General features: G+C 37.1%; 1 protein-coding gene across 1 annotated transcript; it reads right to left on the reverse strand.

Annotated features, from left to right (window-relative positions):
- Window positions 1-12,086: 12,086 nt before the first annotated feature.
- LOC140877398 (secreted RxLR effector protein 161-like) lies at window positions 12,087-12,913 on the reverse strand. Its single transcript, XM_073280933.1, has 2 exons — window positions 12,210-12,913; window positions 12,087-12,099 (listed from the first exon to the last, which is right to left on the reverse strand). The coding sequence occupies exons 1-2, from the start codon at window positions 12,911-12,913 to the stop codon at window positions 12,087-12,089; spliced, it is 717 nt and encodes a 238-aa protein (XP_073137034.1).
- Between the last annotated feature and the right edge of the window lie 59,176 nt (window positions 12,914-72,089).

Consider the following 72,089-nt stretch of genomic DNA (forward strand, 5'->3'; position numbering starts at 1 on the left):
TCAAACTTTTCTTCAGATGGTGATGATGATTGTCTTAGTCTCTCGAGGACTTAAGACTTATCAAATCCTTGTATCAGGTAGCGTTCTTCAAACAATATCTGGATTTGAGCAACCCTTGAAAAGATATCTTCGAAGATCGGATAAGGCTGTTTAAGCTAAGGGTTTTCTCTTTGAGTGGTCGAGTATTCAAGATAGGTTCGAGAGCTCAGATAGACAGATTCTCAATAAGCGTTGTTGTGTTGTATTCTGTCTAGAGAGGCTTTGATATATATAGCCGTTGTTTTCAACGAATTTATTCTTTTGTCCAACGGTAAGATTGCCCTACTGATAAAGCTTTCTGAATATTTCGTACTGGGAGCGCCTTTAATTGTCTATTCAATGTGTCTCCCACATTAAATGCTATTTAAGGCTTTCTTACTTTATCAGATAAATCCTTAAATGCTTCGTCCTTTGCTTTTCAGTTGTCTTGTCACTTTCTAAGATCTGGGAAACTATAACTTCGAAATGTAGCGTGTAGCTTTCTGTATTTGAAGTTCGGTAGATATGTCTTTGTTCCGTTTGACATACAACTGTTTTGCATGATTCGTTGGTTGACAAGCTTTAGCTGACGTCGGTAGATATGTCTTTGTTCGGTTGACGTAGCTGCTTATACAAATAAATGGCGGCCGACTAGACAACAAAGTATTGTTTTGTTATCACCAAAAGTCAGGATTCAACAATTTCCCCCTTTTTGGTGATGACAAAACCTAGGCCCCAAAAATCATTTAAAGAAGATAGTAGACAAAATGAATTCATTGCGAAGATAAATTGCATTGAACAATTAATGTTACAAGCAATCATTGATAAGTAGCAGTGAAAACCTATTACACCTACATTGCGTTAAGTAAATAAAATGTACATAAAATGTACCTTACTTCCTTTGCGTTCTCTGTGGAGAGGTGTCAACTGATTTTTTGGATACTTTCCCCTTTTTGACATCACCACGGGTGAGATGAGAGATGATCTCTCCTAGTTGAGCACTGACAGTGGTTTGAAAAGTGTCAATACGGGAGTAGATATGAGCAGTTAAGTCAGCCTGAAGAACTGAGATTTGCGTTGAAGTATGCTCATTCGTGCGACGAACAGTTTGAGAGACCTGTTCGACAATAGTACCCATAGCTTGAAGATTGCATTCTTTGTAGTTTTTCAGTTCAGTGACGCATCTGCCGAGTTCAGAAGACAAACTGTTAAGACGAGACATAATTGATGATCTTGTGTTGTCAATGCCAGCATCTTGTCCTTGTATGCGATTGCCGAGTAGCTGTGTGGTCACGCGAAGATCTTCTACGATGCGTTCCAAAGCATAATTCGCTGGTTCGGAGTCAGAAACTGAAGTTGAAGCAAGTGCGGCAGTTTGATCTTTTGGAGGCGAGACTTTGGTGGTCTCGATCGATGAACGGACATCGATTACAATCACCTGATCTGTTTGTGAATTGGACTGGAGGGCTGCGAGCCGTCAGTCATTGGTTGAGGCGAGTCTTCATAATGGATCTCCAGAAGAGGAGATGTTGGTTGTACATCATCAAAAATTGATTGCATAACATCTGAGACTGATGTGAGTGGGATCTCAGGAAGATTATCACCAGCAACTGTTGTGATTGGGTCAATCAGTTGAGGGTCTGTGATGAGATCAACACTTGATGTAGGTTCAGCGGCTGATGAGGAAGCAAACGGAAAATATGTCAAGGGACATTCGTCTTGTGCTGCAATAAATTCATGTTCCTCTGCTGAGAATATGAAGTCAGATGCTTCCGAGTTATCATGAGAATCTAGAAGAGGGATCATGGCCTGAACTTCGTTGTTATACGCCTGTATGTATTCATCGTCCGGTAGTGGGATGGAATATTTGATCCGATATTCTCGTAAAAAGGTGTCAGTGACATCAACTGACTGCTTAAGACGTAATATGACTTCAGTGTCATCTTTGGCAGTTTTGCTCATCGGCTAATAGTGCTCTTCTCTTTTGGCAAGAATATATCGAGCGAGACTATCACGGAGCTGAACGTCCACCAAATTATATTTGTCGAGTGTTGTTTCAAGACTTGATGTGGCAGTGAGAATGAACATCTTGTCTTCTAATTTGGAAAGGTATTCCAGTTTATTCTCAAGCAAGATCTGAGAATATGAAGCATTCAGACGATAGTGCACCCATTCATCAAATTCCTGTAGTTTGAACCGCACAGCTCGGAGAATGCTAAAAATAATGATAAGAACCTCCATTTTCCCTACCGATTGGGCTTTTTGAAATGGGATGAGAGGTGCTTTTCCTTTGCCTTGAGGGTCGGTTGAAGTTGTGGTCAGTACAGAGAACGAGGGTTCTTGGATAGTGATTCCTTTTGGTGGAGGAATCTGGGTCTTCACAACCAACTCTTGTGTTCTCAAGATTTGCTGACTGATGATGGCAGCAATATCAACTGATGAAGTCGGTGAGGGCAGAGAAATGGGTAATGTGGTAACAATGGTGCTGTAAATTGGTTCGGAAGTTATTTGGGGAATTTGGATTTGGTGAGTAGGTAGTGCTTCGGATGTTGAGACTTCAGTGGTTGCTGTGGTCAGTTGAGACGTTGGGGTGTGAACTGTAGATAGTAACTTGATCCTCTTTGGTTTCGGGTGAGATGGCTTGGGAGCCATTTTTGCCTTTTGGGATGGAGACGGGTGAGCGAATACTTGAACTAAGGGTGCATTGTCACTAACCTCATCCTCCAGATCAGAGTCCACTTGAATAGGTTGTCTGATCGGTCGAGTACGCTTGACTTGGGGAGCTGCAGTGCTTTTGGCAGTTTGTTGATCTGCCCCAATTTCTCGTTTGATAGTCCTGAGCTGGTCAGAAGTCACCTGATTCTTGTTTAAGAATAGAGGGATTGTGACTGCATTTAACCATTTGGCTACATGAAGGACTTCATAGTCTGAGGAGTCAACGTCTAGAGCTGCAAGTAGATAACATATCTGTAGTGCAAAACCTTCCGATTGTCCTTTGCCTCTAATCATTTCACATAAAGTAGAGTAGAGAATCGAAGACCAGTTAAAGTTCAACTGGGAGGCAATGAAGGCCATGTACTGAAGCTTTTTGAGAGTGATCTTGTCGTAGGAGGTAGCCTTGGCTAAAAGAGTTTTTGCGACTATGTTAGCCAATAGTCGGTATGCTGGCTTCAAGCTTTGTTTGAGGCTATTGACCTTAATGGGTGAGCCATCAAGTGTGAATTGAGCTGCCCAGTGGGTTGCATTACCGTCAGGTAAGTCTGTGCATTTCATCAAACCGGTTGTGGGCAAGTTAAAAGTATCGCCGAAGAAACGTTGATTGAACTTGATCTTCCATCCTCTGATAATACATATGATGCTTCCATGATGTAGTTGGGCGGATTCAAAGAATTCCTTGACCAGATCATAGTTGACCGTTGATCCAGAGCTAAGAAATTTGCGAAGTCCTGAAGCTTCAATCATGTTGAACAAGGCTGAAATTTCGGCATTCTGGATGGAATGGATTTCATCGAAATTAATAGCCAGACAAGTCTTTTGGATAGACATCCTTGAGTTTTTCTGCAAACAAAATATTTGATCAATAGTTTGTGAAGAATGCAGATGCAAAAAGTGAATATGAGTTCGATTTGCAAGACAAGTTTGTGTGAGACGTGTGAAATGATCGGTAAATATGGTGTCACGTCACCTAAAATTTTGAATTTTGAAAAAGAGAGAGAGTGAAAGATACGCGGTAAATTAAAGTAAGTATGATGAATATAATATAATATAAGGCGGTTGGATTCGAATTCCAATTACTGTAATCATTCTTGATTGTCTGACATCAGGATATGTGATGTCTTGGACATGCCGTCGATTTTTCAGAGTAATGATTTGATGCGTGATCCTTTCAGTAGAAGATTGATATCACCCGACATTTCACCTTCTCTTTTTATGCCTATAAATATGAAGTGAATATATCAGTCGTGTAACAATAAGAAATTGGTAGCGCTTAGTCGTGTCGCGCCTAAATTATCCGACTCCAATCAGATAAACAAATTATGTAGCAGTGAGAGTAGGGATCGTTCCCACGAGGAAAGTGAAATTTATATAGTGTTCTTAAATTACTTAAATAATAAAAGGGGATTTTTTGACTTTTAATAACTACTATGCAAGAATTAAAATAAGAAAGATCAATAAACTAACGAGACTTGGTATCGGTCGACTACACCCTTGAAATTATATATTCGATCATCGATTCCCTAAAAATAATTAATTCACATTGAATATTCATCATTGGAAATTTAATTCCCGTTTCACCTTAATTTTAGTTAATTAGAAAATAGCATTCTAAATTAACCCTTACCCATAAATTAACCCGATAACAGCAATCTAGATTTAAATCCACGGTAGCATTCGAATGAGTAAAACTAATGAAGCTAGACAACACAAACACCAGCGATTGTATTTAATCTCGTCAATTGTTGTTCCTACGATTTAATAAATTCAACAACAGAAAATATTAATCATAGTTGCTTCAAAAATTAGATGATTCAAACAATTACGGATTTGAATTCTAATTTAGCTATAAGTTGTATAATGAAATCACAGGCCTATAATCTCACATACAAGCATGACAATCAATTCAAAACAACTCCTGATACGCAATTTGGAATTAAACAATTGAAACTTGAATCTCACAAATAAAATTACTCAAGGGTTCGTCTTCCTCAACCAAGTACTAAAACTTAGCCACAACGATTCATGAATTTTCTACCAAAATTCATGAAAGAAATTTAAATCTAAGAAAAAGAAGAAAAACCTAGCCGCCAAGATGTTTCTTCAAGCTTCTAGCCGTCCAAAGATGATTCAGAATCATTCCCCCAAACTTTAAAATTCGAGATATATCTTTTAATTAAGGCAAGAGTCCTTAAAAATAAAAATTCCTAAATTACAGATTTTTTTCCGAACAGCACCTCTCGCTCGATCGGCAAGATGTTGTAGATTGAGTGAGCAAAAATTTTCGAACCTACTATTTTGCAAATACAGCGGCCGCTCGATCGGCAAGATGTTGCAGATCGAGCGAGCAACTTTCCTCCTAGCGAGCAGCGATTTTGAAAAATTTATATCTGGAGATCTATCCGTCGGATTGAGCTGAAATTTGGACAGCAGCTTCAAAACATCTTGAATTTTATTCTGAACGGTGGAGATCGGATTTAAATCTTTCTATAATTAAAAATGATTTTTGGATCATTGCTGCTCCGTAATTCTCCTCTTGCGCAATAGCTTTTCCATCTTTTCCTCTCTTGTTGCGCATCTTCTTCTTTTGTTCTTTAATTTCTCTTTTTTCCAGTAAAATGCGACGTACTACACAATAAATCCGGGAGTATGTTATGCATACAAGATAAATAAAATAAGAACAAAATTCTAAATTACAACATGTAAATGCATGCAAAACAACAACAAAACGATATTAAAATAACCAACACAAACATGACTATCAAATATCCCCACACTTAATCCTTACTCGCCCTCGAGTAAGTCATGCAAAACAAAATGAAACAAAACAAATACACAAGCAAGAATGAGCATACACAACATAGCCTCAGAGAAAAACACTGTCATCTAAAACAAGTTCATAGCTACTCTCAATCATCAATGATACACCTTCAGTCGAATGCGAACGTGTGTGTGTGTCATGTTTCCCCAGTTACATGCAACTTCAAAAGACAAAGCTTCAAAACTGTTTGCCGACCTATAACAATTCAGTGTAAGACTCACAATCCAGAACTCTCCTCTCAACAATACTCCAACACAACACAACTTTCTTAAGAATAATTACGCACCGTTGGATTTTGCAACCAACATTTTAAAAGTCCCAATAATTATCCGCATACTTAGCTAAAACTAGATAGGATTCGAATTTCAATCCCCTCGTCTATAGCCCAGATGGAACTACAATCCCATTAGGTCCGCAAACTTAGCTACAAACAAGATGAATAGAATTTCATACATCTCGCTCGCAACCCGGATGGAGTTGATTGGTTTCCAAAAATTAATTTTCTTCTTAAAAACCAAAAATTTTAGGTGCGCCCAAGAAATTATATGTCACGTCAAAGAAATCATCAAAATTCAAGAACTATCATGTTCCACAAACACCTATTGTCGTGCAATGGTCCAACAGACCTCCACAATATCTAATACATCGCTACACTTTACTGGTTCAACATGCGTGCTTGGAATATTCAACAAACAACCTACGGTTTCTCATGTCCAATCAAGAGTTAAAATTTTTAAAAAATTTCATTTTTTTTCACTTCCATCATCATAGGCTAAAAATCATCATCCTACTTATGCATACGATACAAACGAAAAACGACACAACAAATCACAAACTCAATGCAATAACAAAACAAAACAAATGCAACAATATGAATACATCCCCCCACACTTAAATGAAGCATTGCCCTCAATGCGTCAAAACACAAAACACAAACAAACAGCTCAACACAATGCAATGCAAAAAATGTAAAACGAAACTCCCCTGGTTTAAGTGTTGGCACTGTCCTCTTCAACGTCTGATAGCATCACGGAAGAATCATATTGGAACTTTGTCTGCGGAGGTGGCGACATTCGGGAAACTAAAAACAACAAAAATAAAATGCCAAAAACAGAATGAACAATAAAAACTAATTAAAAGAAAACAACACTGGGTTGCCTCCTAGTCAGCGCCTCTTTTTACAGTCATCGGCCAGACTGCATGTTTCTTTTGCTCATGGTGGTTCATATCTAGTTTTTCTAACCACCTTCACCCACTTGAGAAATTGTTCAGTTAATTTCGTCCCATGCTTCCTCTGCTTTGATTTCTTGGTGATTCCTTTTAATCGATCCGGAGGAAGTTTCGGCTCAGTTTTAGATGCCTGCAAATCAGAGATAAAAATTTCAACAATAGAATTGTTAGCAGGTTGTGCAATAACTTCTTTCAACTTACCCTCATTCACATCTTTCTCATGTTCGTGTGACAAGTGATCATTGACATCAATATTATTAACAACACTGTCACAACTAGGAATTTTCAGGGTATCAAAAATATTAAACTTAACAATTTCCCCATCAAATTCCATAGTGAGAGTACCATTATCAACATCTATGATAGACTTTGAAGTTTTAAAAAATGGTCTCCTGAGCAAAGTTGGGCTATTCAAATCATTATTTTTCATATCAAGCACATAGAAATCAGCAGGAAAAATCAAATTACCAACTTGCACAAGAACATCCTCTATCACTCCTCTAGGAAAAATAGTAGATCTATCAGCCATTTGAATAACGATTGCAGTTTCAGTCAAAGGCCCAAGATTTAAGGAAGCATAAACAGAGTATGGCATAACATTAATCGATGCTCCTAAATCTAGCATGGCTGTGTCAAGCTGAAAATCTTCTATTTTACAAGGAATCGAGAACATACCTGGGTCCTTGCATTTTGTGGGTACCTTTCTTTGAATTACGGCAGAAACCTGTTCTCCTAGTTCAACTTTCTGACATCCCTTCAGTTTTTGTTTTCTCTTCACAGTACACAACTCTTTTAAAAATTTAGCATAGCGAGGTACTTGTTTGATAGAATCTAACAAAGGAATATTTACCTCACATCTACGAAACACTTCATACAACCCCTTAATTCCATCATCTTTCCTAGACTCTTTCAATGCTAAGGAAAAAGGGGCTATAGGTTTATACTCAGAAAAAGGAGGAAACTTACCTCTTGGCGCATCCTTTGGAATTATTTCATTCTCTTCCAGTCTGAATTCCTCCACATCTTTGTTCTGAATTGGTTCTTGCACTACTTCTGGACTAACTTTCAACTCTTTTCCACTTCTCAATGTGATTGCACTCACTTTCTCCTTTGGATTCACCACTGTCTACGATGGCAGACTGTTAGAATTCAGTGCCTCCAACCTGTTGATTGCGGTAGCCAACTGCCCCATTTGAGTGTTCAAGTGTTGGATACTTGCTCTCGTTTCCTGTTGAAAAGTGACAGTATTAGTAGCAAGATCCTTAACTATATTTTCTAAAAACTCACCTTGCGTTGGAATTTGAGGACGCTGTGGTTGTGGAGGATACTGTGGCCTGAATGCTTGATTATTTGGTTGATTCACTGAAGGTGCAGGCTGATTCATTGCAGGATTTCCGTATCTGAGGTTTGGATGATCCTTCCAACACGGATTGTACGTGTTCGAGTAAGGATCATAACTTCTCTGTGGTGGCCCTGGAAATCCTCCTGCTGCATTAACTTGCTCACTAGATCCTTCTTAAAGCGTGGGACATATGTCAGTTGCATGTCCCTTTGCAGTGCAAATTCCACAAACCTTCATATTTTGTCCATTTCCTACAGCCATTTGACGCACAAGAGACGTCAGATCAATCAGTCGTTGTTCAAGGGAAGAAACATTTACCTCATTGACTTGTCTGGGTGCAGAATCACTTCTGTTTGCGCCAAATTGCTGAGAATTAGCAGCCATGTTCTCGATCAAATTCCTTGCTTGTACTGGAGTTTTGTCCACAAAAACTCCTCCACTGGCCACATCTAGCATACTCCTGTCATGAGGCAACAAACCTTCATAGCAATATTGAATTAACAGGTTTTCACTTATCTGATGTTGCGGACAGCTAGCAACAAGCTTTTTGAACCGCTCCCAGTATTCATGCAGTGATTCTCCGGAATATTGTTTGATTCCATAGATTTCCTTCCGGATGTTCGCGGCTCTAGAAGCTGGGAAATATTTCTCTAAGAAGATCCTCTTCATCTCTGTCCAGGTGGTGATGGATCCAGAGGGTAAATAGTACAGCCAATCCTTAGCAGCACTCTTCAAAGAGAAAGGAAAGGCTCTCAATTGGATCTGCTCCTCTTTGACTCCATGGGGTTTCATACTCGTGCAAACCACATGGAATTCCATCAAATGCTTATGAGGATCCTCACCTGCAAAACCATGGAATGAAGGTAACAAATGTATTAGCCCATATTTTAATTCAAAAGTAGCATTAGCTTCTAAAGTAGGAAAAGTAATGCATAAGGGCTGCTGGTTCAAATCAGGAGTGCCCAGTTGTCTCAAGCTCAGATTGGCATTGTCAGTCATTGCTATTCTCAGATTTTCAACCACGCGCTCGTCCTCTTGTAGTCTCTTATGAGCTTCTGTCCTTTGTCTATGCAAAGTTCTTTCTATCTCCGGGTCGTATGAAAATTCTTCTTCTGAAGAGTAACCTGAAAGCATGAACAAACCTGAGAAGCACTGGGGAAAGAATAAAAAAAAAGTAAAAATAAGAACACAAATAAATTAAACACCGTTCCCCGGCAACGACGCCAAAATTTGGTAGCGCTTAGTTGTGTGGCGCCCAAATTACCCGATTCCAATCAGATAAACAAATTATGTAGCAGTGAGAGTAGGGATCGTTCCCACGAGGAAAGTGAAATTTATATAGTGTTCTTAAAATACTTAAATAATAAAAGGGGATTTTTTGAATTTTACTAACTACTATGCAAGAATTAAAATAAGAAAGATCAATAAACTAACGAGACTTGGTATCGGTCTACTACACCCTTGAAATTATTCATTCGATCATCGATTCCCTAAAAAAATAATTAATTCACATTGAATATTCATCATTGGAAATTTAATTCCCGTTTCACCTTAATTTTAGTTAATTAGAAAACAACATTCTAAATTAACCCTTACCCCATAAATTAACCCGATAACAGCAATCTAGATTTAAATCCACGGTAGCATTCGAATGAGTAAAACTAATGAAACTAGACAACACAAACACCAGCGGTTGTATTTAATCTAGTCAATTGTTGTTCCTACGATTTAATAAATTCAACAGCAGAAAATATTAATCATAGTTGCTTCACAAATTAGATGATTCAAACAATTACGGATTTGAATTCTAATTTAGCTATAAGTTGTATAATGAAATCACATGCCTATAATCTCACATACAAGCATGACAATCAATTCAAAAAAACTCTTGATACGCAATTTGGAATTTAACAATTGAAACTTGAATCTCACAAATAAAATAACTCAAGGATTCGTCTTCCTCAACCAAGTACTAAAACTTAGCCACAACGATTCATGAATTTTCTAGCAAAATTCATGAAAGAAATTTAAATCTAAGAAAAAGAAGAAAAACCTAGCCGCCAAGATGTTTCTTCAAGCTTCTAGCCGTCCAAAGATGATTCAGAATCATTCCCCCAAACTCTAAATTCGAGATATATCTTTTAATTAAGGCAAGAGTCCTTAAAAATAAAAATTCCTAAATTACAGATTTTTTTCCGAACAGCACCTCTCACTCGATTGGCAAGATGTTGCAGATCAAGCGAGCAAAAATTTCCGAACCTACTGTTTTGCAAATACAGCGGCCGCTCGATTGGCAAGATGTTGCAGATCGAGCGAGCAACTTTTCTCCTAGCGAGCATCGATTTTGAAAAATTCATATTTGGAGATGTAGCCGTCGGATTGAGCTGAAAGTTGGACAGCAGATTCAAAACATCTTGAATTTTATTCTGAACGGTGCAGATCGTATTTGAGGCCATATATATTTAAAAATGATTTTTGGATCATTGCTGCTCCGTAATTCTTCTCTTGCGCAAAAGCTTTTCCATCTTTTCCTCTCTTGTTGCACATCTTCTTCTTTTGTTCTTTAATTTATATTTTTTCCAGTAAAATGCGACGTACTACACAATAAATCTGGGAGTATGTTATGCATACATGATAAATAAAATAAGAACAAAATTCTAAATTACAACATGTAAATGCATGCAAAACAACAACAAAACGATATTAAAATAAGCAACACAAACATGACTATCAAAAATCATTCAATAAATCAGAAAACAATATGCCGGGTCCGGGAGGTGATTTGGCAGTAGAATTCGCCGCTGTTCTGACGAGAGTAAGGTCTCGAGAGTACAAAGATGTTGTGTTCTTCCAAGTTATTGAAGAAATGGAGACGATTGAAGAGCTGCATCTGTTTCTCTCAACTGGCCATCCTCACGATTCTGAGAGAGACTATGCTGCCCTTGTGCAGCAATATGAAGACAAGCTGGGGTCGTCTGACATGATGTTGGTCTTCAGTCCAGAGGGCCTGTTGCTCTTCTTGCTCTACAAAGAGCTAGAAGGACTGGAGCACATCCAATCGGATGATCTTGGCTACGTTCGCTCTTCTACGAGGGAGCTTACGTTCTTCATGCTCTCTTGGAAGAGTGAGGTGGAGAAGGAGATCGGTAGGACTCTTGAAGCCTTTAGGGCTTTCATGTAATATGTCCTTCTCTTTTTCCTGAAATAAACAATTTTATTTTGCGCATTATCTGCTTTTATGAATCAATAAGCAATAAGCAATAAAGTTACGTCACATCACACATTAAACGAGATATCATCGAGAAAGAAAACAGATATTAATAATGACAAATCACTGTTGCAAATAATAACTATTTTAAGCTTTTAAATAAATGCAAGAGTGCACAAATATCGATAATATAGGCTTATCAAAAGTCTGAGCCAGTATATCTTCCGGATTTTCTCGAAGATAAATCAGTGGGTTACTGTTGGCATTCATGACCTTTGGCCTTCGGTATTCTTCGCCTATAAATACTGTGATGTAAACAAGTAAATAGATCATAGCTTAGTTGAAACAATAACAAATAACAAACAAAAAATGGATGAATCCGATTTCGAAAGAGGAAAGTCCATCTACAGAGGCAGAGTCGTGGAAAGAGGCATGAGCGTGTGGCATATGATGGAAGCCATTCGCCGTCAATATCGTTCAAGTGTTGTGCCTCTTAGTCCAAGCCTTGCTGCAGGGTTGCTATGGTGCAAGCGTTGCTTGCGAACCCAGAGCATTGGTTTGGTGCTAAGGCCATCTGCTATTCGGCTCATGATGCTGTTGGCAGAAAGAGACGAGATGCAGAACATCTGTTTCGAGGATGACGTCTGCAATGGTCAAGGCTTGCTCTTTGTCTGGATGATAGAGTGGAGTCGTGAAATGAGAAGTAGAATTTCTGCGGCTCATGCTGACTTCAGACTCTCTAGAGGTTAGGGTTAAGCACTCCATCTAATGAAAGTATTTTGTGCTTTAAATGAAATAAACGATTATTCCCCCTAAACTCATGCTTGTCTTAATTTAAATCAATTAAACCAAGAATATTGCGAAAATAAGAAAACTTAGCATCTGGCAATGACTTGGTGAAAATATCTGCTGCCTGCTGGTCAGTAGATACGTAGATCATTTGAATCTCCTTTTTGAGTACGTGTTCACGAATGAAATGATGGCGCACATCAATGTGCTTGGTTCTGGAATGCATCACTGGATTTTGAGTGATTGCAATAGCACTCGTGTTGTCACAAAATATAGGAGCTTCATTTGACTTGATTCCATAGTCCCTAAGCTGTTGTTGTATCCACAGTATTTGAGCACAGCAACTGCCAGCTGCAAGGTATTCTGCTTCAGCAGTAGAGGTGGCAATTGATGCTTGCTTCTTACTGAACCATGAAATAAGTCTATCTCCCAAAAATTGACACGATCCGCTGGTGCTTTTTCTGTCAATCTTGCAACCTGCATAATCTGCATCTGAATAACCAACAAGGTTAAATTCTGAGTCTTTGGAATACCAAAGACCCACATTTGTAGTGCCTTTAAGATATTTAATAATCCTCTTGGCTGAAATGTAATGTGATTGCTTGGGTGCTGCTTGAAATCTTGCACACAAACATACAGCAAACATAATATCTGGTCTACTGGCCGTAAGATAAAGTAATGAACCGATTAGACCTCGATACATAGTTACCTCAACTGGTGCTCCTGCTTCATCTTTGTCAAGTTTAATAGAAGCACTCATAGGGGTAGAAATGGCAGAGCAATTCTCCATACCAAACTTTTTGATAAGTTCTTTGATTTACTTAGTTTGATTTATGAAGATGCCATTATCCAGCTGCTTGACTTGTAGTCCGAGGAAGAAATTTAATTCTCCCATCATGATCATTTCAAACTGTTCCTGCATCATCTTAGAAAATTTCTCGCATAGATGAGGATTAGTTGATCCAAATATAATATTATCTACATATATTTGAATGAGTAAGATGTGATCTCCTTTAACAAACTTAAAAAGAGTCTTATCGACCGTTCCTATAATAAAGGCATGATCTAATAGGAATTGTGATAACGTATCATACCATGCACGCGGTGCTTGTTTTAAGCCATAAATAGCTTTATCAAGCTTAAAAACAAAATTAGGAGTTAAAGAGTTGATAAAACCTGGTGGTTGTTCAACATATACTTCTTCTTGAAGTAGACCATTGAGAAAAGATGACTTGACATCCATTTGAAATACTTTGAAGTTTTTGTAAGCAGCATAGGCAAGGAATATTCTGATAGCCTCAAGCCTTGCTACTGGAGCGAATGATTCGTCAAAGTCAATGCCTTCCTCTTGTCTGAATCCTTGAGCAACCAGTCGGGCTTTATTTCTTACCACTGTCCCATCCTCATTCAATTTGTTGCGAAACACCCATCGGGTGCCTATGATGTTTTGATTTGTCGGTCGAGGGACTAGATTCCACACTTTGTTTCTAGTTAACTAATTTAGTTCTTCTTGCATTGCTTCAATCCAGCTAGCATCTTGTAATGCTTCATCTATATGTTTGGGCTCTAGCTGTGAAATGAAAGATGCATGCAATAGCTCATCAATCAGTTGATTACGTGTACTAATAGGTGCAGTAGGGTTACCGATGACCAGATCAGGTGGGTGATTTTTACTGCACCGAAGATTTGGTCCGAGAGGATTAGTGCCTATTTGAGTGTCTTCCTCATCCCTGATTGCGTTGTTAGGTTCAATAGCACCCTCTCCGATTATCTGTTCGTCATTGATGTGATCTACTCCTCCTTCATTGGGTTGAATAATCTCTTCTGCTTGCTCATCTCTTGTGTCAGGAGGGTCATCACTATCACTTTCATCCTGTAGAACGGTTGATTTCAGCCTGCTGGCTAAATCTTGAATGTCAGTTTGAGACTTTTCTGCATATACAGTAGTTTCATCAAAAATAACATGAATGTATTCCTATATAGTCAGTGATCTTTTGTTGAACACTCTGTAAGCTCGGCTGACTGAGGAAAATCCAACAAATATGCCTTCATCTGCTTTTGCATCAAAAGCTATCAGGCAATGTTTTCCATTATCATGAATATAACAAACACAACCAAATACTTTAAAATACGAGACATCAGGTTTTGTGTCATTCCAGATCTCATATGGTGTTTTGTTGTGTCTCTTGTTAATCATAGATCTGTTTTGAGTGTAACATGCTGTGTTAATTGCTTCTGCCCAGAGTCTTTGTGATACATTGGAATCAGCAATCATAGTTCTAGCTGCCTCCTTAAGAGTTTGATTTCTTCGTTCAGCAACCCCGTTTTGCTGTGGGGTCCGAGCAGCAGATAACTCATGCTTGATGCCCTGATCATCTAGATAGGATTCAAGGGTTTTGTTTAAAAACTCAGTGCCTCTATCACTCCTGATCCTGTCTATCCCAGTATGTTTCTTATTTTGCATACGTTTGAAAATTTTTATCAGGTGAGTAGCAGTTTGATCTTTGGATGATAAGAAAATTACCCAAGTAAACCGAGAGTAATCATCCACAATCACTAAGGTATATCTCATTCCCCCTAAGCTCCTGATAGGTATAGGACCAAACAGATCTATATGTAACAGATCCAAGCATTTGGAAGAAGATGAGCATCCTTTGTTTTTAAAAGTGGCTCTCACCTGTTTGCCCTGCTGACAAGCGGAACAAACTCTATCTATTTTTAAATCTCCTTTGGGCAAGCCAAGAACCAACTCATGTTTACTCAGATGCTTAATGGACTTGAAATTTAAATGATTGAGCCGTTTATGCCATAACCACTGCTTATCATTCTGAGCAACAAAACAAGTAGGAACTATCGGTTGTTCACTTTACCAATGCAGCCTATACGTGTTTTTTTCTCTTAGTTCAGTTAGCTAATATCGCCGTTGCTAGATTTGATCAAGCAGGAATGTTTAAGAAATTCAACAATATAACCATTGTCACATAGTTGACTGATGCTGATCAGATTATAACATAAGTTATCAATGAGCAATACGTCATTAATAATAAAGTTACCATGAGTAATCTTACCTTTACCCACGGTCTTAACCTTCGAGTTATCGCCAAAAATAATCTTAGGCCCATTGTATTGTATGATTTCGGATAGTAAATCTTTGTTTCCAGTCATGTGTCTGGAGCATCCGCTATCAAGATACCACGTTGACCTTTCTGTTGCATTATTCTTCTCGACTGATTTTACTGATAGTACCTGTAAGAAGAATGTACAACCATGGTACCCTTATCTATTTGGGTCCGAATTGGATTAGACCTTTTGGAACCCATACCTGAATTACTCTAACGGTTTTACCCGTGTGAGTGTTTTTAAGGTGGGTCGATCGAGGTACACGATGTGAATTTGTGTGTGATCTAGGCTTTACAGTGTACTATTTGAACTTCTGATCTGTGTTATTCAGTCTATATCGTTTTTTAATAGGCTTACAATTGAAGTGTTGGTTATGTATCAGCCGATTATTCCTGTGCTTGAGTTGACTTGGTTCAAACCTTGATTGTTTGAACTTAGTTTGGTTTCCCATTCTTTGTTCATTCAATCTTGGTTTATTCCATGTCTCTTCTTTCCTTGGGATCTTAGGTTTCACATATCCTAGTCCTTCATGCTTACCTTTTTCATAGCGACTTGGCTGTTTAACATCTATATATGGTTCAGCGTGTTCATATATCGTACTAGATCGAACATATCTCATCACATTGGGATTGTTCCCACTAGAGTACGATTGAGTATTTTCTTTTGAGCCAGTACATTCATTTGATCCATATCCAAGACCGGTTTTATCACCTTCTTGTTTCTGGTTCTCATGTATCTTATCCAAAGAGACAGAAGCCTTATTCCAAGCATTGATTGTTTTAAGCAACTTTTGATTTTCAAATAAAGTAGCTTGGAATACTCGTTTCATATTATCATTCTCAGTAGCTAACAGATTTAGCTTAGTCTTTATACCATCAAGTTCTTTTCGCTGTAAGCAGCTAGATTCCCTTGATTTATCAATGAGACATGCTTTTTATGTTTTTGCTTCCTCGAATGATATAGAAAGCTTCTTATACTCAGTGACCATCTCATTCAGTGCCTGAATGAGTTCCTCTTGTGTAAAGTAAGATGAGTTGAAGTCAAATACCTCAATGTCGTCTTCTTCATGTATGGAGTTAGCCATGAGACATTGAACTTGCTCTTCCTCGCTTTCCTCGGATGAGCTATCTGTATCGGTTGAGTCAGATTCTGTTTCAGCCCATTTGCTTTTCCCTTCGTCTGTAACTAGTACCTTTTGCTCCTTCTTCTTTCGATATGTTCTTCTTCCTTCTTTGCCTTTCTTCTTCTCATAGTGCTGCTTTCTTTCTTCATTCTTGGGTTTAGTAAAATCTGCAATAAAATGGCCTTGCTTGCCACAGTTAAAGCATGCGGGACCATCCTCTGTATGGTCTTGTTTGTAGTAGGTTTAAACTTTTTATTATTACGCATAAATTTCCCAAACCTTTTGATAAAGAGAGACATAGCTTCTCCACTTATTTGTTCAGCTGTCTTCTTTGTTGTATCCTCGATCGGTTGAGATAGGATAGTTGTCGTTAGTGCCTTGGTGGGGTTTGAAGCTGATGGTTCTTCCTCTGTTCGGATTCCAAGTTCAAACTCATATGCTTTGAGATCTGCAAATAGATCATGAAGCTCTAGCTTGTTCAGATCTTTGATTCCCTCATGGCTATGGTTTTGACATCCCATTCTTTGGGTAGTGCTCGCATAACCTTCAAAGCAATTTCACGATTAGTGTATATCTTTCCAAGAGCAATTAATTCACAAATAATATTGCTGAATCTTTCGTCAAATTCAGTCATTGTTTCTCCTGGTTTCATCTTGACGTTGTCAAACATCTGTATTGCTACAATGAGTTTGTTTCCTTTGGTTTGGTCGTTTCCTTCGCACAGTTGAGTGAGTTTCTCCCAAATTTCTTTGGCGGTTGAGCACGCCTTGATTTTGCTAAACATATTTTTGTCAAGCGTCTTGTACAGTATATCTTTGGCTACGTTATCAAGATTTGCTTTCTTCTTATCCTCATTAGTCCACTCCATTCTGGGTTTCTCGACCATCTGTGGTTCTCCTCCTGTTATGGCTACAGCATTGTTGACTTTGAGAATCTTCATGGGTCCGTCAGTGATAACGTACCACATGTCACCATCTCGAGCAGAAAGATGTGCCTGCATACGAATTTTTCAGTCATCATAATCTTCTTTAGAGAACATAGGAATTTTATTTAAATAAGTCATGATGAATATCAGTAGCTAAATAGAAAAACCCTCTCTGATACCACTTGTTGGGGATCGATATCGTGTGTAGAGGGGGGGTGGGGGTGAATACACAATAATGATAGTCTTTAAAATCTAATGCAATATGGTTAAGTAAATGTTAGTTCACTCGACCGGTTTTCTTTTAGCCTGCTAGAGATATAAGAGCAACTAAGATTAGTGCGGAAATAGCTCTCAATATGCTAGATGATATCCATGGAATGATGCAATGCAATAACGTAAGTAGACACAAATATGTTTCTTGGATGTTTGGAGCTCAATATCCTACGTCACCCATTCTTTCACCTCGGAAGGATTCACTAGAAGACTTTGGTTATTACAATGTCTTGCAATACACCCGATCCAAGTTAGGACTTATCCAATGCCTAATATGGAACTCCTAGATTCATAGTGATAAGATTTAAAGCTCTTATCAAACTTTTCTTCAGATGGTGATGATGATTGTCTTAGTCTCTCGAGGACTTAAGACTTCTCAAATCCTTGTATCAGGTAGCATTTTTCAAACGATATCTGGATTGAGCAACCCTTGAAAAGATCTCTTCGAAGATCGGATAAGGCTGTTTAAGCTAAGGGTTTTCTCTTTGAGCGGTCGAGTATTCAAGATAGGTTCGAGAGCTCAGATAGACAGATTCTCAATAAGCATTATTGTGTTGTATTCTGTCTAAAGAGGCTTTGATATATATAGCCTTTGTCTTCAACGTCTTTCTTCTTTTGTCCAACGGTAAGATTGCCCTACTGATAAAGCTTTCTGAATATTTCGTACTGGGAGCGCCTTTAATTGTCTATTCAATGTGTCGCTCACATTAAATTCTATTTAAGGCTTTCTTACTTTATCAGATGAATCCTTAAATGCTTTGTCCTTTGCTTTTCAGTTGTCTTATCACTTTCTGAGATCTGGAAAACTGTAACTTCGAAATGTAGCATGTAGCTTTCTGTATTTGAAGTTCGGTAGATATCTCAGTCGGTAGATATGTCTTTGTTCCATTTGACATACAACTGTTTTGCATTATTCGTTGGTTGACAAGCTTTAGCTGACGTCGGTAGATATGTCTTTGTTCGGTTGACGTAGCTGCTTATACAAATAAATGGCTGCCGACTAGACAACAAAATATTGTTTTGTTATCACCAAAAGTCAGGATTCAACAATTTCTCAACATTTAGAGTATGTTTATTAAATACTCAATAAGCTTTTCTAACTGATGAATAACCAAGAAATATACCCTCATCCAACTTTGAATTGAATGCAATCAGATGATTTTCACCGTTGTTGTGAACGAAGCACTTGCAATCAAACACTTTGAAATATAAAACCTCATGTTTCTTGCCATTCCAGATCTCATATGGGGTCTTGCCATATTTCTTATTAATCATAGATTTGTTCTGAGTGTAGCAAGATGTGTTCACTGCACCAGCCCAAAATCTTTGATAAATACCAGAATCAGCAAGTATTGTTCTAGCACCCTCTTTATGGGTCATATTCATTCTCTCAACTCCATTTTACTGAGATGTTCTAGCTGCTAAGAACTCGTACCATGCCTTTCTAAAAAAAAGACAAAGTTTGATGAAAAATTCAGTCCCTTGTCTCTTTTTATTTTTTTAATCCAATTTGATTTGATTTTTCATTTAAAAGTTTTCTAAAAATTTTGATCAATTGAGCAACAGTTTGGTCTTTTGATTTTAAAAGATAACCCAAGTAATAAACCTTGAGAAATCATGAAAAATTACTAAAGTATACCTCATTCCCCCTAAAATTGTTACTGGTATTGGACCAAACAAGTTCATGTGCAGTTTCAAGCTTTTGGTTGATGAATTACACCATTTTTTATATAAAAAAAAAAAAAGTTGACCTAACTTTCTTCCCAAACTGAAAAGCTGAACAAACACTTGATTTCGGGCAAGTAAATGACCAAATAATGCTTTCTCAGATTGACAATGACCTTGAAATTCAAGTGGTTCAACCACTTGTGCCACAACCATTTTTTGTTTTAGTTGGAAGACATGAAACAGACTGGTTCGCTCAGTTGGGTAGACCAACTGACTTTGTAAGTGTTTCCACTCTTGTCACCTATCATAATAATGCATCCAAAAATATCTATAACAGTATAGATATGCTTATAGAACTCGACTGAGTAACCATAATCACATAGTGGACTTATATTAATCAAGTTGTATCTAAGATTTTCAACAAGCAATGAAGCAATATGTCTTCAATGATAATGTTACAATGGATAACTTTAGCCTTATCCACGGTTCTATCTTGTGACGTATCTATGAAAGTTATCTTAGGTCTAGAAATTGATTCAGTTTGGATAGCTGTTTAGCTCCTCCAATCATATGCCTTAAACATCCATTATCCAAGTACCAAACTGAATTATTGATCATCTCAGTTATTGTCACCTACAATCACAAATTGAATAACTTTTGGTCCACATTCCTACTTGGGTCCAGGATGTATTAATCCTTTTGGAACTCATACTTTGATCAGTCTGATTGGCAAGCACTTAATGTTCGACAGAGGTTGTGCATATGCAGATGTGTGGCATGAACATTGGTTACAACATGTTGTCTGCCCCTCCCAAATTCATTGAATTTACTGTATCTCTTTTGAACCAGCTTGTGGTTAAAATATCGTTTGGATTTACCTTTCTGGAGTTATTCCTGGCTAAGGCACGTAGTTAAGCTTGGATTTTGTACTCTCAGGTAAATAACCAATTCCAATATTTCTACCTTGGTTCATATTTTCCATAGGCTTTCCAAGTTTTGTACATGTTCTTGATGTTCATATACCAAACTAGATCTCACAAAGTGAATATATTTCTCTTTGTACATGTTTAGCTTCACTTGAGTACTCAACTCAGAAGTGCTTTCATTGTTACTAAACCAAGATCAGTATTTCCTCCCACTGGTTTTTGTAACTCATGCATTTCCATCAGGGTGATTGAAGACTTATTCTAGGTTTTAATCAGTTCAGTCAGTTTCATGTTCTCTATTTTTAACTACCGACTTTCAACCTGTGCCCTGTCATTCTTAGTATTCACCTTGACAATCTCTGCTTGAAGACTCAATATCTCACTTGATTGTTCCAAGTTAGGTTCAGTTGTATTGTCTAAATATCAGTTTGTTTTGATTTGACTTCCTCAAATGACAAAGAAAGTTTTTGGTAATTATTTACCATTTCATGAAGCACATTGATTAAACTATCTCATGTAAGGTAATTAGAGCTTAAGTCAAATACTTCCTCACCTGTAAAAGTTTGATCATCATTGACCAAGATGCATTTAACCTCTTCATCATCACTTGAGCTGCTAGAACACTCAGACTCAGATGATTCACTGTCTTAATCGGACCGTTTTTATTTTCTTTCTTTTGTCATCAATACTTTCTGGTCATGTTTTTTATTGAAATATTTCTTTTCATCCTTGGATCTCCTTATTTTGTCAAAGGACCTAGCTAGCTTGCATGTCTCAAATGATCTCTTATCATCATTTCTCGTTTTGGGATAGTATACAATAAAGTGGCCAGTCATGTTGAAGCATACATTTGAATCTTCAGCTCGCTCCCTCTTCTGATATGATCTTCTATGAGAGCCTTGATTTTTCCTCAAAAATTTATTAAACTTATTAACAAACAATAACATAGCATCATTTCTTATTTGCTCAGCTAACTTCTCAACTGAAATGGATGGTTTCAGTTTCACAACTGTTAAGGCCTTGATCACTAGGGTAGTTGATTGATCACCCTCTCTGGTTTCCATTTTAAACTCGTAGGCCTTCAAGTCTGCAAATAAATCATGCACAACTCCATCTTGTTCAAATATTTTTATTCCCTCATTTCCATTGTCTTAACATCCCACTATTTGGGCAAACCTCTCATAACTTTCAACACAATTTCCTTGTTACTGTGCACCTTGCCCAGTGCATTCTACTCAATGACAATTCTGCTAACACGTTCATCAAATTCTGTCATTGATTCTCCTGGTTTCATCTTAATATTATCAAACATATGTGTAGCAACAGAAAGTTTGTTTTCTTTTGTATGGTTATTGCCTTCGCATGGATCAACTTTTCCCATATTTCATTTGTTGTCTTGCACATTTTTATTTTGCTGAATGTGTTCTTGTCAAGAGTTTTATACAAAATGTCCGTAGCCACATTATCGAGATTGACTTTCTTCTTGTCTTCAGTTGTCCACTCACTTCTTGGTTTTCAATGGTTTGAGGAGCACCACCACTGATTGTTACAGTCATGTTTTCTTTTGTAATTGTCGTTGAACCATCTATGATGACATACCACATGTCATCGTCTTGTGCAGCTAGATGAGCCTCCATTCGAATTAGAAACTTAACTTAGTAATTCTCGCGTTTCAATATCAATCTAGCTAACAAAAAAATGTGTGGAAATAAGCTTAACTAACATATAATATGAAATTGGCTTGTGTATGAAAAATATGAAAGGCTAACTGAATGAAATTGAAACAAATATTGTTTTTGGATGTTTAGAGAATTTAATAACTCCTGTGTCATCCCTTATTACACACAGGAAAGATATCAACTAGAAGGTTTTAAACTTTACAAGTAATTTTCAAAATCTCGTTTCAGTTTGGACTTAATATTTCCAAACTGAAACTCCTAACACTTAACTAAACAAATAATAGTTTACAATCTTTCTTGAATAAAATGATTATACAATGTGAATTCCTAGCACAAAATGACCATCAATGATCAGATATCAAAAATATTTGTAAAGTGTGCTTGAATGATTGATCAGTTTGGCTCGTGGAAGCTTGAATACTTAAATAGCAGTTGTTCAAAATTGCAAGAATTCAAGAGAGGCTTCCCTAACTGATCTTCTCCTCTATTTATAGACTTGAAACTACAAAGATCATAAACTTCATAAAACGATCTGTTTCCGAATATAGTAGTAATTGATTTTGTCTTTTGTCCGCACCAACATTTTCTGACAATTGTACAAAATTTAGTGCTCTTGAGTCTCTACTGAATCAGTTGGGTATGGAAGACTTTATCCAATTCCAGTTGTCATTCTGAGGTAAATTGATGTCCTTGAGAATATTGTTTTGAACTCTGACTGATGACTTGATAAAAATCCTTGCTATAGATATTTTGGTCAAGTTCAAAAATCAGTCTCGTTCACTAACCAGTTTAGTTTTCTTGTCCAGTTTAGGTAGCCTTATCCAGTTAAGCTTGTGGACAATCCTTCGGTTTAGTTAATGTCAGTTCTGATATCTAGTTGATCTAAGTCCTTGTCTAGTTTAGATCAAACATTTTAGCTCAAGGACTTAGTTGCGTAAGCTCAGTTGACTTGATTCAATTTAGCTTAGTTTTTGCCTTTTATATTTGTTAACACCAAAACTTAATTGATTCAACATTTCTAAATTTTTATTTCTCAATTTTTATTATGGATACAAATTTTGACTTGTTTGAAAATTATTTGATTAAACAATATTTTTTAAAATAATGATAATGTATTTTATTACATGTTATTGGCTTACATGTTTTGCAATTTTAGGATCAAGATTTTAATTGGAATAACGTTCATGATAAATGTTAGTGTTAAAGATAAATTCCTACTCGATACATGTAACAACTTGAAAAATCACGTTCGATTTCTCGATTTAAATTATTTCAAAGTAATGATTAAATATTTTGATTATAATATTTTGTTGATTCAAAACAAAATAAATGGAGACATATATTGTCTTATTAATATAATTCATTCTTTTAAGTGAATGTGACAATACCAATTAACACAGTTGATGTACTATAATTGATTATTTTTTCAAAGAAGCGGAATAAATCTTCTCAAGTGGGATATGGATTATAAAATTGACATAAAATATCGGAAAATACATTTTAATTAATTATTTTACTAAATATACATTGTTATCTCATATCACTATTTATATCATGATGTCGTACATGATTGTACGTCATTTTTTTTATTGATATTCATCAAGCACAAAATAATTTTGTGAAGGCCTTGATGTTTTCCTAAATTATATATATTTTATCGTATATTGATATGAATATGTAAAAGATTTAGAAGATCGTTTGATTGACGATGCAAAAAAAAATTATGTGCTTGATATAATAAAATATTGACAAATATTGATGGATATGGCTTTTTGAATATAGTGAATATTGATTTACACTTCAATTTACAGCCTTTGTAAGTTAGTAAATTTGGCACCTGCCTTTTAGTATTTAAACGAAGTTAGATAAAAATAAGTTTGGTATTGTCAATGACATTGGTGATCATAAATGGAATGGTCTGACGTATTTTTGTTTGTGCTGCATTATGTAGGGGCGGAGCCATGATTTTTGTCCATTGTAGACAACAATATATTATAATTAATAAATCAAAAAGAAAGAGCACTGGTTGACATCCAGAAATAATATTTGTAAGGTTCGAACACAATCTACATACAATCACTAGCAACTATTAATTGATGTTAAAATACCAGAAAAATGACGAAAAATAGCGTGCACAAAACATGAAATTATTATTATTATTTTGATAGAAAATATAAACTATACATTCGAAAAATAAGCTTGGATTCATTTCTGATTGCAAAAAGAATATAAAATTTTAAAACAATTGAATGATTGATTAACAATGAAGAAAAAACAAAACCTAAATTTTGAAATTTATAGAGAATATGGAAGGTGAAATAGTAAGTAATATGAACGGGAGTGTATGATGTTCGTGACTCATGAGGAGTAAACATTGTACTGAAGGTTATAGACTGTATATTTGGGTAATAATAACAAGAAAAAATTGAGCTTAAAATTTGGGTCTATTCAGAAATCTTGTTTAGTGACTTGTGATTTTGTGTCCATCAATTTTTTTTGTTTATTGTTGAGTAGAAAAATGGAATAATCTTCACTTTTTTTGATACCGAACTTCAAATTTTCCCATGCCCTTTTTGTTTTTGTTTTTTGGTTTTTTTTTTTTTGTGCAAAAATGCACCTTGAATTGTAGTGGTTGGCGAAATCCTGTTAAGTTGATTTGCATATAGAGATGAGAATTTTGATGTTATGATTATTGTTTTTTTTCTTGGGGAACGGTTTATTTTCTTGTCGTGAAATATTTGTTCATATGGATTGGAGAATTATCTATTGTTATTATTAAGGTAGAGGATCTTATAAAAAAACTTATTTGGTCTCTTTGGTATGACCATTATTTAAATACCAAATGCAACACCAAATGCAACATGTAATCTCTCTTATGGTATGTGGGTAGAATTATATTGTTTCTATTTTGATATTTGAAATGTATTGATTAATTTAATCATATTTTAAGGAAAAAATTATAAGTGCTTCCCTTTAAACTTTTTTTTTTTTTTCTGTTTGTGTTAGTATTTGTGTTTATTGATATGAGATATACTGTATCTTTTTTTTTTTTTTTTAAGAAATGTGTTCTGTCATTAATAAGTTCACCTAAGTTTTAAATTTGTGCTTTCAAACAAGTTTTTTGTTTTATCTAAATATGTAGGTTTCTATTATTGGTGGTAGCAGTCTTGGGAATGATGTTGACAGAGGTTGTGATATTAGTTGTACTAAAAAAGTGATAATGTTGATAATGTTAACCAAAATCAAGTTGCAAATCAAGTAACTATCTTGAAATTGTGTGTTATTGACAGCTTAATTCCGTATTTATTAGCAAGTACACTAGGTCAAGTAATAGTAAGTGAACAGAGAGTCCAAGTATCGATCCCACATGGACTGTAGTCAATTCTCAAGAATTAATTATTTTACTTAATCTAGACAAAATCATAAAAAATAATTTGATTTAAATAAAATAAAAATTTAAAATAAAACTGCTTAAGAAATAAGAATTAAAATAGATGAAAAAAAAATTTAATAAAAACGAGACAACCAAGACACACGTAGGTACCGAAAAAATCATGTAACATGTTGCTGATTCAGGACTCAGATTTAATCTTAAATTACGATGAATTCTCCTAACTTGTTCAAAGGTCTATTTCTAGAACAATAAAACCTATTCAAATATTGACGGATTAATTTTTCGTAATTCTAATCAAATTCAAATGCATGAAGAATTGTGAGAATTCAGTTTTTACCTAAAATCGCACACTGAAATCGAATACTATTTCTAGTCGATTTTACCATATGTCAATTATTAGAGTGATCGAAATCAATTCCTCCTCTGTCAACTTAAAATCGATTAACATGCAAGCAAACAGTTGATCAGGTTATTCACATGACAAATATAAATCTAACAATCAACAAAATCAAATCAAATCTAAAAAATCACAAATAAACATCCAAGTTTTCTACATAGATTTTTTCGGCCCAATCACGTCGTCTTGGTTGAAGAAAATCTACTCAATAATTGAAAACAATAATTCAAAAATAAAAAGAAGAAGAAAAAAAGAAGGAAAAACTCTGAAGAAGATGGAGCATATCTTCAATCTCCAAGCTTCCTAGCCTCCTCCAGATCTCTCCGTTTGGAACCCCCGAATCTGCTCTTTTATCTTCTATTTATATGGTTTGAAAAGACCACGAAATAAAGCCCGAGAAGTTGAGAGTTTTAATTTCCACAATCTGTATTTTTTTCTTATTCTGTGCGAATTCTCGCTCGAGCGCATAAAGATGCGCTCGAGCGAGCACAATTCTGATTCTCAAAACTTTCGCGACAAGCACGGACCCCGTTCTAGGTCCGTTCCGGGGTTCGTGCATGTGTCTTTTCCAGCGCGCAGTTTTCTTGAAAAAATCATATCCCGAGTTCTAGCCGTCGGATCGATCCAAAATTTGGACAGCAACTTCAAAACATCTTGAAATTCATTTTGAAGGGTGCATATTGGATTTGGATCTCTCTAAAATAAAAAATTATTTTTTGACCATTGTTGCTCCGTAGTTTATTCTTTCAAAAATCCATTTTCCTACAAAATTAACCCAGAGAGTGAAATGCATATATAATCAATAAATCACATAAAAACGCACATAAAAAAATATGATACCATATGAATGCATGCAAAATAGACATAAAATAAAACACAAAAAATGCACTTATCAACACCCTCATACTTAAATCTTGCTCGCCCTCGATCAAGACAACCAATGCAACAAACACACAACAAAACAACAAAAACAGAAGTAGGAAATATTCATGGGAATTTGCCTTAGAGAAGTTCCATGCCAAATTAAAACACCATCGACTCTCCACAATACACCATCGGTTTAGTGTAAACGTGTGTGTGTGAACTGTCATTCCAGTTTCATGAAAATTTTATAGAATCCGTTTTAATACTGCTTAGCGACCTATTATCACATCAGTACAAAGGTCACTCATATGCACCCATTCCTCCCAATTACCTCTAACAAAACACACCTTCCTTGAGATAAATTATTACGCACCGCCGGATTTTTGAACCCGACATTTTTAAGCTACAATAATTACCCGCAAACTTAGCTATAACTGTGATAGGATTCGGATTTCAATCCCCTCGTCTATAGCCCGGATGGAGCATCAACCTCATTTCACCCGCAAACTTAGTCAAGAAAAAGGTAATTAGGATTTCAATTCCTCATCATTGATCCGGACGGAGCTGAATTTTTCAAAAATTTTATCAATTTTTATTTTTCAAAAATTTTGGTGCGCACAAGATCATAAGTGCAATTGTCAGAAGATCTTTAGAATTCACAGGATACAATTGAGATCACTAAACACCTAGTGTCGTGCAATGGTCAAACAGACACAAACATCATCAATTTTTTCGCTACAATTCACTGGTCTAACAGAAGTGCTTAAAAATATTCACGGTTCAACCTAAGGTTTTCATTTCAAGTCAAGAGTAACACATTCTCACAAAAAAAAAATCATTTTTCTAACTTCATATCATCATTGGCTCCCATTTAATATCCTAATTAACATGCATTCAAATAATTTACGAAAAAAAACGAGATGCAAACAAACTAAAATATGACAGATGCAACACAAACACAACAAAAATAAAAACATAAAAACTAGACTAACCCCATACTTATCCAAAGCATTTCCCTAAATGCTTTGGATACAATGAACAGAATACAGAAACAAACAAATAAATTCAAAACGAACAAAAACACAATGAAAATAAAAATAACACTCCCCTGGTTTATGCGTCTGCGTCTTCCTCCGGCTTTAGAACTCCAACAGTAACTTCACTTATCCGAGAAACATACTGCACATACAAAGGCGACGGGTAAGATGTTGGATTAGCAAAAAAAAAAATAATAATAGAAAAGAAAATAACAAAATTAGATAAATGAAAGAAAACACTGAGTTGCCTCCCAGTCAGCGCTAAATTTATAGTATATCGCCCTACTTTACAGTAGCAACCATCAAAGAGCGGCTGCCGCCCATAGTAAGAATCATACGACTCTACATATGGGTGATTTCCTGCGCCCTCAAGCTTGGCGTGATATTGACATGGAAAGCTCGTCGGTCCAATAATACTCTTCATGAATTTTTTCTTTTGGAAGGAGACTCCGAATCTAGGCTGAAGCTCATAGAGGATTCAATATTGTGAAGTTGGCATCAATGGAAAGAAAGGATCTTCTAATGGGGTACATGTAAATACCATTGACGAGGTCAAATATTTCGCTTTGTATATTTCTTCCTCCTCCACTGTCACGTTTGGCTCATCCTCACAAGAAGATTCCTAAAAAATTATTTCCTCATGCTCTGGCTCAGTTACTTCATTCTCTTGACAGATATCAAAACATGGTTCTATAAAGCTCTTAATATGTTCATCCAAAAGACTCAAAGAGCTGATGCGGCTTTTTAAGAACTTATTTATCTCTGTCTGATGTCACACAATGTTCTCCAACTGAGCCACATGATCTTCAAAATGCCCGATACACTCTTCTCGATACTTCAATGGTTGGTTCGCAAAATTTTTGGGGTTGAATTTTGGAGTATATTGGTGACTCCAACCCTGCAGTGAAGGATCACAATGCCAATGGTAGTCAAAATCTGTCATATCATTTTACAAGTGCATAACACTATCGTGATCTTTGTGAAACAAGTGACTAGTCGCCAGTGGCCAAAGCTCCATAATCCACCCAACTTCTTGTTGGCTCATCCAAACCACCATAGAAAGTTTGAGTAAGCGTGTGTAGTTTGACAAATCATGGTATCGAAATCTGTTTGCCAAACCATTGAATCTCCCCCAAGAAACATAGAATGACTCCGAGTATTGCTGGCCAAACCTTGTGAACACCTGTCGATGATCCATCTCCAAGTACCTCACAAGCAGAAGAAAATAAAATTAAAATTAAAATTAAAAATTAAGCAAAAGAACGAAAAGAGAGAAAAAAATGTTTAGTCTCAAGCAAATAATCTATTCTAATATTAACCAAACAATCCCCGGCAACGGCGCCAAAAACTTGACCGCTCAATTCGGTATTTACTAGCAAGTGCACTAGGTCAAGTAATAGTAAGTGGACAGAGAGTCCAAGTATCGATTCCACAGGGACTGTAGTCAATTCTCAAGAATTAATTATTTTACTTAATCTAGACAAAATCATAAAAAGCAATTTGATTTAAATAAAATAAGAATTTAAAATAAAAAATGCTTAAGAAATAAGAATTAAAATAGTTGAAAATATAATTTAATTAAAACGAGATAACCAAGAAATCATGTAACATGTAGACGATTCAGGACTCAAATTTAATCTTAAATTACGGTGAATTCTCCTAACTTGTTCAAATGTCTATTTCTAGAACAATAAAACCTATTCAAATATTGACGGATTAATTTTTCGTAATTAATCTAATAAAATTCAAATGCATGAAGAACTGTGAGAATTCAGTTTTCACCTAAAACCGCACACTGAAACCGAATACTATTTCTAGTCGGTTTTACCATATGTCAATTATTAGAGTGATCGAAATCAATTCCTTCTCTGTCGACTTAGAATCTATTAACATGCAAGCAAACAGTTGATCAAGTTATTGGAGAACTATAAAATCTAACAATCAATAAAATCAAATCAAATCTGAAAAATCCCAAATAAACATCCAAGTTTTCTACATAGATTTTTTCGGCCCAATCACGTCATCTTGGTTGAAGAAAATCTACTCAATAATTGAAAACAATAATTCAAAAATAAAAAGAAGAATAAGAAAAGAAGAAAAAACTCTGAAGAAGATGGAGCAGATCTTCAATCTCCAAGCTTCCTAGCCGCCTCCAGATCTCTCTGTTTGGAACCCCCGAATCCGCTCTTTTATCTTCTATTTATATGGTTTGAAAAGCCCACGAAATAAAGCCCGAGAAGTTGAGAGTTTTAATTTCCAAAATCTGTATTTTTTTTCTTATTCTGTGCGAATTCTCTCTTGAAATTTTGTGACATGCATGGACCCCGTTCTAGATCCGTTCCTGGGTCCGTGCATGTGTCTTCTCCAGCGCGCAGTTTTCTTAAAAAAATCATATATCTAGTTTTAGCCGTCGGATCGATCCGAAATTTGGACAGAAACTTCAAAACATCTTGAAATTTATTTTGAAGGGTAAAGATCGGATTTAGATTTTTCTAAAATAAAAAAATGATTTTTTGACCATTGTTACTCCGTAGTTCATTCTTTCAAAAATCCATTTTCTTACAAAATTAACCCGGAGAGTGAAATGCACATATAATCAATAAATCACATAAAATGCACATAAAACAATATTATACCATATGAATGCATGCAAAATAAACATAAAATAATGCACACAAAATGCACTTATCAGTTATCCAAATCGAAAATTTGTTACAAAATAGATATGATAGAATTAATAATTTGTATTATTTATATGTAGTCAAATTGGAAGAATTCAGTTTTAGAGATATCCCTGAAAATACTAAATATAAAACTGTAAGTTGCTTCATTGATATGGTGATGGAGTTGTTGCAGAATGTCGAATTGCATCCACAGATCATTTGACTATTTAAGGTCCTATTTGCAAGGCACGATACAGTCTGAAGAGGAACATACGAAAAGATAGAAAAGTGTTTTGTATATTTAGTGTTTGGTATTTTCCCTATCTAGGATGGAAACACTTATAGACATTAGTAGCTCGAGTTGCATATAAGTATGCATACGAGAATGGCTAGTATGATAAAGTTGATAGTAAACTGCAATAAATAATCATAATCTGCAATGAAAACAAGAAAATTAAATGCTTTGTGGAAACAAGGAGAAATTTATGGAAGTAAGATGGTAAAATAATATGAACTGTCCATTAACATCAAAGGCATACTCGATCGCTTAGTTGAACTTTTGATCATATTATTCTAATAATCATGGTTTATCACATATCTTTGGGAAGAAACTACAATTAAAAGAGAATAGATGAGACAGAAATTAAAGGAGAAAAATCCAACAAGATTTTACCAGAATAAAGTAATTAACACCATTTCCACATTCAACTTAATATGAAAAAATGGATTCGGCATCAAAAATACAAAAAAAGTTAAAAGAAACTGAAGAGTAAATAGTAATGAATGAACTTACGATGGGGAGAAGTGATAATGATCTTGCTCGAGAAGCTACTCTCCAGAAGTTGAGAGGGAGGATTAGAAGAATTTGAGATCAAGAATAATTTTATTAAGTGTCAATAATGCCTTCTTTACATCCATTCATATCTATTTATACAAGTCGTATCTAACCGTCTCACTCTTGCCTACCTTTTCCTTCTAGTTGAAAGTGGTTACGTAATCAACTAGCTTCCTTGGTTGACTTTTTATGCGTTGACCTCTACCTTCACCATCCCTTATATTATCAGTTGTATCAAGAAGCATGCACCTAGGATTCCTTGCACAATCATTGTAAGGCCATGTCGCCGCCCCATTTCCATCCAAAACACCACTGCAGTCACCGTTAAATCATCGACATACCGGAAATTGATCTAAGGTTGGAATTCTCTAAAATCGAAGAATAAGCCAGATTTGGAGCAATAAGTCACACGGAAGTTTCCGGTGAGACCAGGGTGGCTACTAGCAGAAAAATAGAAAACAAGCAGTTGTACTCAAAGAGAACTCGATCTTAGGATCGAAAACAACCCATTTCCAAGATCAAACTACGATAATAACAACAATCAAAAGAAGAAATTGATGAACATAAACCAAGAACAACTCGCGACCTAGGCTTCTCGAGTTCAAACCAAACGTGAGTATTACCTTCTAAAATGGGCATCACATTGAAGCTCTAAACATGTGCTACAAAAAGCCTCAATCAAATTTTGGTTTCTGCATTGAACAGCCGCAAGATCGGGCGATGAAGAGGCATCGTGATTTTGAAGGAGTGAGGAATTGCAATTTTGAAGGTGTTTGAGAGGAGAGAGGAGCGATCCGAGAAAATTCAAGGGGTAGAAAATATTATGTATAAAATTAATAAAAATTTAATTATTAAAAAAAATTCAAAGAAAACATTTTTTTTGTAAAATCGTTGTCTTTTAACCCTTAAAAACGCATTCATAGACAACAATTTTCAAAAACCGTTGTCGTAGATCCAAAAAACCGCATGTCTTTTACCCCTCAAAGAAAACGGTTTTTCAAAAACCGTTGTCTATTGATTAAAAAAAAGCTCAAAGACAACTGTTTTTATGAAAACCGTTGTCTTTTGAGTGTTCTTGTTTCTGAATTTTCTTGTAGTGAGATCAAACAGTAAAAGTGTATCATGTTCCTCTTGGTGGATCTTGTTGGAAATTTTAGGTGGATAGAGTTCTTAAGGAGCATGTATACTTAATTCGACCGAATTCTGAAATAATTTTTCTCGATGATACAATAGAAAGCACAATAACATGGTTTTCTAAATTTTTTGTTTTGTATGACTGATAAAGATCATATTGATTCTAGAGTTAGGGGCCTTTTTGCAAAAAAAATCATATTACTGAGTGTATTTTTTTTACTTTATTACATTTTTCGTGTTATTGGATTCATGAAAAATGACATTATTTAATAGTTTTTAATTTCATTTTGGTGATAATGGTTGGATATGTTCTAAAAATTTGTTTAACTTTCGATTTTATTATTTCAGTTTGGGTTAATAGGCTTAATTGCAGTGTACACCGTTAATAATCTTAACGGTATCATGCACTACATGCAATAATAACCTTAATATACATCATCAACAACACGCAGCGCACGTCGTTGTTAAGTTTAACTACAGCATGCACCACATGCTGCAAATAGTGCAACACTTTCGATGGCACACGGTGCACGCAGTTATTATTTTAAACTACAGCGCGCACCTTATGCTGCGGATAGTGTATCATTTTCGATGGCACGTTGTGCATGTTGTTAGTAAGTTTAATGACAGCGTGCACCGCACACTACGTGTAGTGCATCACTTTCTATGGCACGTGGTGTACGCTGTTATTAATTTTAACGACAGTACTCACCACATGTTGCAGATAGTTCATACTTTTGATGGCACGAGGTGCACGCTGTTACTAATTTTAACGCCAGCGCACACCCCATGCTGCGGATAGTGCATCACTTTCAACGGCTTATAATTTTGCAGCGTGTTGTGCGCGCTGTGGATAGCATTCCACAATGACATTGCATGCCACGAAAAGTCATATTTCTTGTAGTGAGTTAAAGAACTTCAAAAGTATCATTTATATAAATACTTGTAGAGTTTGGTATAATCTATTGTCTTGAACATTCAAATTATGTAAATAGTTGACAAACTATCACAAAGATGTTAATGAAGAAGCCAAAATTTTTTGGATCGATAAATATGAAGGTTTTAATCAAATATCCAGAAGATTTTATGAAATCTTGCTTATAGATTAAGAAATTTGATACCACTATAACAAACTCATCCATATTACCTAGAATGAAAAATCACGTGGTCTCACGAGTCGCAACTTGATGTTTGAAAAAAAAAAACTTATTGATAACAATTTCCAGAATATATAATCAAGACAAGCGATATGGATATAAAATATATTATTATAAATATGTTGGTTTAGTTGATTTATTTGTCTCCAATTAGCTATTAAGACCATTGATTTTGAGAATAAATACGTCATATTTTGGGGATATATGAAACATATATTGTAAATATTATGAAAATTTATTAGATGTTTAAATTTAATGATTGTGCGACAAATAAACTAGAATAAATCTTTTGAAGAGATTTAAAGTATGTTGAAAATGTTGGAGAAATTAAGTTTTGGCGTTTTAAGTCAAATGCAAAGGCAAATTGCATCACCAAACTGAACTGGACAAGACAAACCAAAACTGGTTAAGTAAACTGCTCCCAACCCAAACTGCTACATGGACAAAATAGTTGACCTCCCAGACTGCTCACCTAAACTGAAGATGACCTAAACCGAATCTTAGCCAGACTGAAGCACGACACTCAAAAGCATTTGACGATGTTAGTCTACCAACATTCTCGAAATAATCGGTTGATGTAAGTCTATCTCAGTGGATAAAGTTTTTCGTACACTGACATATTGCAACCGCATTCGCGCACACAATTGTACTATTGCATCAGAGAATATTTACATAGCAATATAAACAGTGCAATGAGAAAAATCATGAGAGGAACAAATATTATTTAAATAATTATGACCGTTGGCACCCAAGCTCATAAATAGGCAACAAGATCAGTTTTGGAGACTCTCTCGCATGAACTTTTCTCGCATATATCAATCTACCGGAAGTTTCACAGTCTACTTAGCAAAACTGATCGAGAACCCAAAGCACACATTCGAAGAAATTATCTGATCATTTAAGGGTTACTTTGTGGTAGTTTAATCGAGTTGTAAACACTTTGTAATAGATTCAGTCTACGACTATCTTATTGAGTTGAGTCACTAGGAGTTCTGAGATAGGCAGTAGTGTAAGTCCTAGTATTGGATTGGGATTTTGCAAAGAGTTATAAAGTTCAAAGTCTTCTAGTGGAAACCTTTCTGCCAAGGAAGAAGGGGTGACGTAAGAGTATTCAATTATTCGGATATCTAGAAACATGTGTTCGTGTTTTTATTTCAGTCTACAATATTTTTCAGTCTAGCATTACATTTCAATACTTAGTGTTCAGATCTGTTAGTTGACGTTTTTCCGCACAACTCATTTGTTTGTCAATTAGCATCGACATTCAAGAAAGAGGGGATTCAATTTCCAACCCGATTGGATTCTAGTTTTCGTTGAAGAAATTTTTGTGGAGTATTCACCCATCCGTCCTACACCTTAATCGATCCTATTAGAAAATAATTTGAATCTTATGATCAAGTATTTTGAGCAATGAGATTTTGTTTTTGATGCAATTTCTCATTTGTGGTTCTTGTAAAATAATATTTTCAACACTGTGGGGGAGAAAATAGAGCTAAAAGAATATATTTGAGACCGATCTCGATCTAACATGAAGTTAAAATTTTAATTATCAAAATATATTCCTTGATATTTTGTATAAGATCGATTATATTGTTTAGCTTCATTAATATTTTAGTTGAACAATTTATACAATTTGTCTGAAGCGATGAAGAACCCCTTAAAGCAAGGGCGGAGGCACGTTATAAGCCACCCGGGCTTTAGCCCGGGTGGCCCATTTAATTTTTTTTTATGTATTAGATATATTTTTAGAAATAATTTTTTGTGTTATTTTTAACCAAATGCTATATTAGCCCGGGTAGTCAAATTAAAAAAATTAAATAGCCCATATGTAAACCAATTAAAAAGTTAGGTAACTCATATGTCTCAAAAATACGTTTTTCTTCATTGTCTTATTGATTAGATTTGATTAAATTTAAATTTCATCTCTATCAATCTCCGTCTTTTAAATAATATTTTCCACTTCTATAAGGTAGATTTGTTCTTACCCTTTTTTAATTTTTTCTGCTTTGTGATATTATTTTATTTTAAAAATGACTGCATTGCAATGAAAAGATTTTTTTTAGATTTGCAATTTTTTATTCATAAAAAAGTTTAATTGTTTCTTCCGTTCAAGTTTCTATTTATATTAGATTATGTATTTTGATATGATGTCATACTGAAAATAAATTTGAATTGTGATATTAGTCAAAAGTTTTTAAATTTTAAGTATGATTCCATAAAAAATTATTGAAGATCGAAAAACTTTTTAAAACTACAATGAAAAAGTATCTTATTCATCGTTTTAATTCATATGCATTATTTTTGTTTCTCTTTAAAAATTTTAACCCGGGTAGATTTTGAATCCTGGCTTCGTCATTGACAAGCAGGGCCATACCTGCGGGAAGACCTGCGAGCAGGCCGCTTCTGGATATTTTGCTTAACATAAAGACCCAAAACAAAATTTATTTTATTGTATTAAGCCCAATAATTTAGAGATAAAAGGTTACACGTTTGTTAACCCTGTATTAAGATAAAAATAAAACTCACTTTCATTGTCGTTTGTAAAAGAGATCTCGCTGTAATCAGACGTCAGCAATAACCAACAAACAGGAAAGAGTTAAGGAACAAGCTTAATTAATATTATATTTTTTTCGCATCTTCTATTCTTAAAGTTTCCATATAATAGTTTCTATATAAAATTCAAATTCTTCTCTGCTTGTTCAAGCCTTTTATCACAAGGAATCAAGAATTGAGTGTCTACACCAAATTTGGGAATTTTAAACGTTATTCATTATCGTAATTTGTAAAGTTTTGGATTTTTTTAATTTCATTGTTACATGAACAAGCTTATTTCTGTAATTATTTTGGGCCTTTTACATATTTTTATGTTGTTATGTGATTATTTAAAACTTACGAGTAGATATTATTGAATAAATTTTTACAAATATACTCTTTAGGCTTTTATGAAAATAGATTAGTGTAAACATTACTGTAGAATTAGTGAATGGCGACTACTTATTATTATAGGAATGGTCATTGTGTCTTACTGCATCACTATTATTCTTATTTTTTTAGATGGCACTACAGAATTTGTCTAGATATAAAAAAAAAAAAAAAAAAAAACAGAGAGAAAAAGCACTAATTCAAAGTCAGGCGTGAGATATTAATAAATATTTTAGTGGCAACAATAAAAATTCAAGGGAATAAACAATTGGTAATTTGGAAAAGAGTGATGCTACATGTACACGAAGGGTTACACGTTGGGTTACACATTACACTAAAAATTACATAAACATCTTTAATATATTTTGGAAAGATTTTTTTCAAATCAAGTGGAGGGATAAGTTTGTAATTTTATGTGTAGTGTGTAACTCAATGTGTAAATCAATGTGTACATGTAGCATTTTTCTTTGGAAAATGTGAAACGAAAAAATCAAAACAAAAATATTACTGAAGATCTCAATCTATATATGGAAACAACAACACAACAAAAACAACAACAATAGTAATAATAACAACAATAATAATAGTAGTAGTAAAGAAGTCCTTCAAGCTCATATTATGAATGAATTGGATGAAGAAGACAATTTTGATTGTATTGAAGATGTTCAACATGAAAGTATGAATCATGAAAAAAAATTTCCCTTAAATATTGATGATCCAGACAATTGAGATAAATTGATATAAATATCAAAAACTTTTTAGTCAAAAGAGGTCCAAAAAGAGATTATGTCATTATGTTTCCTAAAGATAGTAGGGGTAGACATTTTGATGTATTTCACTGTAAGAGGTCACTACCGAATGGAGAGAAAATTGATAGGAAATGGCTGGTATATTCAATTCCTTTGGATAAAATATTTTGCTTCTATTGTAAATTGTTCAAGATGCAAAGTAGCATGAATAAAATTGGTCAGTTGGCTAATGAAGGGCACAAAGATTGGCATGATTTGTGTCTGATCCTTAGAAATCATGAAGCGAGTAAGGATCATATTGATTGCATGACTAAATGAATTGAATTGGAGAGAATATTACAAAAGAATGAGACCATAGATTAAAGTTTGCAAATTGAAATTAACAAAGAAAAAGAACACTAGAGGCTAGTGTTAAAGAGAAAATAATTGTTGTTAGAAGACTTGCAAAAACAACTTTGCATTTCGAGGAGAGTATGAAAAGTTTTATGTTGTAAACAATGTTAACTTCTTACAAATGATTTATGAGTTTGATCCTATAATGCAAGAGACATTTGGTGTATTAAAGCACGCAAGATTGATTATACATATCATGGTCCTAAAATTCAAAATGATTTGATACAGATGTGTTGGGTATTCAATCAAAGTCCCACATTGAAAGATCGATGAAAATATCATGAGTTAACATATGGAATGATATTTTCATTGGTATGAGGCCTTCTGGTGAAGTCCAAAAGTAAAACTATGAGGGTTTGTGCCCAAAGTAGACAATATCATACTATTACAGAGATATCAAGGTTTCGTTGCTCAACAAGTGGTATCAGAGCTCAGGTCTACCGTATTTGTAGGACTGCCCATAATTGAGTCACTAGTTAATATATCCATGCTCTAGATATTCATTCTTGGGCGTATGGAAGGTGTGTTAAGATATGTCTCACATCGGTTGGATAAAGTTTCTGGGAGTTCACTATATGGTCTTGGATAGGGGTGTAAACGAATAGAACCGGTTCGCGAGCTTTTCGAGCCGGCTCGATAAATGTTTGATTTGTATTTGAACTTATCGAACTCGAGACGAACCCGAACATGTTCGAACTTTTTTTTGAGCCGAGCTCGAGCCAAAATTATTTTGTTCGATAGTTCGCGAATAGTTCGCGAGCCTTAATATTTTATTAATATAATATAATTATATAATAAATATATATAAATTTCGAGCTTTTTCGGACATTTCAAGCTTTTTGAACCATAATATCCGAGAAATAGTTCGAATAGTTAACGAATAAGTTCGAATAATTCGAGCCAAACTCAAACTTCATTTCGAGCCGAATTCGAGCCTTAATGTTTTACTATTATTCGGCTCGATTTGGTTCGTTTGCACCGCTAGTCTTGGACAACCCTCCGACATTGTAAGATCACTAGAAATGTAGTGACCCTTACCCAGATCACCTACTAAACAGAACTTAGGCATGCAATTAACTTAATTAAATAGATATCAGAATAAACTGCGGAAACATTACAAATACTACAATCCCAAGGCAAGGAATCTGTAAAAATCCAATTAGATTATACAACCATATCGAAAAGCTGTATCAATCCGATAATAACAGAAATAAAAACCTAAGCGAAGCTCCAGCTGACCAACCGCTGCCTAGCCCCTCCTGGAACCACCCGCCTCGTCCAATCGCATACCTGCCCCATGGAATAGGGTGTCCAGAAACACAAAATATGAGACGTGAGCATAAAACGCTCAGTACGAGAGTATGAGTATACATGCATGCAAAGTGAACTCCCTATAACTCGAGGTCAAAGATCAGATAACAGAGACAAACCGGGCCCTGGTATGTAGCATGTTGTGCCGTTGCTGCAGGAGGTGGCTCCCATACCAATATACCAGTGGATATGCCGAACCCAAATCGATGGAAGTCCATCCACTAACAGGATAGGGTACAACCCTACTAATATACATCTCGAAGGAGATAGCTCAATATGCAGATGAATGCAGCATAAATCAATGACATATAAATCATGCAGTCACATAATACATGCATACTCAGTCAGGATATCTCGAACAGTACTATCGTACCTAACACCAAAGTCTGAACTAAGCTGGAAGAAGACAACCCCTAGCTGCCTTAGGTCCAAGTCCCGACCCGACCTGTTCTCAAGACTGACCCGATCTGACCTCTCCCTTCAAGCCCGACCTGAACTGCTCCTGGTCAAGCCCCGACCTACTCCTTCCCGAACTCCCGAGCTACTCTTTCCCGAGCTCCCAAGCTACTCTTTGATCCGAGTAGAACTAAGAAGTGAGATGAAATGGTGTACAAATGACCGAACTCTCAACTCCTATTTATAGAGGATGAGCTGGGACAGGTGTCAATCGAGTGCATGACACCTACAGGACACTAATCGTGTTTTAGCTCTAGCCACGTGTCCATTCCCGACCTGAATACCATGTGTTCTTCCCATGACCAAACACTACCCTGGCCTTGCACATCACTTTCTTGAGCACCCTAAGCCCCAACCCGAGCCAAGCACAAACACATTCCCGAGCCCTAGCTCTAAGCCCAAGCTCTAGCTCAATGCCCGAGCTATTGTTGAACAACCATGACCGACCCGAGCTACTCATGACCGACCCGAGCTACTCATGTCATGTGTTCTTGATCTTAACTTGTGCTCTTGTTAATAAAATATAATTAACCAATTAATCTTGTAAATTGGAACTGGACTACTACATTCTCCCCCCACTTAAGATATTTCGTCCTCGAAATAATATCTGAAGTACTGAATGTAAAACAAGATACAAACGTTCCTTTATTCAAACTGAAAATTTTACAAGATAAAACTGAATACAATAGAATCAAAACAACTCAGGATGTTCTGAACGCATCCTGCTCTCAAGCTCCCAAGTGGCTTCTTCAGTGCCTCGATGCTGCCACTGAACTAAAACCAAAGGAATGACTTTATTACGCAAGACTTTATCCTTATGATCCAGGATACGAATAGGTCTCTCCACGTAAGTCAAATCGGTATCCACCTGAAACTCAGACGGTTGCAAAATATGAGACTGGTCCGCCACATACCGTCGCAACAAAGATACGTGGAACACGTCATGGATACTAGAAAGATATGGTGGCAAGGCTAGACGACAATCCAAATCGACAATGCTCTCCAAAATCTCAAACGGACCGATAAATTTGGGAGACAACTTGCCCTTAAGGCCAAATCTGAGAATTCTGCGGAAAGGTGACACTCTTAGAAATACGTTCTCCCCAACATCGAACTGCAAAGGCCTACGCTTGGTATTAGCATAGCTGGCCTGACGATCCTGTGCAGTCTTAATCCATTTCTTGATCTGATCAACAACATCCGCTGCCTGTTGGACTAACTCTGGTCCCTCAGCCTGTCTCTCCCCCACTTCTTTCCAGAAGAGTGGAGTACGACAACGTCGCCCGTACAACGCCTCAAAAGGTCCTATACCAATACTAGTATGATAGCTGTTGTTGTACGCGAACTCAATCAAAGTCAAATAATCTTGCCAGGCTGAACCAAAGTGAAAGAGTGGGTGCCCGGTTAGCCAACTTGTGGCTAAGGGCTTTTATGACTCTATGTAAAACAATCTTTTGTTTAATATAATTTACACTTTTATAATGGTATTGACTTTATCTTTCTTCATATTGTTATATTATGATATAATATTGTTGTTTTGATAAAGACCTTGAATATACTATAGTGTATGTACGATGTGGTAGCACATGGGGATGGCTATCATGAAACACATCTTATAGTCACTGTATATTTTAAACTGTTCCTAGTCAATTGAGCCATCCGCAAAAAAGGGATAAGGATCGCTCGAGATTGAGACTAGCATTTGCGATGTCGAGTACCACGTTTCATTGGTATGGAACATAGAGATTTTCAAAGCATGCAAATGGATATTCATATGATGAATGATCGAACTACCCTATTCGGACTTTCCAAGTGGTTATCACTTATCGAGTGGATAAAGTCCGCGGTTTTGGTTGTACACCATTAGTCCTTATTACTTGAAACATCATTGAGACTCTATATGCTAGTACTGTACTTTGACTCGTTTACCGACTCTATTGGGGTCATCAGGTGTTGGGATTGGATACAGTTGCGACACATATAGGAGTCGATGCTTTGTTGTCAAGGATTCACCACATACTTGCGAGTGTGGATATCCTATGCGATCTGAGGAGATATTAGTGTGACGAATCTCTGGCCAGAGTACATGATGTGTTTTAGGTTAATGAGTTATCCTAGTAACACATGCGATGTCACTAATAGATCTCCAAGATGTTATGCATAGTTATCGAATCTCGAACGACTCTCGATATACCAATGGTTGTTGATTCGATCGGGATATTTGGATGAAGGGACCGTACTGTACGCTAACCAAAATCTTCTGGTTCTTTCAGGCACTATCAGTAATACCTAGGGAATCATGGGGCGATGTTGCTAGGCGCTCTTACCATGATTCGATGGTTAAGTCGGAAATTGTTGTTCCGAGTCACAAGGAGTTGTGAGCCCACGGCTAGCTGTATTCCTGAACCATTGAGGGTTACACAAGTAATGGATTACTAAAACCCCGTAGAGATAGTTAAATTTAAAGAGTTAAATTTAATGAAAGAGAAGTTGGACTTCTTAACTAAAGGGAGTGAGATTTCCTAAAATGACATAGGGATGGGCATTTTTGGAAATCACTGAATTCGGATTCAGAAAAATTATCTTGACTCTAAAAGATGCAGAAATGGTTTCTGTACACATTGGTGAAATCAGTTTATCAATCGGAGTCACGATGAATTTTATATTAATTTCTATAACAACGGGCTTGGCTTGTTGGGCTTAAGTTATGGATTGTGGGCTTTAAGGAGTTAGAGTCCTAACACAATTATAACTTAACCTAGTCTAGAAATTATCTATAAATACATGTAGTGGGTTCGAAAATTACGTGTGATTCAGTCTTCAAATTTTGAACACTGCATAATTATTTCAAGAGGATTTTCGAAAATTCCTCTGTCCCTTTCGGAGAAAATTCGGCTTGTGATTTTTATGAAAAATTACAATCTGAATTAACAGATCATATCTGTTTATTCTCTACGCAAACTTCTGAATGATTTCTAGTGCAGTCAATCAGAGGGTTTTGTTTTCTATTCGTGGACCTGATTGAAGAAACGTTCGTTCATCAGTTTCGAGGATATACAACAAGAGCAGATTAAATTCTGTTGGTGTCCATAATCTCGCTTCGAGATTTTAAGGTAAAATATTTTATTGTGATTATTTATTTTACTTACACAATTTAATCGTAAAAGTTTTGATACCCAGATATGGAATCGTTCCATATTAATAAAATAAATTTTTAAACTTCCGCTGCACCGGGTATCAATTCTAATTGATCTGAACACAGTTTTCCAACAGTGGTATCAGAGACAGGTTGCTCAGATCAAACGATTAAATTAATCGATTGTACAAAATTTTTAAGCCTCGTTTTTGAAACAAAACAAATTTTTAAAAAAAAAATCAAAATTTTGACGGGCAAAACACGGGCAGCGATCGGATCGCTGCCCGGGGCAGCGATTGGATCGCTGCCCAGCGCAGCGCCCATTGTCCCAGGCAGCCCGGAAAATTAAAATTTTAATTTTTTAAAAATTTTGAATTTTTGAAATTCTTGTGTTTGATCCGATCGAAAATTGTTTTTGATTAGATCACGAGGCATCGGATCGAATTGTTCGAGTCCGAAATTTTTAAAATTGATTTTTGGATAAATTTGAATTTTTGGAAAATTTATAAATTTTATCCATTAAATTAAATTTTATAAAATTAATTATTTTGGTACAATTGATGATAAGATATGATCTTATGGATGAATAAGATAAATATGATTTTATCTTTTAAATTATGATGCCATTGCATGTTTATTCAATTATTTAATTATTGAATTAATTAATGGATAAAGGATGATCGATTGCCATGACCAATGTTTTAGGTGTATGTTAGGTGATTTACATTTGTCTTATTGTTGTTGGTGTTTATTAATGGGCTTGGTTTATAGCCCAATATGATTGTCATATGTAATAAAAGTGGGCCTGGTTTATGGCCCGTTCCCACCCCTAAAAATGTATCCCATATTTGTCATCGAAATTTATTGTAAATTTATTAGACTTAGTGGGAGACAAAGATTTGAAGAAATGGTGGGCCCAGCAACAATGAAGACCGAAGAAATGTAAATTGGAAGCACAATGTAATAGGATTGCATTGCATACTTTCATAACACCTAGGATTGGACTTAGACTCGTGATTGGCAACCACGGGTCGAATAGTTAAAGGGATCGATCATCCTTTAATAATATATGATATTATTGATGTATGCATGTATAGACATAAATTGTATGAATCCCGCAAGCATACATAAATTGCATGATGAGACAAATTTTCAAAATAAAATTCCTCATTTTAAATATGATTTAAAATTGATATCAAGATAAACAAAAGGGAATTTTAAATATTGTTTAAATATTCCTACCTTCCATCAACGATCAATGTATGTGATGCTACCCGCGGATACGGTCCGGCTCATATTATTGGGGGGGCCCGTTCGTCGGAAAGCTGTACATTGGATCGACACATGTTGTAAGTTGGGTGGAACTCCCATGGGATTGGCTCATATTATTGGGGATCCACATGGCGACCGTCCATCACAACTTAATATTGATGGGTCATCTTGACGTGTCACAATAAACGGCGTCATATTATTGGGCCCTTATTGGACATGAGATAAAAACGTGGAGGTTGCTTTGGAAGCAATTGGGCTCTACCTTTTGAAAATTATGGTTGGCTGATATTATTCGGGAATATAGTTTGTCAATTGGACTCCATGTTCCCACTAAAGAAAATGTTTCTCGTTTTCACTGGAGAGTGGTGAAATCGTAAAAATAGTGGGAGTGTGATTCATAAAATAAAATTCGCCATATTTTATGTCTTAGTAAATTATTAAACAAATCATCGATTATTGTCTGTTTCATCTCAGTATTTCATTATAATGAATTCGTAATCCACATGTTTCAATTCTCGAACAAAACAAACTTTTTGGCGCAATCAATACAGGATGGTTCCATAAGTTAAGATTGTCCTGAGTTCGGAATAGATTTTCTAAGTGTTAGAAAAGGCTTCTCCGAAAACAGCCTCGGCTGATGTAACTGCCGAAAGGTTGGCCGAACTAGAGAAATGGTTGGACCATGATCTCAAGGCCAAATGTTACATGCAAAATTCGACAAGTCTAAACAAGTTTGCCATTACTGCAAGAAACCCGGTCATTGGAAACGTAACTGCAAGGAATACCTCGAGCAGTTGAGAACTGCAAAGGGTATGTTTTACATTGAAATAAATGTTTTACTTAATACTACTTCTTGGGTATTGGATACCAGATATAGATCTCACACTTGCAATGAGTTGCAAATGATGACAAGAAGTAATAAGCTAAGAATGGGTGAGACCCAGCTAAGGCTCGGGAATGGTTCTAGAGTCGAAGCCAAAGCTATAGGAGACATTTATTTAGTTTTGCAGAACAATTTTAAGTTATTTTTTAGAGATGTTTTATATGTTCCGGATTTGGTCAAAAACATTATATCTATTTCTATGCTTGATAGAGATGGTTTTTCTTGCAATTTTGTAAATGGGATTTGCAATATTTACAAGAATGAATGTTTGATTGGAAATGGACAACTTGAAAACGATCTATATAGCTTAAAATTAAAAGAAGTTCCAATTAATTATGTTGATAAACCGGTAACAACAATTAAAAGGAAGGACGATAGTCAAAACCCGGCAAACCTTTGGCATGCTAGGCTAGGTCATATTTCCTCAAGGAGGATGAACAAGCTAGTGGGAGAGGGCATGTTTGATATGCCTGATATTAACTCTCTACCTACTTATGAGTCCTGCCTAAAGGGAAAAATGACTAAATCTCTTTTCAAAGGGAAACCTGAGCGTAGTCAAAATCTGTTGGATTTGATCCATACAGATGTTTGCGGTCCATTTAGGATTGGTACTAAATGTGGCAACACCTACTTCATTACCTTTACTGATGATCATTCTAGGTATGGGTATTTATATTTAATGAAATATAAGTCTGAAGCATTTGAAAGGTTCAAAGAATTCAAGGCTGAAGTAGAAAACAAACTAGGTAAAAGTATTAAGGCACTTCGATCGGATCGAGGTGGAGAATACTTAAGTACCGAGTTTTTGGACTATCTAAAAGAGAATGAGATTCTCTCCCAGTGGACTCCTCCTATGACACCTCAGCTTAATGGTGTTTTGGAGCATCGCAATCGAACTTTGTTGGACATGGTTCGATCCATGATGAGCTTCACTGAGCTCCCACCTTCATTTTGGGGCTACGCGCTTGAAACGGCGGTATTGTTGTTAAAAAACGTCCACACTAAAGCAGTAAATAAAACACCATACGAGTTATGGAATGGCAAAGCTCCTAAGTATTCGTACTTGAGGATTTGGGGATGTCCTGCTTACGTGAAGCAGACAGTGGGAGATAAGTTGGATAGTCGATCCTCCTTATGTTATTTTGTGGGGTATCTGAAGAATTCAATCGGATATTATTTCTATCATCCTAATGAAACAAAAGTGTTTGTTTCAAGGAATGCCACCTTCTTGGAGAAGGAGTTCTTATTGGATAAAGAAGGCAAGATGATGGAACTCGAAGAAATTCGAGAAGAACCCGAGATACAAAATAGCGATCCTACACCTCAAGAATCATCACAAGACACGCCTACTACTAGGAGATCCGAGAGGACTTTTAGGCCTCCTATTAGATATGGTCTTCTTCTTGAAGGGGATCAAAGTGAACCCGACATTGGATGTGATCCAAGAAACTTCAAGGAAGCAATTTCTGATGCGGATTCAAATTTATGGCTTGAAGCTATGCAATCGGAAATAGATTCGATGCATTCAAACCAAGTTTGGTCTTTAGTAGATCCTCCCGATGGAATTGTTCCAATTGGGTGCAAATGGATCTACAAGAGAAAGCTTGGGCCTGATGGAAAGGTATTGACCTACACGGCACGATTGGTGGCAAAAGGTTATACTCAAAGACAAGGAGTTGACTATGATGAAACCTTTTCACCAGTCGCAATGTTCAAGTCCATAAGAATCCTTATTGCTATAGCAGCATGGTATGACTATGAGATATGGCAAATGGATATAAAGACTGCATTTCTTAATAGAAACATTAAGGAAGAGATCTATATGACACAGCCTGAGGGATACACATCCATGGGAAGCGAGCATAAGGTATGCAAGCTTCAGAGATCAATCTATGGTCTCAAACAAGCATCAAGAAGTTGGAACCAGAAATTTGATGAAACAATAAAGGATTTTGGTTTCATCAAAAACCCGGAGGAACCATGCGTGTACAAGAAAGTAGTTAAGGATGCGGTAACATTCTTAGTACTTTATGTTGATGACATTCTACTCATGGGGAATGACGTAGGGATGTTGCAGTCAACAAAGATATGGTTATCAAGTAGATTCTTGATGAAGGATTTGGGTGAGGCCTCCTATATTCTTGGGATACAGATCTATAGAGATAGATCTAAGAGAATGATAGGACTTACTTAATCAACCTACATCGAAACCATATTGAAAAGTTTTTCAATGGATGGGTCCAAGAGAGGACATCTACCTATGTGTCATGAAGTTTCTTTATCCAAGTCTATGTGTCCCAAGACTGACGAAGAGATAGAGAAGATGACACACATACCATATGCGTCAGCCATTGGTAGTATCATGTATGGGATGATATTTACCAGACCGGATGTGGCCTATGCTCTGAGCGTCACGAGCAGATATCAAGCCAATCCCAGTCAAATGCATTGGAAAGCCGTGAAGGATATTCTTAAGTACTTGCGAAGGACTAAGAATTTGTTCATGGTTTATGGAGGGAGAGAATTGAAGTTGGAAGGCTATACCGACTCTAGCTTCCAATGTGACGTGGATGACTCGAAATCAACCTCTGGATTTGTATTCGTGCTCAATGGCGGTGCTATCTCTTGGAAGAGTTCCAAGCAGGACACCACAGCGGATTCCACCACTGAGGCAGAATACATTGCAGCACCAGCTGCTGCTAAAGAGGCGGTTTGGATAAGGACATTCATCCAAGAGTTGGGTGTAATTCCTGAAGCTGTTGGTCCAGTCCCGGTGTACTGTGACAACACGGGTGCCGTTGCTCAGGCAAAGGAACCAAGGTCTCATCAGAAGTCCAAACACGTACTGAGAAAATACCACATCATCCGGAAGATTGTGAAAAGAGGAGACATCAGTGTCGAGAGAGTGGCCTCTACAGACAATATCGCTGATCCGCTTACTAAGCCCTTGCCAGGACCATTGTTTGACAAACATCGCGAAGCAATGGGATTACGTAGTATGACTAGTTGGCTTTAGGGCAAGTGGGAGATTGAAAGAGTGGGTGCCCGGTTAGCCAACTTGTGGCTAAGGGCTTTTATGACTCTATGTAAAACAATCTTTTGTTTAATATAATTTACACTTTTATAATGGTATTGACTTTATCTTTCTTCATATTGTTATATTATGATATAATATTGTTGTTTTGATAAAGACCTTGAATATACTATAGTGTATGTACGATGTGGTAGCACATGGGGATGGCTATCATGAAACACATCTTATAGTCACTGTATATTCTAAACTGTTCCTAGTCAATTGAGCCGTCCGCAAAAAAGGGATAAGGATCGCTCGAGATTGAGACTAGCATTTGCGATGCCGAGTACCACGTTTCATTGGTATGGAACATAGATATGTTCAAAGCATGCAAATGGATATTCATATGATGAATGATCGAACTACCCTATTCGGACTTTCCAAGTGGTTATCACTTATCGAGTGGATAAAGTCCGCGGTTTTGGTTGTACACCATTAGTCCTTATTACTTGAAACATCATTGAGACTCTATATGCTAGTACTGTACTTTGACTCGTTTACCGACTCTATTGGGGTCATCAGGTGTCGGGATTGGGTACAGTTGCGACACATATAGGAGTCGATGCTTTGTTGTCAAGGATTCACCACATACTTGCGAGTGTGGATATCCTATGCGATCTAAGGAGATATTAGTGTGACGAATCTCTGGCCAGAGTACATGATTTGTTTTAGGTTAATGGGTTATCCTAGTAACTCATGCGATGTCACTAATAGATCTCCAAGATGTTATGCATAGTTATCGAATCTCGAACGACTCTCGATATACCAATGGTTGTTGATTCGATCAGGATATTTGGATGAAGGGACAGTACTGTACGCTAACCAAAATCTACTGGTTCTTGCAGGCACTATCAGTAATACCTAGGGAATCATGGGGCGATGTTGCTAGGCGCTCTTACCATGATTCGATGGATAAGTCGGAAATTGTTGTTCCGAGTCACAAGGAGTTGTGAGCCCACGGCTAGCTGTATTCCTGAACCATTGAGGGTTACACAAGTAATGGATTACTAAAACCCCGTAGAGATAGTTAAATTTAAAGAGTTAAATTTAATGAAAGAGAAGTTGGACTTCTTAACTAAAGGGAGTGAGATTTCCTAAAATGACATAGGGATGGGCATTTTTGGAAATCACTGAATTCGGATTCAGAAAAATTATCTTGACTCTAAAAGATGCAGAAATGGTTTCTGTACACATTGTTGAAATCAGTTTATCAATCGGAGTCACGATGAATTTTATATTAATTTCTATAACAACGGGCTTGGCTTGTTGGGCTTAAGTTATGGATTGTGGGCTTTAAGGAGTTAGAGTCCTAACACAATTATAACTTAACCTAGTCTAGAAATTATTTATAAATACATGTAGTGGGTTCGAAAATTACGTGTGATTCAGTCTTCAAATTTTGAACACTGCATAATTATTTCAAGAGGATTTTCGAAAATTCCTCTGTCCCTTTCGGAGAAAATTCGTCTTGTGATTTTTATGAAAAATTACAATCTGAATTAACAGATCATATGTATTTATTCTCTACGCAAACTTCTGATTGATTTCTAGTGCAGTCAATCAGAGGGTTTTGTTTTCTATTCGTGGACCTGATTGAAGAAACGTTCGTTCATCAGTTCCGGGGATATACAACAAGAGCAGATTAAATTCTGTTGGTTTCCATAATCTCGCTTCGAGATTTTAAGGTAAAATATTTAATTGTGATTATTTATTTACTTACACAATTTAATCGTAAAAGTTTTGATACCCAGATATGGAATCGTTCCATATTAATAAAATAAATTTTTAAACTTCCGCTGCACCGGGTATCAATTCTAATTGATCTGAACACAGTTTTCCAACACAAAGTCCATAGTGCACGCTCGAAGCATATCCTCCAAAGTACGGATAGTGCGCTCTGACTGACCATCTGTCTCCAGGTGATAAGAAGTACTCAAACTGAGAGTAGTACCCATCGCACTCTGAACACTCCCCCAGAACCTAGAAGTAAACCTGGGGTCTCGATCACTGACAATGCTCACAGGCACTCCATGAAGTCGAACGATCTCCTGAATGTACAACCGCGCCATACGATCCATAGAATACTCTCGGCTATAGGCAATGAAATGTGCTGACTTGGTGAGTCGGTCTACCAACACCCAGATAGCATCACAGTTCCTCGAGGTCATTGGCAAATGGGTCACAAAATCCATCGTGATCAACTCTCATTTCCACTCAGGAATAGGCAGACTGTGAAGCAAACCTCCAGGTCGTCGGTGTTTTGCCTTGACCTGCTGACAAACCAAGCATCTCGAAACATACTGATACACAATACGTTTCATTCCTTTCCACCAAAAATGAGTACGTAGATCCTTGTACATCTTGTTGCTCCCTGGATGAATATTCAACTTAGTGCGATGCGCCTGAGACAAAATATCATCTCGCAACTCTTCATCCTCCGGAATCACAAGCCTACCAGACAAACATAGAAAACCATATGACTGATAGTGAAATCCAGACGTACTACCCTCGTTGGCTAGGCGAGCCAAACGTTGGGTCTTCGAATCAGACATCTGAGCATCTCGAATTCGCGAATACAAAGCTGGCTCAGATAAAATTGCAAACATCTTGATACACTGCATACCTTTCTTGTGCTTGAAGGTATACCCTGAAGAACAACAATCCTCGATCGCACTAGACATCGAACAAGTCTGCAGTGCGAAAAGACGCACCTTGCGACTCAAGGCATCAGCAGTGAGATTAGCAGCTCCCGGATGATACTTAATCTCGCAATCATAGTCTTTAAGCAAGTCCATCCAACGTCTCTGCCTCATGTTCAACTCTTTCTGAGTGAACAAATACTTGAGACTCTTGTGGTCGGTGAAGATCTCAAATTTCTCGCCATACAGATAATGACGCCAGATCTTCAAAGCAAACACAATCGCTGCTGACCGGTTAAATCGGTGTGATATAAATCTACTGGCAAGCGTACCAGATCAAGTAATAGTAAAGTGGACAGAGAGTCCAAGTATCGATCCCACAGGGGCTGCAGTCAATTCTCAAGAATTAATTATTTTACTTAATCTAGACAAAATTAAAAAGAGCAATTTGATTTAAATAAAATAAGAATTAAAAATAAAAATTTCTTAATAAATAAGAATTAAAATATCTGAATATAAAAATAATTAAAACGAGACAACCAAGACACACATAAGTACCGAACAAATCATGTAGCATGTAGTCGATTCAGGACTCAGATTTAATCTTAAATTACGGGAATTCTCCTATCTTGTTCAAAGGACTATTTTTAGAACAATAAAACCTATTCAAATATTGATGAACTAATCTTTCGTAATTTTAATCAAATTTGAATGCATTAAATATTTGTGAAAATTCAGTTTACACCCAAACCGCACATTGAAACTGAATTCTATTTCTAGTCGGTTTTACAATATGTTAATTATCAGAGTGATCAAAATCAAAACCTCCTCTGTCGATTTGGAATTGATTAACATGCAAGCAAACAGTTGATCAGACTATTCACAAGACAAATATAAATCTGACAATCAATAAAATAAAATCAACTTTAAAAAATCCCAAACAAACATCCAAGTTTTCTACATGAATTTGTTCGGCCCAATCACGCCGTCTTGGTTGAAAATAAACTACTCAATAATTAAAAACAATAATTCAAAAATAAAAATAAAAAGAAGAAAAGAAAGAAGAAATCTTCTCTCCCAAGCCTTGTAGCCGCCTCCTCTGTGTTGTGCGCGTTTTGGAACTTCGAAACCCTCAAAAATATGTTATATCTTGTATATATATGGTCCGGAACGCCTACCAGTTAATTTTCTCTCAAAACAAGGATTTTTCGGAACACATATGACCCCTGAACACGCGCGCGCGCAGCATAGGCCTCGTACGCGCGCAACACATAAAAATAGAGGCCTGGACACGAAACTCGCATGCGCGCGAGCTTGATTCTCGCGCGCGCGCAATACAAAAATTCTGCACCGAGCGACGATTTTCAAAAATTTATATCTCAAGATCTAGCCGTCGGATTGAGCTGAAATTTGGACAGAAGCTTCCAAACATCTTGAACTTTAATCTGAATGGTGAAGATTGGATTTGGAGCTTTTAAAATTAAATTTTATTTTTTGAACAAAGCTGGTCCGTAATTCACTCTTCAAAAATATATTTTCCTACAAAATTAACCCAAGGAGTGAAATACACACACATGCACTAAAACACATAAAAATAATATGAATGCACACAAAATAGACATAAAAATAACATGAAATAATGCATACAAAATGCACTTATCAGCTGCCAACTCCAAATCATGAACCGGATAATCATCCTCGTGAAGCTTCAGCTGTCTAGAAGCGTATGCGATCACATGCCCATTCTGAGACAGGACACAACCTAACCCCTGAAGAGAAGCATCAGTGTACACCACATACCATCCAGATCCTGACGGCAATGCCAACACCGGCGCAGAAGTCAACCGTCGTCGAAGCTCACAAAAGTTCTTCTCGCACTCGGAGGACCACTCGAAATCCACACCCTTGTGGATAAGCTGCGTCAAAGGTCGAGCTAACTGAGAGAAATTCAGAATGAAACGACGATAATACCCTGCTAGACCTAGAAAACTACGGATCTCAGCAACTATCGTCGGACGTGACCAATTAAGCACAGCCTTAATCTTGCTCGGATCGACAGAAATCCCTTCCCTGGATATGATATGGCCAAGAAAGACCACTCGATCCATCCAGAATTCGCACTTACTAAACTTGGCGTACAACTGTTCGTCCCGAATAGTCTGCAATATCACCCATAAGTGAGAAACATGCTCGTCCTCATTACGCGAATACACCAGAATGTCGTCAATGAAGACCACGACAAACTTATCCAAGTACTCCCTGAAGACACGGTTCATCAGATCCATAAATATAGCCGGCGCATTAGTCAAACCAAATGGCATCACTAGAAACTCGTAATGCCCATAGCGAGTACGGAATGCTGTCTTGGCTACGTCCTGATCTCGGACTCTCATATGATGATACCCAGATCTCAAGTCAATCTTGGAGTAGACTGAAGTACCCTGCAACTGATCAAACAAGCCATCGATACGAGGCAAAGGATACTTGTTCTTCACAGTAACTCGGTTCAACTGACGATAGTCAATGCACAGCCGCATCGACCCATCCTTCTTCTTCACGAAGAGAACAGGAGCTCCCCAAGGAGATACACTAGGACGAATGTACCCCTTGTCCAAAAGATCATGTAGCTGATTCTTCAACTCACGCATCTCTGACGGAGCCAGACGATATGGTGCTCAAGAAATAGGCGAAGTACCTGGCATCAACTCTATGCCAAACTCGACTTCCCTAACAGGAGGTAAACCCGGAATCTCATCTGGAAATACATCTGGAAATTCATTCACGATCGGAATGCTCTCTATCCCTACGCTTTCAGCGGAAAAATCAACTGCATAGATGAGGTAACCTTCCCCACCAGACTCTAGAGCTCGACAGGCTCTCAAAGCAGATACCAAAGGCATCGGAGGTCGCGCTCCCTCACCATAGAAAAACCAGCTATCACTCCCATCCGGATGAAAGCGTACTAATCTCTGATATCAGTCCACTGAAGCTCGATAGGTAGTCAACATATCTATTCCCAGAATGCAATCAAAGTCGTCCATCTCAAGAACCATGAGATTCGCAATCAGAATGTTACCCTCGAATTCTAAAGGGCAACCCATCACTAGACGCTTGTCCAAAGCAGACTGACCCATCGGAGTAGAAACAGAAACTACTACGTCTAGTGCAATGTAAGGTAACTTATGCCTCTTAAAAAAACGTGCAGAAATGAAGGAATGAGATGCACCAGTGTCAATGAATACAAGAGCAGGTAAACCATATAGCAGAAATGTACCTGCGATGACCTTCTCATTCTCCTCCACGGCCTGGTCGTGCCTCAAGGCAAACACCTGGCCAGAAGCCCGCGGCCTCAAATGAGAACTCCCAGCAAGCTGTCCATGCGACCTCTGCTGAACGGTGGCCTGAGAACCTGATCCAGAACCAGAACCGCCTCCCCCAGATAGTGGACAATCTCTCCGGAGATGACCCACCTCTCCACAACGGAAACAATCTCCAGAAGCTCTATGGAACTTGTCTGACGGATGGTTCTTCCCACAATGATCACACTTTTCCTTCTTCCCAAAATGGATAACACTAGCGGAACCAGAGGAAGAAGAAGTAGATCCAGACTTCTTGAAAGACTGAGCACGGGGACCCAAAGAACTAGCAGGCCTGAACTGAGAGAAAGACCGGTTCCTCCGAATGCTGTCCTCTGCCTGATGACAACGGCTCACCAAACCCTCGTAGGACATGTCATCTCCAACCGCCACATGGTCATGAATCTCAGGGTTGAGACCCTGAAGGAACATGTTATACTTCATCTCCGAGCTGTCAGCAATCTCGGGGCAATAGGATAGAAGATCAAAGAACTTCTGCTGGTACTCGTCAATAGACATGGCACCCTATCGCAGACTCAGTAATTCACCTGCCTTCGCCTGACGGAGTGCAGGAGGAAAATACAGCTTCTGAAAAGCTATGCGGAACTCAGCCCAAGTAGCAACCCCTCTCGCCGTGACGAATGGTGCAGAAGTGAACCTCCACCACTTTCGGGCTCGCCCTTCCAGAAGATATCCCAGCGTCTCCATATTCTGCTCCTCAGTGCAACGGAACGTCTGAAAAGTCGTCTCCATGCGGTCTAACCAGTTATCCGCATCCTCCGGAGACTCACCTCCAACCACTGATAGTCCTCAAAGTTGGAACAAAGAGTGCTCGATTAAGTCTATTGTATTCTCTTACTACGTACGTGTTGTGCCTGATCTCACCAATCATATTCTATATAATTAATGGAGTTCACGTACATGCGTCGTCTTATAAATTCATGTAATAGATGATAAAAACTCATATTCAAAAACTTCCGAGTTTGAAAATTACAATTATTATCAAATTCTAGACATTAGGTGACAATTGACATCAACAAATGTGATCTCATTGAGTCATGAACAATGTATTCCTCATATACCTTGCACAAAGTAGTGCACAAGACATTACATGACAAACACTTGTGTAATGGCTCTACCAATCTTGATGTATTGAAAACTTCTCTTAACATGTGTCATGCAACATATATATGTGATCTTGGTACCCGTGCAAACGATGATGATCTAGTTCTCAATGACAAGTCATCTTGTGCCGCAAATCAAATCGATTATTCCGAATATTTCTGAGATTGGTCCAAATATTTTACATTTTAATTTGGATAGAAGAGAGTGATCTTGATGATCCAACTGATAGTCCTCAAATTTGGAACAAAGAGTGCTCGATTAAGTCTATTGTATTCTCTTACTACGTATGTGTTGTGTCTGATCTCACCAATCATATTCTATATGATTCGTGGAGTTCACGTACATGCGTCGTCTTATAAATTGATGTAATAGATGATACAAACTCATATTCAACAACTTTCGAGTTTGGAAATTACAATTATTACCCAATTCTAGATATTAGGTGACAATTGACATCAACAAATATGATCTCATTAAGTCATTAGAAATGTATCCCTCATATACCTTACATAAAGTATTGCATAAGACATTACATAACAAACACTTGTGTAATGGCTCTACCAATCTTGAGGTATTGAAAACTTCTCTTAACGTGTGTCATGCAACATATACATGTGATCTTGGTACACGTGCAAATGATGATGATCTAGTTATCAATGACAAGTCATCTTGTCCCGCAAATCAAATCGATTATTCCGAATATTTCTGAGATTGTTCCAAATATTTTACATTTTACTTCGGATAGGGGAGAGTGATCTTGATGATCCAAATAATAGTCCTAGTAGTTGGAACAAAGAGTGCTCGATTAAGTCTATTGTATTCTCTTACTACGTACGTGTTGTGCCTGATCTCAACAATCATATTCTATATGATTAATGAAGTTCACGTACATGTGTCGTCTTATAAATTGATGTAATAGATGATATAAACTCATATTCAACAACTTTCGAGTTTGAAAATTACAATTATTATGCAATTCTAGATATTAGGTGACAATTGACACCAACAAATGTGATCTCATTGAGTCATGAGCAATGTATTCCTCATATACCTTACACAAAGTAGTGCACAAGATATTACATGACAAACACTTGTGTAATGGTTCTACCAATCTTGAGGTATTGAAAACTTCTCTTAACGTGTGTGCAACATATACATGTGATCTTGGTGCACGTGCAAACGATGATGATCTAGTTCTCAATGACAAGTCATCTTGTGCCGCAAATCAAATCGATTATTCCAAATATTTCTGAGAGTGTTCCAAATATTTTACATTTTGCTTCGGATAGGAGAGAGTGATCTTGATGATCCAACTGATAGTCCTCAAATTTGGAACAAAGAGTGCTCGATTAAGTCTATTGTATTCTCTTACTACGTACGTGTTGTGCCTGATCTCAACAATCATATTCTATATGATTAGTGGAGTTCACGTACATGCGTCGTCTTATAAATTGATGTAGAAATTATTTTGAGTTATTTACCATTCGTTCTTAATTTATCTTTACATATTTAACTGGCGATCTGTAAATATCATTTTCAAACCAAACAAGAGATTATTCCAATGAATAAAGAGATTATTCGAAATCTGCTATAATTTCATCCTAAATTGAATTGTACAAAATATGAGGTTAATCGAACTTGTTTCGTCCCAAATAGAGTTTTACAAAATAATTTAAACATACTTACAAACTATTGTATTTTCATCAACCACAAAATCTTACAAATATTATACATATTGATCAAAGTTGTTTTTTTAGCATTCCCATTTTCTCAAATAAAATATTTGCAGCCAGTCGAGCATGGTAGGTGTCCATCTTCACTACATTTTGATATGTTCGCATTTCATCGGAGTCACGGGCTAGACACTCTATTCACATGCATGCATAAACACAACAATCAAGTGATACACCTTGATGATGCGTACGTTCTCTCAACACATTAGAGTCGGGTATGATGAAATTTGAATGATGACGAACCCAACAAATCAAAAAACATGCCTTCAAAGATAAACATTATTAAAAACACATTCGTACAAAACACATAACATGACACAATAAAGACTCACCAAAGTTTTACATGCCCCAAAGCTAAACGAATCGGGAAGTGGATTTCACATTTTGAATATCTCTTCTTTTACGTGACATACTAGTAGAAACTAATGCACTATACTATTAATTGGAAAAATGAGGTATTTGCATCTCTTAAACAAATTTTCATTCATTTTCTGCAAAAATAACTTTAAGGTAGAAGAGAGTCGCACAAAAACAAAATATTGCAATGACCACTTCCAGATTCCATTTTCAAACTACAAAAAACAGGCCCAAAAATATCAACATGATACATTCATTCATAATACATTACACACAAACAAATAGTACACAATAACAAATTAAGAACAATTACAGTAGGATTTAAAACTAAAACCATTATATTAGGAATTAAAACATTATAATTGTAGTGACCCTGCATGGAATCACCTACTAACTGGCAACTAATAGCATGCATTAAACTTAATACAGCATAATACTTAACAGAGTAAAAGCGTGCGGAAACATAATCCATAATTTACATATCAGCTTAGTAATATAATCCAGGCTTAAATCTGTAGTGATACAACCATATCGAAATTCTTAAAAGTAAACATTATACAGCTAATAATCGTTCTGTATAAAGACTTTCAAAGCTCCTGCTCCCTAGTCCTGCCTTGAACTACCAGCTCCGTCCATCCTGCGACCTGCCCCATGGAATAGGGTGTCCAAGATAACAACTAGGATGTGAGCGCTACGCCCAGTACATAGACATGAGTAAACATATGTATATAATGCATGCAACATGATGACTGGTACAGGGTCATCTGAAAAGTCATGCTCAGTACCGGCGCCACATGAGTGCTGCCACCGCACGGATCAACCTCTGGGTGCAACCACACTCGTCTAGTACACCAGAGTAGACAGACATAAATGCCCCCGCCGTCGCGGTACTCTCAGTGACAGACTATCGAGTATAGAGCTGAGCGGCTCTATAGTCAGGTATAACAAGGTATAGGCTCAACGTGTATATGCACATGACATATGAATATAGAAAACGGTAAATCATACATCATGCCATATAATAATGCCAAATAAATGCAACATATAAACATGTATACTCGCTGGCAATCTCAGTCAATGTGTACGTACCTCTAGGCTAGTTCAAGTATAATAGATCCTAGGTTTCAAGCCTATATTCAAAAGTTCACCGTATCACTACATAAATTCTATAAGCCTTAACTAAGCTAATAAGTACTCCCAAAACTTAAATAGATTCCCGGACCATACCTTCGTCCGTAGTTAGCCCTTTGGAGTCGCTAGTCCTGAATGACTATAACCTCACAGTGGTTATTTCAGAACCTCACTATTAACCGATAGGGCCCTCAAGTGTATATCTCACACTATATAACTGAAGAAGGAAACGCGGGAATTCGTATTTCAAAACTGAAGCAAATGAGCCCTATTTATAGCCAAAATCTCGGCAACGATCGGAACCACCGATCTCGGGATCGGAGCTTCCGATTCCAGCTCATTCTATGCATGTCCGACACGTCGGGATCGGAACCACCGTTCCGGGATCGGAACTTCCGATCGAACCCCCGATCAACACTTGTCAAAACTCACGGCTGAGTCATCGAGCATTGCTGGCTGGCTGAGATCGGAACCTCCGTTCCTGATCGGAACGTCCGATCCCCGTGCATCCGATCTGTTTCCGAAGTGGTCAGGATCGGAGCTTCCGAACTGGGATCGGAGCTTCCGATCTGGCCCAAAGTCAAAAGCCCAAATTCCTCTTCCGAAGTCCAATAACACTCCGAAATAGATCAATTACCAACCCTTAATCATGTTTAACATATTATTATCTTAAAATGGGTTCCGGGTTACTACATTCTCCCCACCTTTAGATATTTCGTCCGCGAAATAACATCTAAAGATAATTCAAGATAACAATATGAAACAACAAACCATGTCTTATTACAACAACGGTAATTACATCTTATATGGTAATCAAAAATACAAAGCAAACAACTCAGGATATTCTGCTCGCATACGACTCTCAGTTTCCCAAGTTGCTTCTTCAACGCCTCGGCGCTGCCACTGTACCATCACAAGTGGTATAGTCTTGTTCCGAAGAACTTTCTCCTTCCTGTCAAGGATACGAATTGGTCGTTCAATAAAAGACAGATCTGGCTCTAGCTGAATATCAGTAGACTGAATCACATGAGATTCATCAGCTATGTACTGTCGAAGCAACGACACATGAAAAACATTGTGTATACTGGAAAGAGATGGCGGTAAAGCCAAACGATAAGCAACATCTCCGATCTTCTCCAGTATCTGGAAAGGCCCAATGTAACGAGGAGACAACTTGCCTTTCACACCAAATCTCATCACTTTCCTGAAAGGTGATACTCGCAGAAAAACATATTCACCAGGCTCAAACTGAAGTGGCCTGCGGCGAATATTCGCATAACTGGCTTGTCTATCCTGAGCAACTTTGATCCTATGCTTGATCAAATCTACCTTGTCTACAATCTGCTGCACCAATTCAGGACCCTCGACTTGCTGTTCCCCGACTTCATCCCAGAATAATGGAGTACGACACCGTCGACCATACAATGCCTCGAAAGGTGCCATATCAATACTACGATGATAACTGTTATTGTAGGCAAATTCAATCAAAGGTAACTGATCCTGCCAAGATAAACCAAAGTCCATGACAGAAGAACGTAGCATATCCTCCAGCGTACGAATAGTGCGCTCTGACTGCCCGTCAGTCTCCGGATGATACGCCGTGCTCAAACTCAGAGTGGTACCCAACGCCTGCTGAAAACTACCCCAAAAACGTGAAGTAAATCGCGGATCTCTATCACTGACAATACTCACTGGAATCCCATGTAACCGCACAATCTCCTGGATATATAAGCGTGCCATGCGATCATAAGAATACTCCCGGTTATAAGAAATGAAATGTGCTGATTTCGTCAAACGGTCAACGACAACCCAGATAGCATTACACTGACGTGACGTCATAGGCAAGTGGGTGACAAAATCCATAGTTACGTGCTCCCACTTCCATTCGGGAATCTCAAGATTCTGCAGTAATCCACCTGGTCGTCGATATTCAGCCTTGACTTGTTGACAAACCAAACATCTCGAAATAAATTGATACACACTTCGCTTCATCCCCTTCCACCAGAATCTAGTTCGCAAGTCCTTATACATTTTCATACTTCCAGGATGAACTGATAATCGACTCCTGTGAGCTTGAGATAGAATATCATTCCTGAGCTCCGCAACATTAGGTACAACCACTCTATTGGATAGGCACAATAAACCATCTGCCTGAAAATGGAATCCAGATGTATTAACTCCATTGGCTAGACGTGCCAATTGCTGAGTCTTAACATCAGATATCTGAGCATCTCTGATCCGAGAATACAATGCTGGCTCAGATAGAATAGTATACAAACGAATCCCATTCCTCCCTTTCTTGTGCTTGAGCGTAAAACTCAATGAACAGCACTCTTGAATCATATGAGATATTTCATTAGTCTGAAGTGCAGACAGTCTCACCTGCCGACTCAAGGCATCAGCAGTAAGATTAGCAGAACCTGGATGATATTTGATTTCACAATCATAATCCTTCAGGAGATCCATCCAGCGTCTCTGTCGCATATTCAACTCTGCCTGAGTGAATAAATACTTCAAACTCTTGTGATCCGTAAATATCTCAAATTTCTCGCCATAAAGATAATGTCTCCAAATCTTGAGCGCAAATACAATGGCGGCTAACTCGAGATCATGCACTGGATAGTTACTCTCATGCAACTTCAACTGTCGAAAAGCATAGGCAATAACATGTCCATGTTGTGTCAAAACACATCCTAACCCCTGACCAGAGGCATCAGTATAGACAACATAACCTCCTGATCCAGAAGGTAGAGCTAGCACAGGTGCAGTAGTAAGACGTCTACGCAGCTCGTGAAATGACTCCTCACAATCCGAGGACCAAATGAAGGCAACATCTTTTCGAGTAAGCTGAGTCAAAGGCCTGGCCAACTGTGAAAAATTCTCGATGAACCGACGGTAATATCCCGCTAGACCCAAGAAACTACGAATCTCAGCAACCGTCGTCGGTCGAGACCAGTTCAGCACTGCCTCTATCTTACTAGGATCAACAGATATCCCTTCACTCGAAATCACATGACCGAGAAATACTATCCGATCAAGCCAGAATTCACACTTACTTAATTTCGCATATAGCTGCTTATCTCGTAACGTTTGTAGAACAATTCTCAAATGCTGTGCATGCTCATCCTTGTCATGAGAATAGACAAGAATATCATCTATGAAGACGATGACAAATCTATCCAGATAATCTCGAAATACCTGATTCATCAGATTCATAAAGACTGCCGGTGCATTCGTCAAACCGAATGGCATCACCAAAAACTCATAATGCCCGTATCTGGTCCTGAAAGCAGTCGTAGATATATCTGAGTCTCGTACCCGTATCTGATGGTATTCAGATCTCAGATCTATCTTCGAATAAACAGAAGTACCCTGTAGTTGATCAAACAGATCATCAATCCGCGGCAAAGGATACTTATTCTTGATGGTGACACGATTCAACTGCCTGTAATCAATACATAATCGCATCGATCCATCCTTTTTCTTGACAAACAAAACAGGTGCTCCCCACGGAGAAACACTCGGACGAATATATCCCTTATCAAGCAGATCCTGTAACTGCTGTTTCAATTCCCTCATCTCTGACGGTGCCAGACGATAAGGTGCTCGGGATATAGGCGTAGTTCCTGGTACTAGATCAATACCAAATTCAACCTCTCGAACCGGAGGAAAACCAGGAATCTCATCAGGGAATACGTCAGGAAACTCGCTGACAACCGGTAGCTGATCAATACCCGTACTACTCATGGACATATCAACTGCATAGATGAGGTAGACCTCCCCACCTGACTCCAAGACATGACATGCCTTCAGAGCCGAAACAAGTGGCATCGGAGGTCGCGCACCCTCACCATAAAAGTACCAACTATCACCCTCAACAGGATGAAACTGTACCAGACGCTGATAACAATCCACCGTAGCGTGATACAAAGTCAGCATATCTATTCCCAAGATACAGTCAAAATCCGTCATCGCTAATATCATCAAATTAGCCGATAACACATTACCCTCAAACTCCAGCAGGCAACCCATCACTAGACGTTTAGTTACTACCTCCTGCTCCAACGGAGTAGATACAACTAAATCCATATCTAATGATACATAAGGTAATCTATGTCTCTTAACGAAGCGACTAGAAATAAAGGAATGCGATGCTCCCGTATCAATTAATACAAGTGCAGGAATACCACATAACAAGAAGTTACCTGCCAACATGCGATCGCTTCCCTCAGTAGCCTGCTCCTGAGACAGAGCAAACACCTGCCCTTGAGTCTGGGGACGAAAACCAGAAGAACTCTGTGGTGCTGGCTGCTGACGTGGAAAAATAGAAGTCTGAGATCCAACCTGGGATCCCGATCCACTAGCAGAACCCATGCGCTGAGGACAATCTCTCCGCAAATGTCCCTGCTGACCACAAATATAACAAGCACCAGTAGCTCTCCGACATGAAGCTGCAGGATGCTTCCCACCACAATGACTACAAAACTCCTCCTTCTTCTTCTTCTTCCCAAAGCGTAAAGTACCTCGCGAACCACGAGAACCAGACGAAGTAGTAGGAGTAGAAGAAGACGTAGGTACAGATGGCACAACAGATTGAGCTCGAGGCTCAATAAATCCACTAGGCTGTGCTGACATCATCAACTGTCCACGCCTGTTGCTGGTCTCCACAAGACGGCAACGGTTCACCAAAGTCTCATAAGATACCGGGTCATCACAGACGACAACCTGAGAGTAGATATCTTGGTTCAGGCCTTGCAGAAAGATATCATATTTCGACGCATCACTCTCATTGATATGAGGACTGAAAGGTAGCAGATCAAGAAATCGCTGCTGATACTGATCAATAGTCATTGATCCTTGCCTCAAAGTAAGCAACTCCATAGATCGTGCTTGGCGAACAGCCGGAGGAAAATATAATTTCTGAAACTCCCGACAGAAATCCCCCCAAGTCACCTGTCCTCTCTCAGTACGTGCCTGAGCAACCTTGGCATCCCACCAAAAACGTGCTCTATCCTCTAGAACGAATTCTAGAACTTCCAGTTTCTGCTCCTCAGTACACTCGAAAGCTCGGAACGTGCTCTCAAGTTTAGACATCCAGCTTCTAGCTTGTTCAGGATTCTCGCCTCCCACTAAGGGTTTCGGTCCTACCTGCATAAAATTATTAATAGTATAGCGACGTCGACCCTCATGAGGACGATGTTGATCATCCTGATGATGATGGCGACGATGATGATGACCACCTCCCTGGCCAACACTACCGTGACTCTCGTCAGCCATATCCTGAAAAGAATTGCACATTAAAATCCCAAATGCGCAAGAATTACTCAAGACTAAACTAAATCCCAAGTACTAATCCCAAAATCTATGCATGCTCTGATACCAAAAATGTAGCGACCCTGCATGGAATCACCTACTAACTGGCAACTAATAGCATGCATTAAACTTAATACAGCATAATACTTAACAGAGTAAAAGCGTGCGGAAACATAATCCATAATTTACATATCAGCTTAGTAATATAATCCAGGCTTAAATCTGTAGTGATACAACCATATCGAAATTCTTAAAAGTAAACATTATACAGCTAATAATCGTTCTGTATAAAGACTTTCAAAGCTCCTGCTCCCTAGTCCTGCCTTGAACTACCAGCTCCGTCCATCCTGCGACCTGCCCCATGGAATAGGGTGTCCAAGATAACAACTAGGATGTGAGCGCTACGCCCAGTACATAGACATGAGTAAACATATGTATATAATGCATGCAACATGATGACTGGTACAGGGTCATCTGAAAAGTCATGCTCAGTACCGGCGCCACATGAGTGCTGCCACCGCACGGATCAACCTCTGGGTGCAACCACACTCGTCTAGTACACCAGAGTAGACAGACATAAATGCCCCCGCCGTCGCGGTACTCTCAGTGACAGACTATCGAGTATAGAGCTGAGCGGCTCTATAGTCAGGTATAACAAGGTATAGGCTCAACGTGTATATGCACATGACATATGAATATAGAAAACGGTAAATCATACATCATGCCATATAATAATGCCAAATAAATGCAACATATAAACATGTATACTCGCTGGCAATCTCAGTCAATGTGTACGTACCTCTAGGCTAGTTCAAGTATAATAGATCCTAGGTTCCAAGCCTATATTCAAAAGTTCACCGTATCACTACATAAATTCTATAAGCCTTAACTAAGCTAATAAGTACTCCCAAAACTTAAATAAATTCCCGGACCATACCTTCGTCCGTAGTTAGCCCTTTGGAGTCGCTAGTCCTGAATGACTATAACCTCACCGTGGTTATTTCAGAACCTCACTATTAACCGATAGGGCCCTCAAGTGTATATCTCACACTATATAACTGAAGAAGGAAACGCGGGAATTCGTATTTCAAAACTGAAGCAAATGAGCCCTATTTATAGCCAAAATCTCGGCAACGATCGGAACCACCGATCTCGGGATCGGAGCTTCCGATTTTAGCTCATTCTGTGCATGTCCGACACGTCGGGATCGGAACCACCGTTCCGGGATCGGAACTTCCGATCGAACCCCCGATCAACACTTGTCAAAACTCACGGCTGAGTCATCGAGCATTGCTGGCTGGCTGAGATCGGAACCTCCGTTCCTGATCGGAACGTCCGATCCCCGTGCATCCGATCTGTTTCCGAAGTGGTCAGGATCGGAGCTTCCGAACTGGGATCGGAGCTTCCGATCTGGCCCAAAGTCAAAAGCCCAAATTCCTCTTCCGAAGTCCAATAACACTCCGAAATAGATCAATTACCAACCCTTAATCATGTTTAACATATTATTATCTTAAAATGGGTTCCGGGTTACTACAATAATCGAGAACAATAAGAAATACCAGCTAATCTATCACAAAATTCCATAAAACAAACAACATTCCCAGTAACAGACGTATACATACTAGTAAGCAAATTAGTAAAACTATCGCAATTAACCAAATTAAACACAATCTCTAAAATCATAACAAAATCTCAAAAAATTCTATCAATCGTGGATTTCGGAGATATTTCTGCCCATTTTCTGCCCAAACTCACAAAAACATCCATCAAGCTACAACCTCCAAAAATTTAAATGAAAAAATTTATTCTCTTATTTACAGCAACCCAAAACGTAAGATTGCTTGAACCACTTCCAGATTTCATTCTCAAACTACATAAACACAGGCTTAAAAATTGAAACATGATACATTCATTCATTCATAATAAATTATATACAAACAAGTGATACACAATAGCAACTTCAAGAACAATTATAATAGGAATTAAAACTAAAACCATTATATTAGGAATTAAAACATCATAATCTAGAACACTAACAAATATCAGCTAAGCTATCACAAAATTCCACAAAATAAACTGCATTCACGGTGACAGACGTATAAAATGGATATTGGTAAGCAAATCTGTAAAACTATCGCAATACACCAAATTAAAAGAAATTTCTAAAATCATAACAAAATCTCAAACAATTCCATCGATCGAACATTTTAAACACAAACACAATACATCAAGCTGTGACAATCTACTGTTCGCCCAAAGTTTATAATATTTCAAATCAAAATTCATACCTTCAAATCTACGAAAAATTTACTGTGAGCAGTGGACATAAAGATTGACAAATTTCTTCAGTCAACGCAGATCTACAAAAAAAAACCCAAGCCGATGGATTACTCGTTTTTTATTGAGGGAGAAGACTGGGGAGAATCAAGAAGAACAAGGAAGGGAAAGTACCGATCATTCTTACTCCGAACGTTATTCTAAGATTTATGTTTCTTTTTTTATTTGAAAAATAATAATAGAGCGTATTGTGGGGTTTTCAAGGAAATTGAGGTAGTTTGGTAAATTGGTCATAAAAAGGGAGCTTAAACAATGTACATGCAATTGTCAGGGAGTTGAAACATAAAAAGCATTACACAGGGACTGAGGAACAAGTTATGTTTCTTGTTGGGGATTTATCGAAACTTTGCCCTTAAAGTAACTCATATGAAGTAAGTATTCCTTTGACATGGAAACATTTGAGTCGATATATATATGTTACACTAGAAGAAGTACTCCCTATTTTTTTATTTTTTTTGTATCACATGTTCACATGTTTGCATGAACATCTCACTACAAAATAAAAAAATGAGGTTCACCTGTACTTTTTTATTTTACAGAGAGTCGGTCGCGCAAATATAAAATACCAAGAGTTAACATATATTCGATGCATGAATATGATTTATTTAATATAATGTTTATATGTAAATTGTTGTTAGATAAAGTTTTCAGTTACTACATGACCCAAATTATTTTAATTTGAAGGCAAAATGATTAAATGTTTGTATAAAATATCATTCAAAACTCACAAAATCATTGAGAATATCAAAACAATGATGAAATTCATTTTGATTTCATGATTCGTTAATTTCTTTAAAAAATTCTTTCTAAGAAAAACTAATTACCAAGGAGTTAAGTTTGTTAAAATTTTCCTAATTAAAGTATAATGTATTTAAATATGATTATTAGTATTTATGTATTAATTTATGTAAAAGACAGTCGATTAAACAAAAAAAATTGAGATGACGTTGATCTAGATATGGATAAATTGATTATATTTCATAATATCCAGTATTTATATTTTGGTTGAATAATAAGAATTGGAATATTTATTTAGTGTCAAATATATGAGATTATTTTAATAGATTGATTCATTAAAACTAAGCCTATATATATATATACTTTTTTAGTTTTATTATGATTATATTCCTTGAACAATGAGTAATAAAGTTCTACGTACAATTAATATTTTTAATTTCATATTTAATTTATTTCGTAATAGAACCATTAACTTCGATAGCATTATTTAAAAGTTTAAATTTTGACAAAAAGATTAAAATGACAAATGTGAACTTTTTAGTATCTAATGGTTATATATTAGCCAATCACAATTCTATTATCTTATTTTCTCTGTTCTTGAAAAAGCGTGACTTCATCACTTTTTAAACATATCATGAAAATCTAACATTGATTAATTGAAGTAATATTATTTTTGTAATGGATACAACGTAGATTTTGACTCAAATATATTCTAATTTCCATGGATGATAGTGTATATATTCATATGCATTACTAAGCTACTATGTTATTTCTTCAGAATTCGAGATAAAATAATAAATTACTTGAATTTATTCACAATTCAAATCTTTTTAAAATAAAAAAATGAAAATGATATATGATCAGTTCAATTAAACCTTCAAACTTAAATAATTTTTTTCCATTCTAAATAATTGTCAAGTATTTGTTGGTTAAGTGTGTTTGAGTAAAGAAGCATCGATATGAGTAAAGTTCTTTGAAATTCTTGTACATCAAGCTGTTCATGGTCATGTTCTATGATTTGGTTAGCTTGGCGAGCCGTAAAATAGGAACGCCGAATCTTAATAGGTAAGAATACTAATATCTCGTGAAGATACAACCTATCGTAAGACACATTTTTTTGTGGACACATTAGACTAACAAACCTACCCATAAGTCTCTATGTTCTCTTGTTACGTACCACAAATATATGAAAATAAAGTGTACGTATTTACTAATATTTATAGTTTTAGTTTAATAGTAAATTATTGATCCTAACACTAATTATAATTTGAAGGCATTTGGTTTTTTTTGTTGCCGAATGAGTTACATCACATGATTCTTATAATAATAATAATAATATTATTATTATTATTATTATTATATGTAATATGTGAGTATGCAGTAGCACAACAAATTTGAATAGCTGAAAAATAACTCTTTTAAAGTATACCATAATCAAATTGAATTTTTTTGTTTTGGTAAATTTCAAGAAAAAAAGAATTAACAAAGTTTTTGAATAAATAAATGTTTTAATTACTTATATTGAGAATCACATGATTACAGAGCGCAACTTTTCTTATGAAAATTTTAATAATGCTATTTTTTGAGTGATTTGCTTCCATTTGGTTAACTCTGAGATTTGATTCCCACTATTTTTTGAATAATGTACGTAGTTTTTATTTTGGCTTGGCTTGGCTTGGCAGCATGTGCACGGGTTTTCCTATGCGTTCTAGATTAACTATAAAGAACGATGAGGGTAATAACTTGATGAGGTTTTATGCAAAGTGAAACGCTTACTATTAATAAAATGCGAAAAACTTTTTTTTTAAAATAATAACTATACATATACGTCCATACATATATGTAAAAACATGAAAAATAATATCACAAATAAATTCTTTTAACAATGACTTAAGTAAATAAAAATAAACATTAATAAATAAAAATCTCGAGACATGCAATAATAATTGTAATAAGTAACTCCAAAATCCATAACTCATATATGCGGAATTAATCATAAATAGAGATTTGAAACTTGTTTTAAAAACCCTGATAAAATATCTCAAAACAATAATAACTCTCTACTGCGACGATCACGGGGTCCACTGTCAACGAACTCATAGGTCCCCACCACCAGTAGGAGCTACAAAAGAATCATCATGCTCACCTGCACCATATAAGCGTAGTGAGCCTAGAGGCTCAACATGTCTAATCTTTTATAACAAGGGTTAAAATAATGCATCACATAATCATACTAATACATATACGTATACATGCATGCATGCATGAATAAAAATATTGCATAGTCATGACATAACCATCACTGATCCTGATTCTTAATCATAAGCATAACTTGACATCATAAGCATACTTAATATAGTTGAGCATGATATTTTGAAACAGTCTATGGTCCTATCAGTAAGTGTGACTAAGTCTGTACCGATTGATCAGTCTCCTGAACCAACGTACGTGGCGGTGATAAATCACCTCTTGCTGGTAGTAAACTACCTCTTAACATAAATAAGGGATAACCACCTCTGTGTTGTCACACTACTTCAATTTTCATCATAAAATATTTTATAGCTCAACAATTATCATAATCAAAACATGTAACATTTCATGAATGCATGCACTAAAAATATGTGCGTAATATATATTTAATTGATTTTCATAATAAATAGACTTATACTTAAAATACTTTCATGCATAAAATAAATTAAATATATATGCCGAACTTAGTAATTTTCATGGGTTGGTCCAGACTGCTGATCACTCACTCTAAGCCCATTAAAATTAAATAAAAGCTCAATAGCAAATAAATTCTTAATTAAAAGTCATTACTCATAAATGGGCCTAAATAAAAATATTTAGGCCCATTAACTTAAACTAAGCCCAAAAATCATATTTTAGCCCAAATAACTTAATTAAACTAAACTAAGCCTAAATAAATATATTTAAGCCCATTAACTTAATTAAACCCAATAAATCTCTAGACTTGCCCAAAAATCCACGGATTGGCCCAAAAATTTCCATGGGCTCCCAAGCCCATAAAAATCATTGGGCTAACTTAAATAAATTATTTGAGACCCAAATAAAAATATTTGGAGGCCCAAATAATTTTCTAAACATTAAATTGGCCCAAAAACCACTTAAACTCCTAATTACTTAAAAAATTAAAATACCCGAGTCCGGCCCACCTAACCCGGACCCGGACCCTACTGACCCAACCCATGACTCTACTGCCCCGACCCGGACCCCCAAGACTCGACCCAACCCAACCCACAGCCCAAACCCAATTCCCCCTCCCCTTCCCCTCGGCTGCGCGAGCAGCAGGCCTTCATGGCCTGCTGCCGACCGGCTTCGGCCGCCCTTGGCCGGAGCACCACCACCCAGACGTAGCCAACGTCTGGGCGGTCCTAATCTACCAGGCCTCACCCTCTTCGAGCCCCTGCATGGCTCGAACCGAGCCCTCTTCCACAAACCCTAAATCTGCACCATCCTTGGACCAAAACTGAACCAGCTTGGACCCTGCCCCTAACCAGCCTCTATTCCAGCCATTGTTTGACTCTAAGGACCCTAACAGACCCTCGAACCATCCGCCAACACCCTGGACCGATCCATGTCAGAAAACGTGGGATTGAATGCCATGAATGGGGGATGAAAAGAATTTAGACATGCCTTGGAATTTATTCGAAGCTTTGATGCGTGTACGGGCTCCGAGACGACGGATCTACGAAAACTCAATAAAATTTCTACAAGATTGGCTATGGAGGCTATTGCTTCTGCTATGAAGATGTGAAGGAGGAGGAGAATGGATGGGGGAGGCGGCTAGGGGATTAATGTGAGTTTGGAGTTTTAGGTTTAGTGAAAAAATAGATTTTTAGGTTGATAATATGTTAATTAGGAGATAATTACATATTATATATAAATAATACATAATAAAACTTCTACTAAATATATATAAATCTGATAATAAAATCAAAAATCACGAAATTATAAATTAAGAGATTTTTAAAAGTCTTTAAAAGTCATTAAAATGTCTTATTTTGACTAAAAATAGACTTGATAAAATATATATATGAAATGCCATAAAATTTCATTAAATAATACCCAAAAAATAATATTTTATTGCCACTAAAAATCTCATAAAATAATTTGGGTGAAAAATAAGTATCTCGTCCGTCCACGGTCCCGTATACGCGATAAAATAAATTATTTACTCAAAAATCCAAAAATACATTAATTGCGGGTTAAATGCTAAAATAAATTTAAATCATGCATATAATTCACATAATAACACATAAATATCATTTAACCCAAAATACTAAATTTTAAATAATTATTTTTCCTAATTATTCATGCGAATTTACGTATAAAAATTTTCGGGTGCTACAATTCTCCCCCCCTTAAAATAAATTTCGTCCTCGAAATTAAAGTACTTACCCGAACAACTCCGAGTAGCGAGTCCTCGTGTCCGCCTCGGTCTCCCAAGTAGCTTCCTCGTCCGAATGATTCAGCCACTGAACTTTGACCATCGGTATGACCCGCGTCCTCAGTCTCTGCTCCTCCTTGGCCAATATCCTAAATGGCCTCTCCTCAAATGCTAAATCTGGTGCCAACTGTAGAGGCTCGTAATCCAACACATGCGACGGATTTGAGATGTATCTCCGAAGCATGGATACATGGAAGACTTTGTGCACTGCCACAAGCCCTGGTGGCAAAGCCAAACGGTAGGCCAACGTATCAACTCTCTCCAAGATCTCAAATGGCCCAATATATCTCGGATTCAGCTTGCCTCTGCGATCAAATATCATCACCCCTTTCATAGGCGATACCCTCAAAAATACATGATCCCCTACGGCGAACTCAAGATCTCGTCGTCGAGTATCAGCATAAATCTTTTGACGACTCTGGGCAGTCCTCATACAATCCCGAATCTGAGTCACAATATCTGCAGCCTGCTATACAATCTCGGGACAAAGTAAAATCCTCTCGCCAACCTCATCCCAATGCACAGGAGATCTGCATCTCCTCCCGTAGAGAGCTGCATAAGGAGCCATACCTATAGATGCCTGGAAACTGTTGTTATAGGTAAACTCCACTAACGGCAATCTCGTCTCCCAAGAGCCCTGAAAATCGATGACGCAAGCTCTCAATAGGTCCTCAAGAATCTGGATCACCCTCTCAGACTGACCATCTGTCTGCGGGTGAAAAGCGGTACTAAACAACAGTCTGATCCCCAATGTTGTATGCAGACTATTCCAAAATGCAGATGTAAATCTCGGATCTCTGTCTGATACAATAGACAATGGTATGCCATGTAGTCTGACAATCTTCCTGATATAAAGCTCTGCATACTGTGTCAATGTGAATGTAGTTTTCACTGGCAGGAAATGAGCTGATTTGGTGAGTCTATCGGCAATCACCCAAATTGATGTACACCCTCTGGCGCTTCTCGGAAGGCCAACTACAAAGTTCATCATGATGTTCTCCCACTTTCACTCCAGAATGGATAGAGGCTTAAGCAACCCTGCTGGACGCTGATGCTCTGCCTTGACCTGCTGACAAGTCAAGCACTCAGATACGAATCGTCCAATGTCTCTCTTCATACCAGGCCACCAATACAAAGACTGTGAATCTCTATACATCTTCATACTTCCAGGATGGATGGAGTACAGAGATGTATGCGCCTCTGTCAAAATCTCAGCCCTCAACAGACCAACGTTCGGTACCCACATCCGACCACGGTACTGAACGATGCCATCCACGACAGTATAAAGAATATTGTCCTTGGCCTCATCCCTCTGTCTCAACCGTTGTAACTCCTCATCAGTGGACTGTCCATCTCTAATCCGATCTCGCAAAGTC

This window comes from Henckelia pumila, chromosome 2 (assembly GCF_033568475.1).
Source record: "Henckelia pumila isolate YLH828 chromosome 2, ASM3356847v2, whole genome shotgun sequence".
Taxonomy (NCBI): Eukaryota; Viridiplantae; Streptophyta; class Magnoliopsida; order Lamiales; family Gesneriaceae; genus Henckelia; species Henckelia pumila.

What these genes read in the sequence shown, in the direction of transcription:
- LOC140877398 (XM_073280933.1), bottom strand. Translation starts at nt 12,913, where the DNA reads ATGGAGAATTGCTCTGCCATTTCTACCCCTATGAGTGCTTCTATTAAA.